The 72,089-nt window shown below is 42.9% G+C and overlaps 1 protein-coding gene across 1 annotated transcript; it reads right to left on the bottom strand.

Moving 5' to 3' along the window:
• Positions 1-36,229: 36,229 nt before the first annotated feature.
• Positions 36,230-62,992, bottom strand: LOC311227347 (uncharacterized protein; the record flags this gene model as incomplete). Its single annotated transcript, XM_084312958.1, has 6 exons — positions 36,230-36,276; positions 39,756-39,986; positions 58,506-58,650; positions 59,898-60,037; positions 62,748-62,858; positions 62,962-62,992. The coding sequence occupies 6 exons, from the start codon at positions 62,990-62,992 to the stop codon at positions 36,230-36,232; spliced, it is 705 nt and encodes a 234-aa protein (XP_084169084.1).
• Positions 62,993-72,089: the final 9,097 nt, after the last annotated feature.

Genomic DNA, 72,089 nt, shown 5'->3' with positions numbered 1-72,089 from the left:
GCAGTACTGTCTATCTGTATGTCATGTATGTCATATATGTTACGATGAATAAAAAATGGGGGACCCTGATGTAAACAAGACGAAAGTATTTCTCTGGTCTGCATCCCCTTAACAATTGTATGTATTGAGCTGTACTGTACTGTACCCATTCTGCAATCTGTTAATAAAGTTTTCAATCAATCAATCAACCCCTGTGCGCACACTCAGCTATGCGTTCTCGGCTTCCCTCATGTTAAGGGGGGCCGGGGGGGACAAAAAGCCCAAGACAGTTTACTAATGATATATATATATATATGGAGACATTATTAATGTCATTAACATTACGTTATCAAACATAGTATAAAAATTTATATTACTATTTATTTAACTGACGAGTGAAAGACGTGATTTATTAAATCTGTTTTGATCAGACGTCGACGTCACTCTCCCCACCCTCTCACATTAGCAGGTGAGCAGCTCACCAGCATTTGATGGCATTTTGAAGACAGACAAGATGGAGCGTTTTTTATCAAACTATAAAAACACGAAGGAAAAATAGTCTGAGAAGCAGATTCCCCAGGTCCTCAAATAAAAAAATGTAAAGCGGAGTACGATGGAGTCGTGGGGATTAGACTGGGTAGGGGTTGAGGAGGATGCTACCGGACAACATATCATTTATTGCAAAGCTTGTCGTGAGACTCCGGCTGCAAACACGGCTAGTGTTCGAGGAGCTTGTGTGGATCTTTTTGTCCGCGGGGACGAAGACTGTCAAAACATTTGGATGTAAGGATGTTTAATAACCGTTTATCATAAAAATTCTGTGCCCCCGAAATACAATTAAGGGGGGCAAAAAAAGCCCTTGAAATTCTTTTTTATTTCTAACCCTGCCTGCTGGTCTCTGACAAGTTACAGGTTGAAAAAACCCTCAGCTCGGAACTCGGCAGAATCTGGCTCGCTGATAACAAACTATCATTACACCTGGGGAAAACAGTCCATTCTCTTCGGTTCAAAATTTCAAATAAACTCAGCAAGACCGACGGCTTCTCAGTTACAGTGGGTGACAATAGTCACAAGGAAAGATGAAATAATTACATACCTGGGTTCCATCCTAGAGGCAAATCTTTCCTGTGACAAAATGGCATCCAATGTAATAAAAAAAGTCAACCAAAGAACTAGATTCTTGTACCGGATCTCCTCTCTGGTAAACAAGAATACCCTGAAGACTGGCAGGAGCACTCATTCAAGGGTACTACGACTATGCTTGCACTTCTTGCGTTTACCATTCGGAGCGTGGCGGCGCTGCAGCCTGCAGGCACAAATCAAACTTCACCCGCCGTTTTAAAAGAAAAAAAAATACAGGTATTCAGGATAATGTCGAAAGTTAAACGAAATATCAAAGAAGTAAGCCTTCTAACCAATTTTGGTTTTACAGAGAATGGGAAGCAGCCAATCGACTTGACTGAGCAGGAGCCGGTAGGAGCATCTACTTCTTCAATCGCAGACAATTTTAAATTGACTGCTGGCGAAGCTAACAACGTTACACCTGCTGCGGGGACTACTTCTGTGACATGCATATTTTGAGAATTGGGCAGATCTTCACCATCAGGTGGGTGGCGAGTAATTTTAATACTGTAAAAGCAGTCTGGAATAACTACCCTGCTTTAGCGCGGCACTTTAAAACAGCAAGTGAGGACGTATCTCGCAGGCAGCTGATCCCAGGCCTTTGTGGTCGCTTCTGTGTTAACACATTGAGTGCCACGGACGTGTTTTATCGTTAGTTCATGCCATATTTCATCAACCGAGTCTACCGTTGGGAAACCAGCCCCATCAGGAGCTCAGATGTGAAAAAAGCGCCCCCTATCGTCTCCCAGATGGTAATGCACCCTTTTGGAATGGACTCAATGTAAATGGATGAGAGAAAAAAATCCGGAATCCACATTTTACTTCTCACGCATCTAACCGGAGATGATCCCAGTCATTGTGGAGCCTCAGAACAGCGTGTAATATGTGTTTACAGTATGTAGCGGTGGATCAATAAAAGGATAGATTTTTGGAATGGCGATCAGGAATTGGAATAATCTTTTTGGATAACATCTGATCTCAGGTAAGGAATCTATTTTACCAGTCTTAGGATAATCAGACCTGTTTTCACTGAGATATAAGCTTTTGCCCTATGTGTGATCTGTCTGTCTGTGCGCGATCGCTGATGAGGAAATAAGATAATCGATTTTCAGCTCGCGTCTCGAGCGTGCATACGTACACATATACTATCGATAATCTAGCGTTTATTTGAAAACGATTCATAAATAGGCCGAAAAATGAGAACGTTTGTGTATTCTAGAATATTCCGTTTATTATGGAATATTTTTATTTTCCTTGAAAACGAGGGCTTTTCAAGATGCTATAAAACGGAAATGAACCGATAAAAAAACAATCCGATTCGACAATGTTGACTGGAAAATGAGTCATTGATAAGCGACGGGCAGATTAGACACATAGCCATAATTTAAAACATAGATTAGGCGATATTAACGCTAACATTGAAGTGGATGCTGGGCATTCAAGCACTAAATCGTGCACCCCCTGGTGGGCACTGAAAGTGTTAAGGTAAGACCTACTTTTCCTAATTACAGTAACTGTATTATTATCATTATTGCTCATTTATAAAATGTCTATCGTATGATTGTTGTGCGTTGGTTACATGCGCAGCTGCACTTGTCTCGTGAAAGTGGCTTCTCAGCTCTGGTCCAGCTGAAGACAAAGCAGAGGAACAGATTGGACATTGAGCATGACCTCAGAGTTGCTTTGTCTACCATCACCCCAGACTTTGAGACTCTTGTCAGGAGCAAACAACATCCCCAGTTATCCCATTAGTTCCCTGGGATGTTAAGCTAAGAAGGATATATTATTTATTATTATTATTATTTTATTTCATTGTGTTTTTAGCCCTAGTTGCACTTTTGTTGCAACCCCAGTTATCCCATAGTTCCCCCAAACTTAATGTCGGTCTGTTATGTTAAGCTAAGAAGTCTGCTAAGAGCCCGGAAAAGGAGCCGCGCCCACAGGAAGCAGAGATGGAGGGTGTGACAGAAATAATCGTTAGACTAGTCGACTAATCGAAAAAATAATCGACAGATTAGTCGACTACCAAAATAATCGTTAGTTGCAGCCCTAGTCACAGTAAAGTCCTCCCTGTGAGGCCCCCCCCCCCCCCCCCCCAAAATATAATGAGCTCCCCCGAAGACCATGGTATGGTTCGCACACTGCACGACCTAGCCCCTTTCGTGACTTTCGGTTTGCAAGCCTGTGGCTTTTGTGACCGGAGTCACTTGCCCACCCGCCCCGATCACCCAGTAGCGAAACGACCAAGCGTCGTCAAGGGGCTCGCGGTGTGTCAAGAATACATCAGATCTGAATTTCAAAGATACCCAGCGTACAATATGGGTCTAACACAGCTTCACGATGGGGTCTGGAAGCTCGGAGTTGCTAATAAACAGTTTAAAACATTGTTACTCGACGAGTGGTATTTACAGACCGAACGTCCATCTCCGCCGTTGGTGTCACAGCGCATGCGCACCATGCCGCGTTCACGTTACTGGGAAGAAGCGGAAGAACCAGAGGACATCTCGTTGCTACAACTAGGAAGCCTTCACGCTTTGACTCTATATATATCTATGGATGAAACGCCCACATCCATACTTCCGCAATTCGTGACGCGAAGTGGGAGATATGGGGTCTATAAAAGAATCCCATATGTCCTAGTAGGAATTACCACTAGGAGGCTGACGTGAATGGTTTTTCCCAGTCGGAAACTGGTTCTTCCGCTTCTTCCCAGTAACGTGAACGCGGCATGGTGCGCATGCGCTGTGACACCAACGGCGGAGATGGACGTTCGGTCTGTAAATACCACTCGTCGAGTAACAATGTTTTAAACTGTTTATTAGCAACTCCGAGCTTCCAGACCCCATCGTGAAGCTGTGTTAGACCCATATTGTACGCTGGGTATCTTTGAAATTCAGATCTGATGTATTCTTGACACACCGCGAGCCCCTTGACGACGCTTGGTCGTTTCGCTACTGGGTGATCGGGGCGGGTGGGCAAGTGACTCCGGTCACAAAAGCCACAGGCTTGCAAACCGAAAGTCACGAAAGGGGCTATGCACGACCACAACACCAGAGGGAGCTCCACAAATCATGTCAAACCCAGATTCGGCTCAAACAAGGGACTAAACACATTTCGCTATTATGCCACATCAATGTGGAATGCCCTACCCACAGCTGTAAAGGAATGCGAATCACTACCCACTTTCAAAACCACTCTCAAAGAGCACCTACGGGAGACTGCAATTCGAAACTAGCCCCTGTAAATGTCCAAACCCAACCCCCTCCAATGTACAGTTCCCCCTACCCCACCTAACCACCTCCAATGTACAGTTTCTTCCCCCTCAAATGTATACTCTCTTTTTTAGACTATTTTTGTATCACAAACAGTACTGTATTTGTAGATCTGGTATATCATAAATGTCTAGATGTAGCTGTTACTGACTGTCTATCTGTATGTCATATATGTTATGATGAATTGAAAATGGGGGGCCCTGATGTAAACAAGACGAAAGTCTTTCTCTGGTCTGCATCCCCTTAACAATTGTGTGTATTGAGCTGTACTGTACTGTACCCATTCTGCAATCTGTTAATACAATTGTCAATCAATCAATTGCTGCTCCCCTGGCTACAAAACATTGATGTTAGCCAGCCATCTAATATTACAACTAATGTTAGCTAAATACCTAATTATACCAACCAAGCATTAGCCCAACGTGCGCTGCATTACACTGAAGGGTAGTGTAAGATGTCTGGTAGTGAGACAGGACTGGCCATAATATAGAGGGGGGTGTACTGGTAGTCGTGTTATTCCATTGATTGATTGATTGATTGAAAAGTTTATTAACAGATTGCAGAATGGGTACAGTACAGTACATCTCAATACATACAATTGTTAAGGGGATGCAGACCAGAGAAAGACTTTCGTCTTGTTTACACCAGGGTCCCCCATTTTCAATTCATCATAACATATATGACATACATGACATACAGATAGACAGTACTGCTACATCTATACATTTATGACATATCAGATTTGCAAATACAGTACTGTTTGTGATACAAAAGTGTCCAGAAAAGGAGTGTATATACATTTGGCGTAGAAACTGTACATTGGAGGAGGTTGGTGGGGTGGGGTTGGGTGGGTTGGGTGAGGGCTGTACATTGGAGGTGGGGGGGGGGGGTTGGGTAGGGGACACACACACATTTTACACTGTACATTGGAATATTGACAAAGCCTTACTTGGTCATTTACTGTACAACTAGGTTAGGACATTTGTAGGGGCCAGTTTCGAATTGCAGTCTCACGTAGGTGTTTTTTGAGAGTGTTTTTGAAGGTGGGTAGTGATTCACATTCCTTTACAGCTTTAGGCAGGGCGTTCCACATTGATGTGGCATAATTGCGAAACGTGTTTAGTCCCTTGTTTGAGCCGAATCTGGGTTTTACATGATTTGTGGAGCTCCCTCTGGTGTTGTGATCGTGGTATTCACTGACCTTTGGGAAGTATTTTGACATGTACATGGGTACCTTGGTCGCGTAGTGTATCTTGTAGACCAGGCCCATTGCAAGTTGCTGTACTCTGTCGTCTACTCTAAGCCATCCTAGGTTGTCAAAGTGGGCAGGGGTGAGGTGGGTTCTAGGAGTCAGGTCAAGTAGTAGTCTGACTAGCTTGTTTTGAGATGTTTGTAATTTGTTTTTTAGTGCCTTTGAGGTGCTTTGGTACCATGAGGTGCAAGCATAGTCGTAGTACCCTTGAATGAGTGCTCCTGCTAGAGTCTTCAGGGTATTCTTGTTTACCAGAGAGGAGATCCGGTACAAGAATCGCGTTCGTTGGTTGACTTTTTTTATTACATTGGATGCCATTTTGTCACAGGAAAGATTAGCCTCTAGGATGGAACCCAGGTAGGTAATTTCATCTTTCCTTGTGATAATATTGTCACCCACTGTAACCGAGAAGCCGTCGGTCTTGCTGAGTTTGTTATTTGAACCGAAGAGAATGGACTCTGTTTTGCCCATGTGTAATGATAGTTTGTTGTCGGCGAGCCATATGCAGATTTTGCCTAGTTCCGAGCTGAGGGCTTTTTCAACCTGTAACTTGTTCTTGTCAGAGACCAGCAGGGCTGAGTCGTCCGCAAACAGGAACAAGTTGCAGTCACAAGCTGACGACATGTCATTTGCATAAATTAGGAATAGTAGCGGTCCTAGTATGCTTCCTTGTGGAACACCACAGCTCACTGTGAGGGGGGGGGATAGGGTACCGTTTACTTCCACCATCTGTTCCCTCCCCTCCAGGTAGGATTGTATCCAGCTCACTGATAAACTATCAAAACCAATTGCTTTTAGCTTGTCAATCAGAATGGTGTGATTGACAGTGTCGAAGGCCTTTTGTAGGTCCAGCATGACCATGCCGCAGTATTTGCCCGCGTCCACCTCTTGTTTGATGTGGTCGTTCAAGTAGAGAAGGCATGTGTCAGTGGAGTGGGATGTTCTGAAGCCAGATTGGAATTCCACAAGTATATACCGGTTAATATATATAATATAACACACAACATAACCCCACACCGGTTAATATATAATATAATAATGTTAGACTTACCAGTTACCATCGTGGCCCACAGTGTTATAATAACTGGGCTCTGGTCTGGAACGTTACCCAAGTAGCTCTAACATGAGTCTAGAAAGCAGCTGGTTGACTGTGAGCGACTCATCATAGTTTACAGAACCATACCGGGCATCTTATTGTTGTTCTTATTCACTGTTCAAAGTCCACAAGGACGCAACGCTGGTCTAGCTGTTGGATAGATCATTGAATGGTAGACAACTGTGAAATAACGTCACCTCAAAGCATATCCCTGTTGATAAGTGGTGTAAGAATAATGTCCAAAAGACCTTCTGGTGATTTAACAAACCTGCTTTGTGTTTCTTCATCTCACGTTCAGACATCAGAACATTCAAGGTGGTGACCAAACTCTACTCTAGTTCATACTGCTCCTTAGTCCATTCAAATACTTCACATATCTTCAGCAGCTGCAGTTAGTCCGTTCTTTACACGATCTCTACATTCTAATATGTTCAGTATTAGAGGTTAGCATTTGCACATTAGCAGCTACAGCGAGGTGAAGCTACACAAAGAGCCGTGACGTGTTTCCGCTGGGGCGGGAGTGGGACTTCCTCAAGACGGTCGAGAAGCATGCAGCTGCAGAGCCGCAGAGCGGCGCTCTCAGGTCCTCAGAGCCGCTCAGCAGCGCCACCCACCCAATGGCTGAATTGGAGTATTGCACTGTGCGGGCACAGCTGTGAGATCCGCGCGAGGCCAGAGCATACTGTTAGTGTTACTGTATGAGTAAATTGACTATATTTTAGCTCACACAATATCTTGAATGAATGCGTTTATTTATTTCGAACATAAATTGAAAATAAATAATAATAAAAAACAAGTAATAAACAGATTAAAAAACAAACAAGCAGGATGAAGTGTAAAGTATGTATTCCTACCCCCTTGATTGATTGATTGATTGATTGATTGATTGAAAACTTTATTAACAGATTGCAGAATGGGTACAAATACAGTACGGCTCAATACACACAATTGTTAAGGGGACGCAGACCAGAGAAAGACTTTCGTCTTGTTTATATCAGGGTCCCCATTTTCAATTCATCATATGACATACATGACATACAGATAGACAGTATTCAGTATACCTTCACACTCTATTATCTTATGCAACTCATATTCACTCCACAAACTGAAATATACATACATTGTTGAATGAACAGCCTGTTTCTTGAAGTTAGACTCTCCTCTAAATTGTAACCCCCCTCTCTATAACAGAATTTTTGGATGTTACCCGGGAGTGAATTGTTTCGTGCTTTTTGTGCAGTCTTAAATTCAGCCAGGTCTCCGAGTTTCATGGCATGTGATTTAAAAAATAGTGTGTTTGTGTGTTCCAGATATCCTACCTTATTGATAATCAAATCAAAATCAAATGTATTTGTAAGGCCCGACAACACACGTTAATGTCCCCATGGGCCAGGTAACGATATACTTTTGCTATGCTATACACTACAGTCTATGTGATGTGGGTATGATGGTAATTAAGGAATGGTGAATATTATGTTTAATGTAAATATGTGTATACATACTGGATATGAACAGCAGTATTATAGGCCTACAGCAGTATTGTACAGCAGTATTGTACAGCCAGCAATATTATACATTATTATACATGACTATTCTATGCAAGTAGGCTATTTTACAATATTATACATGAACTATGTGCAATTATGCATAAGACTACATAAGACACTACATGTGGGTATGTCAGGTGGTCTTGTGGTCAAAGTTATGTCTGTGGAATCATATATTTATTTTAAATATTTTGGACTTTATGGTGTTCTTGTTTTGTTCTTGACTTATTGTGATGTTTCTTCTTGACTTGTTTAAAGAAGACGTGTCCGGCCCATGGGGACATTAACGTGTGTTGTCGGGCCTTACAAATACATTTTATTTTGATTTGATTATCAATAAGGTAGGATATCTGGAACACACAAACACACTATTTTTTAAATCACATGCCATGAAACTCGGGGACCTGGCTGAATTTAAGACTGCACAAATCATGTTTAAAGCACGAAACAATTCACTCCCGGGTAACATCCAAAAATTCTGTGATAGAGAGGGGGGTTACAATTTAGAGAGTCTAACTTCAAGAAACAGGCTGTTCATTCAACAATGTATGTATATTTCAGTTTGTGGAGTGAATATGAGTTGCATAAGATAATAGAGTGTGAAGGAATTGTTGTGGAAAATGTGTATATAGGGGGGACTAGTTTAATATAGGTCAACTAGAAGTGCTGAAAGACACTAGGGCGACAGTCCGGCTGATGTTCTTAAAACAACTTTAAGTACATGACAGATAGGGACAGATAGACATTTCAGTACATCACATCTTGTTCTTTTAATCTTGTAACATCTTGTTCTCTCTTTCACACACACACACATATACACACACACATCTCACTCACTCACATACACACACACTCATTTTTAATCTTGATTCCAGACTCCAGCTTTATCTCTCTTCGATGTTAAATCTATGTGTCATCTTAATGTCTTTATCTCTCTTCGATGTTAAATCTATGTGTCATCTTAATGTTTTATCTCTCTTCGATGTTAAATCTATGTGTCATCTTAATGTCTTTATCTCTCTTCGATGTTAAATCTATGTGTCATCTTAATGTACGTCATGTCATATCTGATATAATATGTCACGTCATCATATCTGTCATGTGGGGGCAGGGCTGGGAAGGTATTATCTGACAAGCACAGGGGTTGGGAGGTTAGAGTGTTTTTGTTCAGCTGTGGTGACCGTCTGCTAGATCCATAGCTCTGCTGTTAAACTTTCTTTCATTAAATAAATTGCCTGTTGAAATTGGAAATATCGTCTCCTGCTGTGTTAACAACTACTCAGCCACAACAGAATACATACGTTTACACTTCATCCTACTCCTGCTTGTTTTTTAATCTGTTTATTACTTGTTTTTTATTATTATTTATTTTCAATTTATGTTCGAAATAAAAAAACGCATTCGTTCAAGATATCTGGCCTCGCGCGGATCTCACAGCTGTGCCCGCACAGTGCAATACTCCAATTCAGCTATTGGGTGGGTGGCGCTGCTGAGCGGTCCTGAGGACCTGAGAGCGCCGCTCTGCGGCTCTGCAGCTCTGCAGCTGCATGCTTCTCGGACCAACTCAAATTTTGCCAACAGATGGCGCTCGAAGTGCAGTAATTGTAAAATGAAGTGCAGTAAATGGGATGTTTACACAAAACACTGAAGTACAAAAGTATTTTTTGGAGGATTATGCTTCATTCTCTCTAAAAACAGACACACAGACTCTCACAACAAACATCCTAGATCAGATTAGATTCAGATTTATTGTCATACCGCAACAAGTTCAGTAGAATGAAAATACGTTCTAACCAGAGTGCAAATGTAACAGATAAAGTACACAGTAACGATATGGCTAGTCATTGTTTTAATATTGTGTATATTGAATAATGCCGTATGACCAGGCATCGTATGACCATAGTCCTTATTGTTATTGTATATTTTTATAAATAATAAATGGGTTTGTGCCAAATCCCAAAAGCAACAATGTCTGCTAAGCTATTGTGCTAAGCTATCCTGGTGCTGTTATTTTCATGCTGACAATAGTAATGTAGTAATGTTATTAATGTAGTAATCATGCTACACGCGACCTGACCAGCCACGTCCAGTCGGCTGCAAACAACTGCAAAGCCCTCATTCCTTTAGATGGCTGCGTCAAAAAACAAGAGGTAACATTGATTGATTGATTGATTGATTGAAAACTTTATTAACAGATTGCAAATATTTTCTATTTTAGATTAAATGTTGATTATTTTACCTCTATAAATAGGAAATGCTGGAATGCACACTATTAGCAGGGAATAGCTATGTTAGTAGCACGGTTAAAGTTACGTTAGGCAGGCAATTTAAAAACAAAGCATTCTGTTGCTGTTCCCTGCTGTAACAGAGTGAATGAATGAATGAATGAATGAATGAATGAATGAATGAATGAATGAATGAATGAATGAATGAATGAATGAATACTTTATTTAACAGATTTCAGAATGGGTACAAAAAGTCACTAGCCACTCAGCATTTTCACCAGCCAAAAATCCCCGCACTCGTGCCCCCACCCAAAAAGTAATAAATATAGGTCATTGAACAATGTAACTGCAAGCATTTGTTTGGACATATTATTTTATTTGAACAGAAACATCTAAAATAACATCTAATCCAAAATGTCAGTAGTGTGGTGTGTGCTAAAATAATATCTAATCCAAAGTGTCAGTAGTGTGGTGTGTGATAAAATAAGAGGGGCATTTGGCTACTATAGTTACTCCCGCCGTTTACCCGCGCTTCATTGAATTTCTTCACTTTGACATTCAGAGCACTGGGCAGAAATCACATCGCGTCAACACCCACCTCGGGCCTTCGCGATGCTTTGTTTTAATTAAACAGTCGGATTCCCCTGGTAGATTAGCAGAGAGATCTTGTCATATCCTAGCCACTCGCGACCTGAGCGCCACTTTTCAATGAACACCCGCTTTCTTTTATTCGCCTCCTCTACTTTGTTCGTGTTTTCGGACTCGGTCTCATTATCTTTTCTATTTTTTGTTTGTTGGTGGTTTGGTTCACCGGGTCTTTTCACACCCACAATATGCCGACACATTGTAACGTAACGTTAGCTAACTGTCTGTATTGTAACCAGTTGAGCTATTAATGTTAACAGCGTTCGTTCAGCTGTCAGCTGCCAGACTGGTCTCTGACAACAAGAACAAGTTACAGGTTGAAAAAACCCTCAGCTCGGAACTAGGCAAAATCTGCATATGGCTCGCCGACAACAAACTATCATTACACATGGGCAAAACAGAGTCCATTCTCTTCGGTTCAAATAACAAACTCAGCAAGACCGACGGCTTCTCAGTTACAGTGGGTGACAATATTGTCACAAGGAAAGATGAAATTACCTACCTGGGTTCCATCCTATAGAGGCTAATCTTTCCTGTGACAAAAAGGCATCCAATGTAATAAAAAAAGTCAACCAACGAACTCGATTCTTGTACCGGATCTCCTCTCTGGTAAACAAGAATACCCTGAAGACTCTGGCAGGAGCACTCATTCAAGGGTACTACGACTATGCTTGCACCTCATGGTACCAAAGCACCTCAAATGCAATAAAAACCAAATTACAAACATCTCAAAACAAACTAGTCAGACTACTGCTTGACCTGACTCCTAGAACCCACCTCACCCCTGCCCACTTTGCCAACCTAGGATGGCTTAGAGTAGACGACAGAGTACAGCAACTTGCAATGGGCCTGGTCTACAAGATACACTACACGACCAAGGTACCCAAGATGGCGCCGCTACGACCGGCTGCCTGTCTGTGTGCTCCGTCGAGACTGTGCATACTTTTGTTAATATTTATAGTTTTAAGAGTTTTGTCTGTACCAACAGTAGGTGCATTTAATGTGTATGACCGTCAGTCACTTATAGACATTGGATTACGGGAAACTTACCGACTGGATTACTCTCTGGATCAGCTCTCTGAACCGCAACAATGGCCTGTTGAGATCTTGAGGACATCAGGACCGGATCTCACCCCCAGGGACAAAGGACCCAGACGGCGAGGAAAGAGAGCCGGAGTCCGTAACAGGCTGAGAACCAGGCGGCACAGGACACCACTACCCAGTATATTGCTAGCCAATGTACAATCAATAGACAATAAACTAGACGACATCCGAGCAAGGATTCAATTCCAGAGAGACGTTAGGGACTGTAACGTTCTCTGCTTCATCGAGACGTGGCTGGCGCCAGAAGTCCCAGACCACGCTATCCAACCGGCCGATCACTTCTTCATTCACCGCAAGGATAGAACAGCAGAATCCGGCAAACAGCGTGGAGGTGGAATAGCCTTCATGTTGAACAACAATTGGAGCGATCCAGGCAACGTGAAGGAACTATCGAGCCACTGCTGCCCAGACCTGGAATATATAACCATCAAGTGTCGTCCTTTCTTCCTCCCGAGGGAGTTAATGGCGATCATCCTGATCGGAGTGTATATTCCACCGCAAGCCAGGAACAACGTCGCGCTCTCCAGACTCCACGACGAGGTAAATAGAATACAAGCGGCGAACGTTAACGCCGCCATTTTGGTTCTGGGTGATTTCAATAGCGCCAATCTGAGAAAGGTATTACCTGACTTCTATCAGCATGTGACTTGCAACACCAGAGGCGGTAACATCCTAGATCACTGTTACACGCAATTTAAAGGTGGCTACAAGGCTCATTCTGATAGTGGCTTTGGTAAATCAGATCACGCGTCAATCTTTCTTTCACCAATGTACAAACAGAGAATCAAAAGTACTCCTGTAGTCTCGCGAGAGGTGCAGAAATGGGATTTGACGTCAGAGGAGACGCTCCGGTCTGCGTTTCACTGCAAAGACTGGAATGTGTTCCGCGACACAGATAACATTAATGTCTACACGGAAACAGTGCTGAACTATGTTTGTACTATGGTGGAAGAAACAATCCCCACTACCAAAATGAGAGTTTACCCAAATCAAAAACCCTGGGTAGACAAATCCGTCCGTGAAGCTCTGAGAGAGCGCACCAAAGCATACAACGACGGCCTAGTGGCAGGCAACATGAATGACCACAAGGTGGCGCGATACAACGTAAGGAGGACAGTGTCAGAGGCCAAACGGCGCTACAGGGATAAAATTGAACTCCAGTTTGAACAAGCTGACTCTAGAGCTATGTGGCAGGGGCTCAAAACGATGACAGACTACAAAGGCGCCTCCCTCAAACTGAACAATGACATCTCCTTAGCAAATGACCTCAATACCTTCTATGCGAGGTTTGATGCTGGTAATAACAACACCAGCTCACAAGCCACGGCAAGGGGGGGGGGGGGGTCGGCTGCTGATGGAGGCGCAGTGTTCAGGGTAACAGAGCATGAGGTGAGGCGGACCTTTAAAAAAGTGAATATCAGGAAGGCAGCAGGTCCGGACGGCATCCCCGGCCGCGTCCTAAAAGTCTGTGCCGACCAACTGGCCCCAGTATTCACTGACATCTTCAACCTGTCCTTAGAACAGGCTGTCATCCCCACCTGCCTGAAGAAGTCCACTATTATCCCTGTACCCAAAAAATCCAAGCCTGCTTGCCTCAACGACTACCGCCCTGTAGCTCTCACCTCCATAGCCATGAAGTGCTTTGAGAAGCTAGTAAAGGGCTACATCTGCTCCTCCCTCCCCATCAACATGGACCCCCTGCAATTTGCATACCGCCCCAACAGGTCCACGGTGGACGCCATAGCCCATGTGCTGCACACAGCAGCATCACACCTGGACAAGAGGCAGGGGAACTATGTGAGAATGCTATTCATCGACTACAGCTCGGCATTCAATACCATAGTCCCCTCCATACTCATAGCCAAGCTCAGGGACCTGGGCTTGAACTATGACCTCTGCCAGTGGGTCTTGGACTTCCTGACTGGCAGACCCCAGGTGGTGAGAGCAGGCAACTGCACCTCCTCATCCATCACCCTCAACATAGGGGCCCCCCAGGGCTGTGTTCTGAGTCCCCTCCTCTACTCCCTGTACACACACGACTGTGTGGCTCAGCGGAGTAGCAATACAATCATCAAATTTGCTGACGACACAGTGGTGGTGGGCCTGATCTCTGCCAACGACGAGAGGGCCTACCTGGAAGAGGTCAAGGTCCTGGCGGGATGGTGCCAGGAAAACAGCCTCTCCCTGAACGTCAGCAAAACAAAGGAGATGATTGTGGACTTCAGGAGGTCGGGGGTCAAGGACTACAGCCCCCTCAGCATCGACGGGGCACCGGTTGAGAGAGTCAACAGCTTTAAGTACCTCGCAGCCTACATATCCGAGGACTTGACATGGACCACACACATTGACAGTGTTGTGAAGAAGGCACGACAACGCCTCTACTTCCTCAGGCGCCTAAGGAAGTTCCAAGTCAGTCAGAAGATCCTTAAGAACTTCTACTCATGTACAATAGAGAGCATCTTGACCGGCAACATCACCTCCTGGTTTGGGAATAGCACTGCACAAGACCGAAGCACACTACAAAGAGTGACACGTTCAGCCGAACGCACAATTGGAGGGGGGCTCCCCACCCTCCAGAACATTTACAACAAGCGTTGCAAGGGCAAGGCTAAGAGAATCATTAAAGACTCCAGTCACCCGAACAACTGCCTCTTTGAACTGCTGCGGTCAGGCAAGCGATACCGGAGTCTCAAGGCGAGCACAGAAAGACTCAGAAGAAGCTTCTATCCCCAGGCCATCAGGCTGCTAAACGAACAATGAATGAACACTACACAACAACAACCACCATAGATCCTCCCCTACACAACAACAACCACCAAACGCACATAGCACACACATCCACACGCACACACTCACTTTAAACAAACACACTGTAGCACCCACTCCACACACTTTATAGCACACACCCACTTTAAACAAACACACTGTAGCACCCACTCCCCACACTTTATATTTATTGATGAAGGATTGCACTACAACTCGTACACCTTAATGTAAATTGTACCTAAATTGTACCTCATCCCATTTCTGCTTTGCACTATATAGTACTGTACATTAGTACACTGCATAGTATTGTATATTATATGGTAACTCAGAACATTGTACATATGTCTATACCGAACACTGTGACCTCATTTTCTTCTTCTAAACTACATGCTATACTATGTTATTTGATACTATCTTGTCTAGCACAGTCTCTGGAGCGTAACAGTAAGAAGCATTTTGTATGAAAGTATTCTGTACTTCTGTATGACAACTATTAAAGAAACTAAACTAAACTAACCCATGTACATGTCAAAATACTTCCCAAAGGTCAGTGAATACCACAATCACAACACCAGAGGGAGCTCCACAAATCATGTTAAACCCAGATTCGTCTCAAACAGGGGACTAAACACGTTTCGCAATTATGCCACATCAATGTGGAACGCCCTACCCAAAGCTGTAAAGGAATGTGAATCACTACCCACTTTCAAAAACACTCTCAAAGAACACCTACGGGAGACTGCAATTCGAAACTGGTCGTTACAAATGTCCTAACCCAGTTGTACAGTAAAGACCAAGTATGGCTTTGTCAGTATTCCAATGTACAGTGTACAGTGTCCCCCCCCCCACCTCCAATGTACAGCCCCACCCATCCAACCCCACCCCACCTACCCAACCTCCTCCAATGTACAGTTTCTATGTCAAATGTATATACACTCTTTTTCTGGACACTTTTTGTATCACAAACAGTACTGTATTTGCAAATCTGGTATGTCATAATAAATGTATAGATGTAGCAGTACTGTCTATCTGTATGTCGTGTGTGTCAGATGATGAATTGAAAATGGGGGACCCTGATGTAAACAAGACGAAAGTCTTTCTCTGGTCTGCATCCCCTTAACAATTGTATGTATTGAGCTGTACTGTACCCATTCTGCAATCTGTTAATAAACTTTTCAATCAATCAATCAATCAGACACACAACACGGAAACAACACGACGCGCACGATAGGAGCCGGGCGAAGTGGATGGGCCAATGAATGAGCACACTGTGCGCACCCAGTCCTGTGGCTGTGGGAGTTGTAGTATTTATATAGTATGAGCTGGATTGACTTCATTATTCCAGATGCCTTTTGTAGACTACAATGTTTTTTTTTCATAGAAAAAAAAACTACCCGCCCGATTGGCGGGTAGAATGACGCATCTACCGCCAATGACAAATTCTACCCGCATTGGGCAGGTAGTATGTAGTATCATGTTAAGTATTGTTGTGGAGGGGCGGCTAGGTGGCGCAGTGGGCAAGGCGCTCGCCACCAACGCAGGAGATGCTGGATTCGAGCCCAGCTCTCGGTGTTGCTACCAGCTTGGCTGGTCGTTCATACTAATACAATTGGCAGTATTAGGTGGTGGGAAGCTGGTGGGAAGGGGATCGGACGTTGTGGACAGCGACTCCTACAGGTCGGTTGGTGCGCCTGCGCAGTAGAATCAGGAAGCGACAAGCATGTCCCTCCCACGCAGACCCCCCGCCGCTGAGAGATCGCGCTGTGCAGGTGAAAAGATGCGACGGCTGCCTCCTCGAGTACCGGAGGGGACACGTGATGTAAGGCTTCGTCCACATTGCAGCCGGCTTGTGGGAGGCATGGCCTAACAACGTTCGAGACAGGGGAGGGTAGAATTGGACAATACGAAATTGGGGACGGGAGAAAAATAGAAAAATGGGGAGAAAAAGTAGATTAAAAAAAAAGTATTATTGTTGCTGTTTATGCCCCTAAAGTTAAAAGCTGATGGATGTCTGTCTCTCTTTGACTTCGCGTTGTGTGATAGATCAGGAGCGTTGAATTATGTCACACAGTCTCGTGTGCAGCCCCGCTGGGCGGTCATACATCAGGGTTACTGTTTGAGCTATTGGCTAATCTAATCTTTAAATTCAGTTGTTAGTTATAACATGCACTTTCAACTGGGATAGCCTTATATGTTATATTTTGTCTACTCAGTCTTATGAGCATGCTGTTTTGATTTAGTTGATTTAAGTTTAGGCTTATATAAATAATATGTTAGACTGTCACATCAAGGGATGATTCTTGGTGTACTGGCTGAACATTCTCCGCCATTTAATATGAGCTCCTGTGCTTATTGATGTGACCAAAGCACTCAGCAAAGATCCAGAAGCCTTTCAATGTCCCTGTCACACCCTCATATAAGATGAAGCTTTACAGCAGCTTTCAATGTCCCTGCTGTCACAGCCTCATATAAGATGAAGCTTTACAGCAGCTTTCAATGTCCCTGTCACAGCCTCATATAAGATGTGGCTCAGGGGGTACACAACATGTCAATAGATCTAAGTAAATTGATTTGTATAAATAAGCATAGTGTAATGCATATCAATCATGAGACAAGAGAGGAGTGCAAGAAAACAATAAACGCCCCCTAGTGGGCTAGTTAAGAATACTACCAGCCCTTCCAATACACAGAGAGAAGAAGAATATTACATAATAAACAGTATATATTGTAGTTGGAACCATTGTACAGCTGAACATCGGAACCCAAAGGGCTTTCATAAGAAGCTGGACACGACCATAGACCATAAGGAGACAGAATATTAAAATAATGAATATAGAAGTTCTCCCTCTTAGATAAAATATTCTCTAGATCGCCAATAGGGAGGGAGACCCTTTCTACAAAGTGCAGCTCAATCATTTAGAATATCGTGGAAAAGTTAATATATTTTGCTGTATTGATGCAGTCATTTGTGCAAAAGGAGCCCCAACCATACATGAACATACCTTTTAGAAGGCCGACATTTCTTTCAAAATGAAAAAAATAATGTATTGGGCTTATGATGATGATGATCAATGATGATGAATAGTTTATTTCCGGTCTTTGTTTACAGATAAATCAAAAACACTGGACTTTCAAAAGGAAAAGAAAAAATCACAAATGTACATATTCAAAGTAAGCTCACACACAAAATCCAAACTCAATGACCAAAAAAAGGAATAGGCTGAAGCACATGCTTATTTTTGCCCACAATTCTTAAAAACGAAATATACTTTAATATAAGAAAGAAAAACTTAAAATATGCAGCAAGATATAATAAAATTTCTTTCATTATTTTTTAAGAGAAAAAAAAAAGTTTGATGTTTTACTCAAAACTGTACTCCTGAATTATTTTATCCTTCAGGGCCTTTTTAAATCTCAAGTGCACAACTTCAACCCGTCACTAAGACTATTCCACAATTTAACTCCCAAGATTGAAACACATCTAGCTTTTACATTAGTTCTTAAATTTTTACATGTTTTAAGAATACACAACCCTCTTAAATTATACTTTCCTTCTCTTGTTTGAAAGAGACATTGAATACAAGCTGGTAGGTTCTTACTCTTAGCACGAAAAATGATCTCCAAGGTTTTTATGTAAACCATATCTACAAATTTTAATGTGCAGGCCTTTATGAATAATGGATTTGTCGATTCAAGGTAACTAGCTTTATTTATTATTCAAATAGCTCTTTTCTGTAGTTTAATAAGAGGATCTATATTTGTTTTATATAAACATTCCCCCAGACCTCAACACAATATGACATGTATGGCAAAACAAGTGAAAAATACAATATATGCAAACATTTCTGGTTTAACAGCTCCCTTGTTTTGTACAGAATGCCAACAGATTTGGCTAATTTACCTTTGATATATTGTATATGTGGCTTCCAACAGAGTTTGTGATCTATAATCACACCTAAGAATTTTGTTGCATATACTCTTTCAATTTCGGTACCATTTAAATTCAGTTTAATTTCACAGTCGGTAGGAACACCACCAAATACCATACATTTTGTTTTGTTTTCATTGACAACTTATTCAAACCATTTCTTTAACTTTATCAATTCCCTTTCTACCGTTTTCAATAATTATTTTATGTCCTCCCCTGAACAAAGTAAATTAGTATCATCAGCAAACGTATAACAATTTTCAAAATATTCGATACTGTAAAAATATAATTTAAATAAAGTAGAAATAACTTGGGTCCCAATACGGAACCCTGTGGAACACCACAAGTTACTCTTCTAAGATGTGATTCTGTATTATTAATATTTACATATTGAAACCTATTATCTAAATAACTTAACCAATGATGAGTGACACCTCTTATTCCATACGTTCCATTTTTTGTAAAAGCAGGGAATGATCAATTGTGTCAAATGCTTTACGTAAGTCAATAAATACACCTATTGAGGGTTGTTTTTCATTAATTGCTGTTGATATATTTTCCACAAAATCTATTACTGCTAAGGATGTTGATCTATTGCTCCTAAAACCATATTGATGGTCACTCAATAATCCATATTTTTCAATAAAGCCATCAAGTCTATTTACAATTTCTTTTTTTAGTATCTTTGAAAATTGAGGTAGCAATGATATAGGTCTATAATTTGATATAGTATGTATGTCACCACTTTTAAAGATTGTGTAATTTTGAGATACAGAATTTTGGGCTTTCATGAGCTGTAAGCCATAATCATACAAATTAAAACAAATAAATATTTAACTTTGTGTGTAATGAATATATAATCTATGAGAGTTTTGCTTTTTGAATTGAATTACTGAAATAAAATAACTTTTCCATGATATTCTAATTTATTGAGCTGCACCGTATACTTATAATATATGATATCTAAGCGGAAATGGGGTGTTTTTCCACTACAAAGTGAGCTGCTACATGGTAATTGAGATTTTGATTTCTATACAGGTACTATTTATACTGGTTTAAATATACAATTTGATAATATCTCCCATCTTTGCTGAGCAAGAGTTTTGGGTGAAAGGAATAGAGGCCTTGCGAGGAATGTTTGTGTAGTCCTCTTTCTTACAGAACGGCTTCCTGTAACCATTGGTAACCACTTTTAAAGGAAAATGCATAATTTCTGTGCAGTGGTAGAGTAGGTGAAACACTAAGATAAGATATTCCTTTATTGATCCCCTTGGGGAAATTCAGGCATCATAGCAGCATTGGGGAGGGGAGGTACAGGTAGTGGAAGACATGGTACAGGTCATAGAATTGTAGTACAGTAGAGAAATAAAAATAGAATAAAAAAGGCAGTGTAAGCAATATAACAATATAATTAACTCGGGACATGCATATATGGGCAACAAGGTGCAAGATGAGGGTATGTATGCCCTCTCAGTTATATTTACCTTACAATAAATAAATATAGTTACAATATATATAAGCCAATGATCTAAATCTAATCTAACATATAATCTAAAAATGCTAAATATGCTCTGATGAAGTATACAGTATACACACAAGGTGCGGTATGCGTAAAGTAAGTATGCTATGATATACATCATACGTTATATATTGTCCTTTTAGTTGAGAGTCAGACACACTCAGTGATGGAGGTTCCTAGTAGTTGGATGTCTGGCAGCGGTCCCAGCCCACTGTTGTGGAGCCTGATGGCCGCTGGTATGAAGGACTGGCAGAGGTGGTTAGTTGAGTGTCGGGGGGGTATGAGTCTGTGACTGAACGTGCTTCTCATCTTGACTAGCTCATGGTGGGAGGGATTCTCCAGGATAGCAGCCAGCTTCCTTCTCATCCCACTCTCTGCCACAATATTGCTATTCTACTGTGAATCATTTTCAAGATCTAGTATGGAATGCAGGACTTCGAATTATGTTTGTTTATATTTCTCATAAATCAACACATAACAGCCATTGTTTTGCACATAGTAACCCTTGTCTCATGCACAAAATAAAGGTTGCTATGTTACAGGCAGCCATCCTGGAAGAAAGAGAACCATAAACATTCCGTGCAAAGGCCGGTTCCATATAGACGCCTGTCCCAAATATAAGCCGGTTGTGTTTAATGATTGAAGCAAATAAAAGCCTGGGCTGTTAATTGAGGTTTTATGGCAGGTGTGTATATAACTAAATGTGTGTATATCTTATTGTAATGTACCAGGTGCATTATGTGTTGGTGTTGTTCCCCTCAGGGTTATGAACCAGGTCCATTATCAATGTGTTGCTGTTGTTCCCCTCAGGGATATGAACACGTGCGATGCAGCAGTAGGGAGGAGCTGTCCCTCACAAGAGGTCACGGCATGGAGGAGGGTAGGTCTCAGTGACCTCTCCACCAGCAGAGAGCAGCAGACACAAGAGGTCACGGCATGGAGGAGGGTAGGTCTCAGTGACCTCTCCACCAGCAGAGAGCAGCAGACACAAGAGGTCCTCACAGCAACACAACTCTCCCATCACCCACTACTCTTAAAGGTGTCATGCAGTGCTATTCCTAGCACTATTTGGGCAACTTTACACACTTCCTGTGAGTCTATGTAACACATGTGTAATTTTTATTCCAAAAATAATCATTGTTTTATATTTCTAATCTTGTACTCAAAACCAGCATTTTTCAGCCTCATGAAATCAGGCTATTATTGGCTTGGCTCCACCCACACTTTGAGTGACAGCCACCCACCAAATAGCTCCGCCCATCTCCCCGTCATTCCATCCAGGTAGAGGTCTGAGGTCTTAGGTTTCAGGTTTTTATTTCGACACGCAAAAACATATACCGATTTTACTAACTAATACAACATGGATGTACATTATGTTTGGGATCCAGAGAGCGACCCACAGTTTGATCCCGAAGAAGAAGAAGAAGCTAAATTTGATTTGCAAATACAGTACTGTTTGTGATACTGAAGGAGTCAAGAAAAGGGAGTATATACATTTGACTGTATATACTGTATATATACTGTATATTGACAACCATACTGGGTAATTTACATTGGAGGTGGGGGGGGGGGGGGGGGGGACACTATACAAACAATCCACATTCCTTTACAGCTTTGGGTGAAAGCGGTGGGTGAAGGGGGCCAATCTAAACAATTCTGGGTCACATTATTACACATTATTACATTACATCACACTGAGTTACAAACCTACCTTGACTCTTGACATGCGAACGAAGTGTTTTCATAGAAAGCTGTGTACCAACAGAACGAATCTTTGGGTTGTCTGTCTGGCAACTGAAGTCCCTTGAAGCAGGAGAAAGGCGTACATTGCCGCTGGAACTTGTGGTGGCCTAAGAGTTACCAAATCGTAAATCAATTACAATATAATACAAGCCACTAAATATAACGTTACCTTGTTTACCTCTCACTAGTTGTGTTCTTTTATTTAGAAGTTATGACTAGCTTGCTTCAATAGTTTTCTATAACGTTACTTTATAAAGAGCAGCAGTTACTATAACGTTAGATGGTATTTATGATAACATATCTCACACGACATATCTACTTACTATTTCTTGTGTCGGGTCGCGTATTGAAGGCACAGCTCTTTTGGTTAGCACCAACATGGAGACCACTCCAGCATCAAAAATACCTTGATTGGTGACGTCGTCGGCGGAGAAATGTGCAGTACAAACCCGAGTATTAGACGTTGCAACGGAACTTGGAGGGTCACCAAAAAGGAACTTGTTCCATTGTTGGCGAAGTTCGGCATCAACGGGGAAACTGTGCAAAGACTTCTCGGTAGCTCTACAACCAGGAACATTACATCTGCGGGGTTTGCTGCTCATCGTGAAATTGAGGCGAGTGACGGCAATTTCTGTTTCCAGGTTGTATCGGCTCCAGGTACCAAGAATGGAGGCGGGCATTAGGTAAAACCACACAGCCAATCACATCACCTTGCGCTATAAACAGCGCCCTGTGACGTTGCCCAGCTCGTCAAATCAACATGACCTGATTTACTAGAGGCAAACAGGGGATGGGCTGTAGCTGAGGAATTCGTCAATATAGTATTTAGGCCCAAAAACACATCGATACGAACTCCTATTACTATAATACAATGCTAGAGACTGAAAAATGACATTTATAACGCATAGCCCCTTTAAAGGTAAATAAGCGGTCTACATTTTAAAAGAATAGCTCTACATTCTGTGAACATGGACGTCAGATAGGGGGGTGTTATGGAACATGGACGTCAGATAGGGGGGTGTTATGGAACATGGACGTCAGATAAGGGGGTGTTATGGAACATGGACGTCAGATAGGGGGGTGTTATGAAACATGGACATCAGATGGGGGGGTGTTATGGAACATGGACGTCAGATAGGGGGGGGGGGTGTTATGGAACATGGACGTCAGATAGGGGGGTGTTATGGAACATGGACGTCAGATAGGGGGGTGTTATGGAACATGGACGTCAGATGGGGGGGTGTTATGGAACATGGACGTCAGATAGGGGGGTGTTATGGAACATGGACGTCAGATAGGGGGGGGGGGTGTTATGGAACATGGACGTCAGATAGGGGGGTGCTATGGAACATGGACGTCAGATAGGGGGGTGTTATGGAACATGGACGTCAGATAGGGGGGGTGTTATGGAACATGGACGTCAGATAGGGGGGGGGTTATGGAACATGCACGTCAGATAGGGGGGGTTGTGGAACATGGACGTCAGATAGGGGGGTGGTATGGAACATGGACGTCAGATAGGGGGGTGTTATGGAACATGGATGTCAGATGGGGGGGGGGGGCGTTGACCCAAAAGAGTTTGAGAACCACAGTTTTAACCTCCAAACTCCATACACCCCTGATGTATGTTGATGTGGGTTGTCTCATCAGCTGCTACAAAGCCCATCGTAGCTTGTTGCCCTGCAGGAGCTGGAGGAGGGGCAGCAGTGGACTAACGATGAGGAGATGAGGAAGGTACTGTGACCCTAAGAAACATTTGGGAAACTCTGCACATTATGTTTTGGTGTGGAGAAAGTATTTTTCACCTAAAAAATGAATAGCCTAAAGGTTTTGGTATGAAACCCAACATCTATTCATTGGTGGTGATTGCATTTTTCTTTTGATCTACTTTTTCTCCTCCTGTTTTTTTCTGTATTTTCTCCCATCCCAATTTAGTCGTTATGCCAATTCCCCCCTCCCCTTCCTGGTCATTGCGCGCATTTGCCCCCCACTTGCCGGTCTAGGGAGCCCTGAAGTCTATCACATGCATCCTCCGATACATGTGGAGACAGCCAGCAGCCTCTTTTCACCTGACAGTGAGGACTCTCACTGGGGAAGTGTAACGCGTGGGAGGCTCACACTACCTTCCCCAGTTCCCTCCCTCACTGTGCAGGCGCCCTGACGACCTGTAGGAGTCGCTGTTTACAACGACCAGGATACAACCCACCGGCTTCCCACCCGCTGACACTGCCAATTGTGTCAGTATGACGACCAACCAAGCCGGAGGTACCGCTGACAGCCGGATTCGATACCAGTGTCTCTGCGGTGGTAGGCAGACGCTTAGTCCGCTGCGCTACCCTCCATAGTATGTGGATTATAACCAGGGGAGTAGAAGTGGAACTGACAACCCAGGGCCCAGAGTTTAGGAAGGGCCATCAGATTGTTTGGATCAAGTTTATTATAGTTAACTGAGGGGAATGGTGATTGATGGCTGCTATGTTCCTGTCTGTTGGCTCCTCCCAGTGGAGAGAAGAGGACTGACAGCTTCACACATGCTGACCCACACACACAGCTGTCTCTCAATCAGCAATCAGCGTACCTCTCAGAGAGAACAGACAAAGAGCTCCAGTGTGTGTCTTGGAATGGAGAGTGAGAGAGCTGTTGGGAGAAACAGACAACCGTGAGTTGACCCCCGGTAAGCCGGACAGCGGCCCTGCCTAGTTAGGGACTGGACTACAGTGAAGGCAGTTAGGTGCGCCAGTGGGAGCCGGTATGATTTTATTGTTTGCTTCATTTTCTGTTTTACTTAAATAAATGCCCCTGGCCATTGCCCAGCGGGGAGCTAAAGCTATTTGACTGTTTGATTACTTGTACAACCATATAGCACCTTCCACCTACCAGTCTGCTACCTTTTGATACAATATATATATATATATATATATATATATATATATATATGTACTCCTGTTGGGGCCTCTTGGACCAGATCAACATTGTAAATAAGAAACCTGTTTGTAGAGCCTTTACCGCTATAAGCCTACTGCGAGGGGCATGTGGGCTGGCTTGAGTTAGACGCGTGCTTGAAGAATTCAATGTCCAGAGTGCTCGTATCATTTTTGATATGCCAATCCTTTTATTGACCTTTTTTCCACCAAGTAATATAATACAAAAAACTTTTAACTAATTACACTGAACGCCGACCTATACAGCACATCAACACGAACACGGTCAAAAACTGTTTGGCTATTCCCCTTGCACACCTGGCGCTCGTAACCCACTGATCAGTATAAATGGGTAACCAACCCCTGTGGTGGTTGCCATGGTGACTGAAAATGCCACAGATCTGCACCATGAGTACAAATAAAACAAAATAAACAGACAGCTTTTTGGCTCCAACACCGTTCTTAATGTTTTATCTGGCTAAATAAAGGTTAAATAAATAAAATACTTGAAGAAAGAGAACCCATCCCAAAACACATTTAGCAATATAAACAATTATACTAAGCAGTATACTTAATAGGAACCCCCATGTACTTTGTTTTATGTCACTCCACACCGTTGCTGGTAGCTATCTCTAGAACCAGACTCTTCGCTAATATCACAAAAGTGGCTTTTGTGTATTACGCCAGTGGTTCTCAACTAGGGGTCTGGGGACCCATATGGGTCATTGCGGGGGTTCCAGGGGATCCCTAGCCCCTTTCGTGACTTTCGGTTTGCAAGCCTGGGGCTTTTGTGACCGCAGTCACTTATTTTCGCATTGCGATCACCCAGTAAAACAACAACCAAGCGTGATCGCGGGGCTCGGAGTGTGTCAAAAACATATCAGATCTGAATTTCAAAGATACCCAGCGTACAATATGGGTTTAACACAGCTTCACGATGGGGTCTGGAAGCTCGGAGTTGCTAATAAACAGTTTAAAACATTGTTAGGAAACACAAGTGGTACTCACAGCGAACTCTGGCAGCAAGATGGCGTCTTCTCCTTCTGCAACTTTCCTTGTCGCATGCCTGGTGCGCCAGCAATCACTGCGCTCCCTATCGGTCCCTGTTGGTCATTACCTATAGGCCATTACAGGGTAGAATCTGCTGAGCGCGTCTCCTGTGTATTGTTGTAATGACCAACAGGGAGCGCAGTGATCGCTGGACGCACCAGCCATTTTGCCAAGGTTCGCTCTGAGTACACTCGTTTTATGAAAATGATTTAAAATGTTTATTAGCAACTCCGAGCTTCCAGACCCCATCGTGAAGCTGTGTTAAACCCATATTGTACGGTGGGTATCTTTGAAATTCAGATCTGATATGTTTTTGACACACTCCGAGCCCCGCGATCACGCTTGGTTGTTGTTTTACTGGGTGATCGCGATGCGAAAATAAGTGACTGCGGTCACAAAAGCCCCAGGCTTGCAAACCGAAAGTCACGAAAGGGGCTAGGGGATCCCCAGAAAAATGTAGCCAATAGCCCAATGAGAGAATACAGTATATACTGATTATCCTGATCATAGGTTTCACTTACTACTGTTATCTCAGCTACAGAATTCTGGACTAAGTCACATCCAACAACAAAGTATTTGGTGGGTCCCTGAGACTAAATCTAATCAAATAGGGGTCCAAAGCTTACTTTGTCTGTTGTAGAGTTTTAGATGAAGACGTTCACCAGACAGCTGCTGTCTCTGGCCCTATACAATGCAAGTACATGCAAATAAACGTTTTACAGCATCAGAATTCATGTATAGCTTGTGCAGATTTGTATATTCTGCTTGTAAGCTGCAAATATGCTGTATGGAAGCTAAATGGGTAACTGTTTCATATTAACCTCCTTCCTATTGACCAGAGGGTTTCTACCACTCTGTCATGCACAAATGATAATAGAAAACTCAATTAATTAATTAAAGATCCTCAATTAATGGAAGCGGACAATGCCGTTTAGCTTTCGGGAGAGGTGTTAGTTGGACAATGCCTAGGCTAACCGGCACGGTCCGCTTCCATTAATTGTGCTAAGCTAGGCTAAAGTGCAGCCAGATAGCTTTCCACTGAATGCACAGAGAGGAAACTGGAATCTATCTTCTTGTCTCTATCTGGAGAAGACTGTAAGCTAATTTCCGCAAATGTTGGCGTGTTCCTTTAACCACAAGCCTTTAACACACGCATGTATTGCCATGAGTGAGCAGTGAGGCTCATTTAGTGGAGGGAAGCTTCTGGCCACTAAAGACAAAATCATCTTTTTCCTAACATTACTTGAGTGACATTGCCAGGAATGTATTGCATGATGAGAGACAAGACCAACACACCACCATGGTAAGTAAAAGTGGCTTCATGTTGCCATATTATTGGTTGGAATGTGCGAGTAGTACAAGCCTATGTAAGAACTGACAATATTTTGTTTTAGAGGGGGAAAAGTGATTGGCTTTTGATATAAGATAACAGAAATTGGCTTTTGATATAAGATTACAGAAATTGTGTCATCTTTTTTTGGCAGATATTGTTAAATAGTTGCACAAAATGACCAGGGAACCTGGCTAACAAGGTGAAAAAGACACTTGGTTTTACACCCATGTGAGTGTACATTCTAAAAGGAATGCAAGGTAAAAATGTTATTCTTGTATACAAACAAATCATGCTTTTCTCTTTTCTACTGCCAGTACAATCAACAATTAGGTCTGTATATGCATTAATCTCCCCTAGATAGTATATACTGTGTTGCAGTGTTTCTGGTATACAGATATATTCATACGGATATAGATAAATGTTTTATAATAGTCAAGTCAAGAGTTTTAATTGTCACGGCATACAGGTATACAATGAAATGCGGGTGGTCTTGCCCGCAACGATGTGCAATACAGTGGTACAACATATAATAGAATAAAAAAATGAAAAAACAACATTGTGCAGTAAACAGGTAACATGGAGTGACATCTCGGTATCTGTACATAGTTATTTACAGAGCATATGGGACATGCTAGTTAGCTTTGGTAGTGCAATACACTGTTCCTGTTATTCTAATTTAAAGTGTCCTTTCCTTTGGCCATAAGTGTGCGTGTGTGCGACATGAGTGTGTGCCCGCTCATGTTAAAATGTTAAGTGGCTGCTCGTGTGTGAGCGTGCACAGCGTGCGTGTCGTGTGTGTGTTCATGTGTGCTTATGTGTGGATAGTTCAATGTTCTGAGCACTCAATGTTCATTGTTCATGGCTCTGATGGCCTGGGGGAAGAAGCTGAGCCTCAGCCGCTCTGTCCTAGTAGCTGGGGTTCGCAGGCGTCTGCCTGACCTCAGCAGCTGAAACAGGCTGTTATTGGGGTGGTGAGGGTCTTTCATTATCCTGCAGGCTCTGGATTTGCACCTCTTGTTGTATAGAACCTGCAGGGGGGGTAGTGCAATACCTGTGGTACGCTCGGCTGAGCGCACCACTCTCTGTAGGGCCTTCTTGTCCTGTGCCGTGCTGTTTCCATACCAGGCAGTGATGTTTCCGGTCAGGATGCTCTCTACAGCTCCTGAGTAGAAGGACTGGAGTATCTTCCCCGATACTCTGAACTTCCTTAACTGTCTCAGGTGGTAGAGGCGCTGTTTCGCCTTCTTTACTACTGTGTCTATGTGTGTTGACCATGTCAGGTCCTCTGAGATGTGGACCCCCAGGTACTTAATATATAGTGTTGCAGTGTTTCCATCAGTGGAGAATGTAGCCGTGGCTTCGTCCCCGACCACCAAGAACCTGGGTGTCGTCCTTGACGACCGGCTGAACTTCTCTGCTCACATCACTGCAACAACCAGAACCTGCAGATTCCTCCTGAGCAACGTCAGAAGGAGAAGGAGTAGTCTACCGACTACTGCCACCAAGCCACTTCAACTCATATAGAACGCAGCAGCCCACCTGATCTCCAACCTACCAAAGTCAGCCCATAAATGGTAAATGGCTGCATTTATATAGCGCTTTTATCCAAAGCGCTTTACAATTTGTTCCTCACATTTGACCGATTCACTCACACATTCACACACCGATGGCGGAGGCAACCATGCAAGGTGCCAACCTACTCATCGGGAGCAATTAGGGGTTAAGTGTCTTGCTCAAGGACACTTCGACACACTGCCGGGAGGAGCGGGAATCGAACCGGGAACCTCCAGATAACCAGACGACTGCTCTACCTACCAAGCCACTGTCGCCCCCCGTAGTCGTCCGTGTTACCCCATTTCTTAGAGAGCTGCACTGGCTTCCCATTGCCGCACAAATACGCTTCAAGGTCCTTGACCTGGCATACCTCTAGTCAATGATTTCTAATTACACACCCCCAAGACCCCTACACTCTAAATGTTCTGGCCGCCTCAGACCCAGTCCCACCCGAGTTCCAGGGGGGGTCATCAAAGAGAAGCAGGCTATTCTCAGTCCTCGCTCCACAATGATGGAACAAACTTCCCACCATTCAGGACTGACAAAACGCGCCCAGTTTTCCACCGTCGACACACTTCTTCAATCAATATCTGAAATATATATATTTTGTATTACTTACTAACCTTCGTACCGTCTTACTAACATGCACTTTGCTATGAAGTCATCCACATTGCCTATATTACTACCTACTATGCTAATCTGTCTATACTACTACTATGCACCCAAGACTGTAGCACCAAAGTTGATGAACAATGTTACTTAGCTGCCAGAGTTGTACCCTTCCTGCTGACTTGCTGTACACAACTTGTAAGTCACTTTGGATAAAAGCGTCAGCTAAATGACTAAATGTAATTGTAATGTTGCAGTCTCTGGCCAGAGGTCCCACCTCTTCTCTGCCAGCGGGATCAACTGCAGAGAAACTTGCAGCAGTTCCACAAACTAGGATAAGATATTCCTTTATTGATCCCCTTGTGGAAATTCAGGCGTCATAGCAGCATGGGGGAGGGGAGGTATGGGCAGGGTAATGGTAAAGACATAAATATAGGCAATAAAATGAGAACAAATAAACAGCGTAAATAGAAATAACTAAATATAAAAAATACGAGAAAAATAAACTGTAGATGAAGGGCTGTATGCCCTTTCGGTTATATTATACGTTACAATAAATATAAGAAATAAAGAATTTTAATCTGAATATATACTCTGAGTAAGAGTAAAAGTAAACAGTATACACAAGGTACTCTAACTGGCACGATATACGTCATACGTTGTAGTCTGCACGTTTTGGTGGTTAAGAGTCAGACACACTCAGTGGAGTTCTGCAGATAGAGCGTGTCCCAGCCTCTGTGGCCATCCAGCCAGTCTCATACAAACTGGAGCTTTTCCCTGAACCTGGACACTAAAGACTTCTCCCCAGAGGAACGGTCTGTCAGGCAGGTGGGCTGGAAGCTGGGAGTCAGAGAAGAAGCAGGAGGATGGGAAAAGCTCCTACCCAGTGGATCCTGAGGCTGTTACCTGCTCCCCGGCATCAGATGGAGCCTGGAGAAGACACCACCACCGCAGTCTTTCAGCTCAGAGACAGAGGGCAGCACCACACAGACTGACTCACAACAAACAGGACACTGCAGAAATGATGGACTCATAATTGTAATCCTTGAAAAATGTGTCTTTTTATAATCACTAATTCAAACAATGTCTTTTTATATGCTTGTTCATGAGCAATACATTTCCTGTAAATTATTGTATGTTGTACACAATTTCTCCATGCAATGCTTGATTAATGAAACATTAAAGCTTTAGCTTTCTTTTGACATTGAGTTTTGATCATTAGCACACAGTTGATCTATATAGCACTAAACCCACGAGAGATATAAAATAAAACTGTACAAACGTATATTTTGAGGAAACCACACAAATGCAACTGCCCAAAGAGTGGTTTACTAGAGATAAGTTTGAGGTCACTGCATGTATAGCAGTAGCTATTTTAGATCGCAGGAATGGACTCTTTCTAAAGTGCTCTGCAATTTATTTAAATGTATCTAAATCCAATTCAATTCTTTATTAATCAAATCTATTCAACCATTATGGATTGTGTAGGCTGTGAGTCAATACTAGATCACAATGTCAGGTCATCGTTATCGCCATTCAGAGCACAAGGCCTGACCATAGAATTAATTGCATGAGGTACTTGTTCCGATAATTGAGTTTTTAACGACAAATCTGTCGTAGAAAACCATGTCAAAATGTTCTATAGTCAGGCATGGAGATACATCTAGCCAATCAAAACAGAAGAATGAAGCTAAATGACAAAATGTAAATGTACACTGGTTAGATGCCAAACTTGTTTTTGTTGTAATGTACTTGTGCTGTATAATGACAATACATGGGTATGTGGGGAAACTGTACATTGGAGGTGGTTGGGGTGGGTTGGGTAGGGGGGGGGGTAACTGTACATTGGATTATCGACGAAACCTTACTTGGTCCCAAGAAGAGGGTCTCGTGTATTATTGGGTTAGGACATTTACTGTACATTGGAGGGGGCCAGTTTCGAATTGCAGTCACCCGTAGGTGCTCTTTGAGAGTAGTCTTGAAAGTGGGTAGTGATTCACATTCCTTTACAGCTGTGGGTAGGGCGTTCCACATTAATGTGGCATAATTGCGAAACGTGTTTAGTCCCTTGTTTGAGCCGAATCTGGGTTTAACATGATTTGTGGAGCTCCCTCTGGTGTTGTGGTCGTGGTATTCACTGACCTTTGGGAAGTATTTTGACATGTACATGGGTACCTTAGTCGTGTAGTGCATCTTCTAGACCAGGACCATTGCAAGTTGCTGTACTCTGTCGTCTACTCTAAACCATCCTAGGTTGTCAAAGTGGGCAGGGGTGAGGTGGGTTCTAGGAGTAAGGTCAAGCAGTAGTCTGACCAGTTTGTTTTGTGATGTTTGTCATTTAGTTTTTAGCGCCTTTGAGGTGCTTTGGTACCATGAGGTGCAAGCATAGTACCCTTGAATGAGTGCTCCTGCCAGAGTCTTCAGGGTATTCTTGTTTACCAGAGAGGAGATCCGGTACAAGAATCTAGTTCGTTGGTTGACTTCTTTTATTACATTGGATGCCATTTTGTCACAGGAAAGATTTGCCTCTAGGATGGAACCTAGGTATGTACTGTAATTTCATCTTTCCTTGTGACAATATTGTCACCCACTGTAACTGAGAAGCCGTCGGTCTTGCTGAGTTTGGATGGACTCCGTTTTCCCCAGGTGTAATGATATTTGTTATCAGCGAGCCAGGTGCAGATTTGGCCTAGTTCAGAGATGAGTTTAATTTTTTCAACTTGTACCTACCACTCGATTAAAGTAAGTCATTTACACCATTGCTGAGGAGAAACACACGCATACAGTACAGGGTTACATTCTCTGCTTTAATTTTTCCGACAAATGTCAAGAAAGGTTGCCAAATTGCATAAAATCTGAAAACAGACCCTTGGAGAGTGTATCTTCTGTAGCTTTGATACATTGCATAATCTCTTTAGTCCAGTGGGATTAATTCAAGCGTATTGATCTATTTGATTAGACTTTCTCTTAGGGACCCTCCATCTGAGAAGATCTTTGTTGTTGGATGTGATTTAGTCCAGATATTAGCGTATATAGCTGAGATAACAGTAGTAAGTGAAACCTATGATTATTGTTATCATAGTTATGGTAATGATTATTATTATATGGTATGAAGCTGTAAGGTGCAGTTGAGCTGACCATTATGTTAAAATAAATATGAAGTTTGGAAGGGAGCAGGAAACATACGGTTTCTTCATCCTGCACCTTTTCGGCCATGGGTGTATCATGTTAAAAAAAAAAAAGATGTTGGTGATATTGTGCAAAGATTAACTGTACCCCCATGTACGAAAACTAAATAAAATGAATGAATGAATGAATAATCAGTATATACTGTATTCTCTAATTGGACTATTGGCCCCATTTTTCTGGGGACCCTCTGGAACTACCGGAAGGACTCCTGGTTTAAGAACCACTGGCTTAATACACAACCAGCTACTCCAAATCCTCTGAGTCTGGCTCTGGTGATAGTTACCTCATAATCATCCTGTGCCCCACAGTGGCGTAAAGCGACATAAAACAAAGTACATGGGGATCCTATTGAGTATACGGTTTAGTATGAGTATGTGGGGATCCTATTAACACTTTGGTTGCCATTGGTTAACATGGTAAAACATGGTTGAATGCCACCACCCACTTCAATGATAGTGTTCTCATATTTGTGAACGCATAATCTCTGTCTTAAATTATGTGTCTAATCTGCCCGTCGCTTATCAATGACTTGTTTGCAGTCAACATTGTCGAAACGGATTTTATTATTATTATTTTTATTTTAAATCGGTTAATTTCCGTTTTATAGCATTTTGAAAAGCCCTTGTTTTCTTTAAAGTTTCAGGAAAATATATAGATTCCGTGATAAACGGCATTTACTGAAATATTCTGGCATACACAAAAAACGTTGTGATTTTTCGGCCTATTTATGAATCGTTTTCAAATAAACGCTAGATTATCGATATATGTGTACTTATGCACGCTAGAGAAGCGAGCTGAAAAATATATTCTCTTATTTCCTGATCGCACACACACACATAGGGCACACGCCGATATCTCTGTGAAAATAGATCTGATTACCCCAAGACTGGTAAAATAAATTGCTTACCTCAGATCAGATGTTCTCCAAAAAGATTATCCCAATTCCTGATCGCCATTCCAAATGTCGATCGCGTTTATTGATTCAGCGCCGGGTACTGTAAATATGTATTCCACGCTGTTCTGCAGCTCGGCGATCACTTCGATCTAAGGCTGAGCCCGAACGTTCGAACGTTCGTTCGTTCCGCTGGCATTCGGACTTTAATTAATGCATTCGGACGTTCGGGGGAAAAAAAATAAAAAAAGGAGGCGCGGTTGAGGCGATGTGAAGAGGCGCGTCCCCGCGGCGGCGCGCGGGGTGGAGTCGAGGCGAAGATGCGCGTCCCCGCGGCCCGCGGCGCTCGGCTCATTATTCAATCATGGCAGCTGCAAGTGGGAAGACTTCACCTGTGTGGAAACACTTTAAATTAACAGACGACAAAGTAAAGGCTGTGTGTCAAATCTGCGACAAGCAGTTGGCATTCCACGGTGGCACATCCAACCTGGCTGCTCATAACAAATGTAAGTATTGGGCCCTAATTAGTAATTAGAAGTATCGCCATTCGCCACGTGCAGGCTGCGGCCTACTAAGGCCTAGTGGCCTGGCCGGCGCCTGGCAGCCTGCTGTGCGAAAGCGTGATGCTGTTGGCCTGGTCTCAAATAAATACAATAAGAACAAAATGATATATGCTAATAATAATAATAATAACAAATTCATTATTTTAGGTACATAAACTGGATCTGGACGGCGGGCCCACCTCCTCAACCACGACGCAGACACTACTGCAATTTGACGCAGCAAAACCAATAACGGAGAAGAGAAAGAACCAGTTATTGGACTCGATTGTGGATTTTATTGCTTTGGACATGAGGCCCATAAATGTAGTAGAGGGTGAGGGATTCAGGAGAATGGTTAATCTGATGGCGCCAGGTTACACCATCCCCAAAATAACCACTGTTTCCAACAACCTAACCCTGAGGTACGGGGCCGTGCGGGAGAAAGTCTCCTTGTACATTGACCATGCCACCGCTGTGGCATTCACAACAGACGCTTGGACGTCGGTGGCGATGGAGGCGTACATGGCAGTCACCTGTCATTTTATTTCTGACGAGTGGGAACTACGGGGTTATGTATTGGAAACTAAAGAGCTGGAGATTAAGCATTCGGGAGTAAACATCGCCCAACGCCTGGGTGAAGTGGCTGGCGCGTATGGCATACCCAACTACAAACGAGTGGCTGTTGTACACGACAATGCCAGCAACATGAAGCTGTGTACCGAGACACTTACACAGGACCCAGAAAATTGGGGCAAGGTCCAGGGGGTCTGCTGCTCGGGACACACTTTACAGCTGTGCATAAACTCCTCTCTCAAACAGAGCACCGTGCATCGCACTGTTGCAGCGGGCAGGAATCAGGTAGCGCATTTTAGAAAAAGCGCAAAAGCTACAGCTGCTCTGAAAGCAAAACAAGAACAGCAGAACGTCATAGATCACAAACTAATCCCAGACGTTGCCACTCGTTGGAACTCCACATTGTCCATGCTGGATCGCTTGGTGGAGCAACGATGGCCAATAACAGCCGTGTTGTCCGACGCCACTGTCTCCAAAAAGTCTGATAGATTACTGGACCTCAGTTCGGACCAGTGGACCCTGGCAGGTGATGTCGCAGATGTGCTCCACCCTCTGGAGACGCTCACAGAGCTCTTCTCCCAAGAGAACAATGTGTCCTTGTCGGCAATCGTGCCCATGTTAACGAATCTTAAAAAACGACACTTGTCACCAGATGAGTCGGACAGCCCTGCGATAAGGGATCTGAAGAAGTCCCTGGTCCATGAGATTGACACCAGATGGGAGCTGCAACACCTGGAACCTGCCAGTATCTATCTCCTTTCTGCTGCTCTGGACCCCCGGTTCAAACATCTCAAATTCATCGATGCTGAGATGAAGGACAACGTATATATCCAGGTTAGACTATTGATTAATATATTCAATTATTAATTAAACTACTCAGAGTCTGACCGATATTCATTATTCACACAACTATCTTTTTTTTTTTAAACTTTATTTTTTAGCGTTTATCGCTTTTCTGGTCAAGCATGACCGACAGTTGTAGGGTGAAACGGGAGAGAGAGCAGGGGGAGACATTCGGCAAATGACGGCGAGTCCGGGAATCGAACTCGGAGTCAACCAGATCCGTGACGCAGCACGGAGTCCCGCGACGCAGCGCGGTAACATGGTGTGCTACTGGAGCACCCCCACACAACTATCTTATCATGCCACATTGTAGCCTGCACATGAAGGCAGCACAACATAGTCTCTGATTTTAATTATTAATACAATATTTTATTTCCAGGTTGTTCTGCTTGCTGACCACTTGCAACAGCGTGACGCAACCGTGGAAGACGCCGGTGTGGGAGAGGGAGAGGAGACTGATGACCCGGCGGGAGCCGCTGGACCCCCGCAAAAAAAACAAAAACAACATGACATTGAAATGTTGCTTCAGTCGGGGGATGAAGAGGAGGAGGAGACGGAGGAAGGCGGCGGATCTGCAAAAAAAGAGATGGCGCAATACCTCCAGGACAAATCCAAAGTGAATTCCGGCGGCCCGCTAGTGTGGTGGAAGGCCAATTCTGCCCACTACCCAACACTGTCACTGGCAGCAAAACACTGCCTTTGTATCCCAGCCACTTCCACATCATCGGAACGAATCTTTTCCAAGGCAGGATACATTGTCAATAAGATGAGAAGCTGCCTCCTCCCTGACAATGTGGACAAACTTATCTTCTTGGCACACAATATGAAGAGAGTTTAGACCAATAGGCCGACTGCGTGAGTGAGGCATCATTTTATTTTGGTTACTTAGTTATTATATATCTGCATTGCTTTGTTAAAAACAACTTGTGCATGTGGACAACTTATATTCTTGGCACACAACATGAAGAGAGTTTAGACCAATAGGCCGACTGCGTGAGTGAGGCATCATTTTATTTTGGTTACTTAGTTATTATATATCTGCATTGCTTTGTTAAAAACAACTTGTGCATGTGGACAACTTATATTCTTGGCACACAACATGAAGAGAGTTTAGACCAATAGGCCGACTGCGTGAGTGAGGCATCATTTTATTTTGGTTACTTAGTTATTATATATCTGCATTGCTTTGTTAAAAACGACGTGTGCAATAAATCCCACATTTGTTAATTATTATTATTATTGTTAATGTATATTTTAAATGTTACAAGTTGTTAATGTTCAGAGTTGAGTGCCGACTTGTTAATGTTTCAATTACTGGGCCTGTTTTTCTATATTGTTTGATTGAAAAGTGTATTAACAGATTGCAGAATGGGTACAGTATAACAGTACATACAATTGTTAAGGGGATGCAGACCAGAGAGACTTTCGTCTTATTGTTTACATCATGCAGGTCCCCCATTTTCATTTATCTGCATTGGTGCAATAAATCCCGCTTTTGGAAATAACTTGTCTCATTTGATCCTTAAATCAAAAGGTAGAAGACCTATCGAATATTCAATCGTAATTTATTTCAGTTTTTTTCCAGGGGTAATGAAATTAATCTATAGTATACAGGTGCCAAGTGTCTATAGTCTAAATGTTTTATTACGATACTAGACAGTAAAGTTAAAATGCACAATAACGTGTAATATATAAATCATTGTTTATGCTTCATGTTCATCCCCCCCTCTGTTCTGAGTGACTTCTGAGGCGATCGAAACATCGCCAAGTGCGCAACGCTCGAACGCAGCCAATTGAAAAATGCACGAAAAGCAATCAAATGTTGAAATGTATAAAAAAAAACTATATATATATAAATGGGATTATGATATCACAATACTATCCAAATATATGCACTGGATAAAATGTATATTACGTTCACACTAATATAACTGTTTAGAATAGAATAGTCTATTGGGTGAGTGCGGCTGGCTTTCGTGTGACATCACGTCCGGGAGCAGGAGTCAACCAGGAAAATCTATAATAATCACAGATACATTCAGTCAATACTGGATCTAACTAAATGGATTTATGGATTGGATACACATTTATGGACATTTCAAGCCCGCCAGACCAGAAAGCTTCGGTTATTCCAATTCATACGGCGATGTTCTACCGGGACAAAAAGTGAGTGCGTGATAACATGTTTGACTGCTGTCTTTTCCCTTTGTTTAATTACATGTTTACATGAACAGCCACCACTGTAAACAAATTTTTTTCACCAATAGATTATGCAATGCCGCCCTCCGTAGGATCTATAATAATACAATAAAAAAAAAATTATATATAAAAAAAAAAAAAAAAATGTAATAAAAAAAAAAACGTATTAAAAAATTTACAAAAAACTAACGTTCGAACGTTCGTTCGTAGACCCTGGCGAACGTTCGAACCCTAAAAACAGGGTTCGGGCTCAGCCTTACTTCGATCCTTCAGTTGGCTTGACGGAAAAGTAAAATGAGGAGGCTGGACCCCCCCCCCCCCCCATCAGTCTAATCCAATGGGGTGCAGTACCATCCGGAGAGACAATAGGGGGCGGTATTTTCCCAATGGAGCTCAGAGAGAGTCTGCAGCACTAGCTTGAGGCTCGATTGATGAAATATGAATTCAAATTGCTAATAAAAAAAATACGACAAACAAACGCTATTTAGCGTTAGTGGCATTCAACAGTCGGCATGAACTAACGACAAAACGCGTCCATGGCACTCAAAGTGTTATGTATACTGCTTATGATGGGTACATGGGGTTACTATTATTTGAACTGCAAACTGTTTTGGGACCTGTTCTCTCTTTTCCAGTCTACTCCCATCTTAAACTGAACTAAATGTTTTTTCCCCAGTATGAGTTCTCATGTGTGTCTTCACACTTCCTGTCTGACTGAACCCTTTCCCACAAATTGAACAACTAAATGGTTTCTCTCCTGTATGAGTTCTCAGATGTAACTTCAGATCCCCCGTCCTACTGAACACTTTCCCACAAACCGAACAACTAAATGGTTTCTCTCCTGTATGAGTTACCATGTGTCCCTTCAGATTTCCCGTCGTAATGAACCCTTTCCCACAGACTGAACAACTAAATGGTTTCTCTCCTGTATGAGTTCTCAGATGTACCTTCAGATGTCCCGTGCAACTGAACCCTTTCCCACAAACTGAACAACTAAATGGTTTCTCTCCTGTATGTCGTTTCTCTCCTGTATGAATTCTCATGTGACTCTTCAGATCCCACGATTGATTGAACCCTTTCCCACAAACTGCACAAAGAAATGAGTAGTCTCCTGTATGAGTTCTCATGTGTGTCTTCACACTTCCTTTCTGACTGAACCCTTTCCCACAAACTGAACAACTAAATGGTTTGTCTCCTGTATGAATTCTCAGATGTGCTTTCAGATCTCCCGTCTGACTGAACCCTTTCCCACAAACTGAACAAAGAAATGGTTTGTCTCCTGTATGAGTCATCATGTGTGTCTTCAGAGTCTGTTTCATACTGAACCCCTTTCCACAAACTGAACAACCAAATGGTTTCTCTCCAGTATGAGTTATCATGTGTACTTTCAGATCTCCCGTCCTACTGAACCCTCTCCCACAAACTGAACAACTAAATGGTTTCTCTCCTGTATGAGTTCTCAGATGTACTTTCAGATCTCCCGTCTGACTGAACCCTTTCCCACAAAATGAACAACTAAATGGTTTGTCTCCTGTATGAGTCATCATGTGTTTCTTCAGATCTCCCGTCCTACTGAACCCTCTCCCACAAACTGAACAACTAAATGGTTTCTCTCCTGTATGAGTTCTCAGATGTACCTTCAGTTCTCCCATCTGACAGAACCCATTCCCACAAACTGAACAAAGAAATGGTTTGTCTCCTGTATGAGTCATCATGTGTCTCTTCAGACCTCCCTTCCCACTGAACCCTTTCCCACAAACTGAACAACTAAATGGTTTCTCTCCAATATGCTTATTTATGTGTATCTTCAGATCTCCCTTCTTTCTGAACCCAGGACTGCCGTTAGACAAACTTTGTACTTTCTGGGTCTTCTTTGGTTTCAGAGTCATCAAACCTGGTCCTCCACTCTCCTTCCATTCATCGCCGCCATTGGTGTCAGTTTCAGAACTGTCATCATCACTGTCATCAGTCTCATTTCCCAAACAGTCTGAAGAGAGGAGCTGGCCATCCAGACTGGAGCTCCTCTCCTGCTGCTCAGGGGGAACCTCCTCTTCACAGATAAACTGTTGTAAGGCAAGGGAGTCTAGAAAGAAGAATGTATGTTAAATGTAATTTGTTGTAACCATTACTTTTGAAAGTAACAAACACTACACTCTTGCCAGGAAAGTAACGAATAGGCCCGTATAGGGATGCACAGATCATATACCCAATATCGCCATCAGGGTGATACTAGCTACATTTGATTGATCTGTATCGACTACAGTTGGTCAGATCTATTACCAAGTTGTCATAAAGCTTCCTCCTCCAGTAACATCAGAGGAGAAGGAAAAGGTTCTCAGTTTTCCTCCAGAATGGATCTTGATTTTACATATTACATAAGGATATAAAGACATGTACATGAGTATCTCATCTTTTATAGTCTATGCTTGTTATGTTTACAGTCTATGCTAGCTCGCCAGCAGTCTGAGCTGACCAAATATTATTCTTCTTAACTTTTATGTAAATGTAGAAAGTGTTTTTATCTCTGGTCCCATTCCCACACTGGCCTGTTGAATAGAATCCTCAGTCTTCACAACTGGCTCCAGTGCTCAGAACATGGCTTTCATTGACAATTTGAATCTGTTTTGGGAATGTTCCTCGCTTTTTAGAACTGACAGAATCCATCCAAACAGACAGGGTAGTGAGAGACTATTTTTGCTAACACAGGCAATTCTATTTGTGCTCACACAGGGAATGTCATCAAATTCCTATGGACAACAGCCACCTGTTGTGGCAGGAGACGAGAGTGAGTTCTAAAACGAAGAACTGTTGAACTCAGCTGAAATTCTAGACCCTCTTTTAAGTCTGCTATTCTAAAAAACCCAAAACTGTGTCTTTGTTTGGTCTGATACTATTTTCTGAAAAGCCATTTCATTGGCTTAGTGAAAATATATAGGATGCTTGTTTTCTCTGTTCTGGGCAGAATGTCTTGGCGTCTCCACGCTACTGTATATTCTGCCCGTTGCAATGTATTATTTTTCCATTGCAACGTATTCTTTTCCCGTTTGTTGTTCACTTTTGAATAAACCTCTGAAAGATGAATTCTACCTTTTATTATTGAAGATGATCAGATAAACGCAACAGCAGGTGTATGCTAGTGGCTAACTTACAGCACGCTGTGCAGTCACGTGATTGACCGTTTACATCCCAGACCCTCCCCTCTGGACCCCTCCCCCTCCTTCATGCCACTGTGTTATCACCTGAATCAGCCGTATTAGTCCACACTCTTTTAAACATAGGAAAGGCCTGAGACTAATTAATTTAAATGCAAGGAGTCTGGTAAAACAACAAAATATGGATCATCTGAAGATTCTGGTCTTTCAGATTGATTCTGATATGTTAGTGTTAACTGAATCACGTGACATCAGCTCCATTGATAAACTAGCAGAGTTACTCTCCCATTATACGTTGAGATTGTCTTTGGTGTTTTTAATGTTAATTGGTTAAGTAATGTCTCCAACAATGGCCGGGGCGAAATCTTGAGGAACAACAACCCCCCCAAGCAGGGAAGACGGTGGGGAAATAGAGCCGGAATCCGAAACAGACTACGATCCAGGGCTTAAAACACCATTACCCAGCATGTTATTGGCCAACGTCCAGTCCATTGAGAATAAACTGGACGACATCAGAGCAAGAATTAAATTCCAAAGGACTCGGGACTGCAACGTCCTTTGTTTCACCGAGACTTGGTTGACGCCAGATGTCCTGAATCACGCCATAGAGTCGTCCGAGAACTTCTACGTTCACCGTAAAGACAGAACGGAAGAAGACTCTGGGAAGAAGAGAGGTGGTGGTATAGCCTTCATGCTGAACAATGGATGGTGCGATCCAGGCAACGTGAAGAAATGATCAAACCACTGCTCCCAAAACCTGGAATACATATCCATCAAGTGTCGACCATTCTTCCAGAATTAACATCGGGTCATTTTGATTGGAGTGTACATCCCACCTCAAACAAATACTGGAGAAAGCTACACGACAAAGTAAATAAACTCCAAACAGCTAACGTTGACGCTGCTATTGTTGTCGCGGGAGATTTCAACAGGGCGAATCTTAAAAAAGTGTTGCTTAACTTCTATCAGCATGTGACTTGTCCCACTAGAGGTGAGAATATATTAGAGACCACTGCTACTCGCAATTTAAAGACGGTTATAAGTCACAGGCTCTTAGCCCATTCTGTAAATCTGATCATGACGCCATCTTTCTTATACCAAAGTACAAACAAAGTCTCAAGCATGTTCCCGTAGTAACGCGAGAAGCGAAGCGTTGGTCTGTGGACTCGGTGAACGCGCTGCAAGCTGCACTCGAGTGCACAGACTGGAGCGTGTTCCGTGAAAACACCGATAAACGATTACACTGAAACAGTGCTGGACTTTGTTAGAAGAAGGTACTCTGGTAGAAGAAACAATCCCCTCCACCACAATTAGAGTTTTCCCAAACCAAAAGCCTTGGGTAGACAAATCCATCCATGAGGCTCTGAAAGCGCGCACCTCAGCCATTAACGCTGGGCTCGTGACAGGCAAAATGAACGAGCACAAGGCGGCGAGATACAACGTAAGGAGGACCGTAATAGTGGCAAAACAGCGATACAAGGATAAAGTGGAACTTCAGTTTGAACAGGATGATTCCAGAGGTAGGGCTGGGCGATAAAACGATAACGATAACTATCGCGATAAATTATTTCCTCGAAATAAACATGAAACGTGGTCGCAAAGTTTCGATATATCGATTTTCCAAGCTTGGATATGAGCATGCACTAACAACCAATCGGTGAAGGAGATGGCCGAGAGCGAAGGAGACCCGCGCTGCACCTCTGGGTAGAGAGGTAGGACTCACTCAACAACAAGGCTTGCTAGGCTAATTAGCTTGCACGGCGATGTTTTATATATTTACGTGCCGAGTATGTGTGTGGCGTGAATTCTGAGGCCACGTTTATAGTAGTGTGGGTATACAGTGGACGTCGTTTCAATATATTGTGGCGGAAGAGAGTATTTTAGTGTCATTTTTAGCACATTGTCATGGAATACACCTCTTAGAAGCAACAGGCTGGCTAGGTTAACTAGCTTGCACGGCGATGTTTTATATATTTACGTGCCGAGTATGTGTGTGGCGTGAATTCTGAGGCCACGTTTATAGTAGTGTGGGTATACAGTGGACGTCGTTGCAATGTATTGTGGCGGAAGAGAGTATTTTAGTGTCATATTTATTACATTCATCATCATCATTAGGTGGCTTCTTCGTTCCGAAGGTTGCCTATCACTCTCCAACCCATTCTGTCCCCACTTCTTCTCTCCAACTCCGTGACTCCGCCTCTCACTCCACTCCAATCACAGACATCGTCTACCCAGCCTCTTCTTGGTCTTCCACTTCCTCTCTTTCCATCCACCTTCCCCATCACCACCTCCTTGAACATCTCCCCGCTGGATCCTCTCAGAACATGCCCGCACAACTCCATCTTTCTCTTTTTCAACCTCTCCAGCAGCTGTCCCCCTTGCATATCCGCTCTTCTCAGTACCTCCTCATTCTTGATCTTATCCTTCCATGTTATCTTCAGCATCTTCCTCAGTGTCCACATTTCAAAAGAGTCTATCATCCTCTTTGCCTCTTCATTCAGCGTCCATGCTTCTGCTCCGTATGAAAAGACTGACATAACATACGTTTCCAAAATCCTGGTCTTCGTTTTCCAACTTATGTTTCTTCTCAATAATTCTTTATGGTTCCAGAATGCGCCGTTTGCAATTCCGGTTCTTCTCTTAATGTCCATGTTAGCTCTTCCACCTTCACTGATCCAGCTTCCAAGGTACATGTACTCCTTCACTTGTTCAAGTTTTTCTCCATCCACCTGTATTTTACAAACAGTTCCTGGTGTTTTTTCAATGATCATTACTTTAGTTTTCTTTGTGTTTAGTGACATTCCATAGTTTTTGCATTCGACATTCAGCTTATTCATCATGTCCTGTAGATCTTCTTGACAGTTACAGACTATAGCAGTGTCATCCGCGTATCTTATATTGGTGATGTTCTCTTCGCCAAGTTTTACTCCTTTCCCTCCTCTCAGACCTTTTTTCATCAGTGATTCACTGTACATATTAAAGAGTACAGGGGACAAGATGCATCCTTGTCTTACACCCTTCTCCACCGGGAAGTCTCTTGATTTCTCCTTTCCTATTCTAACATTAGCCTTCTGCCTCCAGTATAAGTTGGCAATTATTCTTCGGTCAGAAACTGGTATTTTGAATTCTTCCATTGTTCTCATCAATGTTGTATGTTCAACTCTGTCGAAGGCCTTCGTGAAATCGATGAAGCAAATATACAGCTTCTTCTGTTGGTCTATCGATTTTTCACCAATGATTCTGAGTTGGCAGATTGCATCTCTTGTTCCTTTTCCTTTGCGAAAACCCATTTGGCTATCCGAGAGCTGATGTTCAATTATGGGTTCTATTCTGTTCTTGATGATTTTCAGGAGTACTTTTGATGCATGAGATATCAAACTGATAGTCCTGTAATTGTTGCATTCTGTGGCTCTTCCGGTCTTTGGGATCGGAATGAACATTGATTTTAGGAAATTGTCATGAGATATTCCGCTTGTCGGCTAACTGCTAACGTGCGCGGACTGATGACGACATCAACTCGACTCGAGACATTCGCAGCAGCATAAGAAGTTAATTAAACTTGACAGACATTATATCGACGATAATTATCGATATCGAATTATATGAAAATAATTTTATAATTTTATCGCGATAACGTTTTTGGTCATATCGCCCAGCCCTATCCAGAGGTATGTGGCAGGGCCTCAGAACAATGACAGACTACAAAGGCACCCCCCCCCCCCCATGCTGAACAAAGATATCTCCCTGGCAAACAAGCTCAATACCTTTTATGCAAGGTTTGAGGCTGTGAATAACAACAACTGCCTACAGGCCACTGCAAAGAAGAGCAGAGCCACTGCCGATGGAGACTCAGTGTTCAGGATAACAGAACAGGAGGTGAGGAGGACCTTTACGAAAGTGAATACCAGGAAGGCAGCAGGACCAGATGGTATCCCCGGCCGTGTCCTAAAAGTCTGTGCCGACCAACTGGCCCCGGTATTCACAGACATATTCAACCTGTCCTTAGAACAGTCTGTCATCCCCACCCGTCTGAAAAAGTCCACCATTATCCCTGTACCCAAGAAATCCAGGCCTGCTTGCCTCAACGACTATCGCCCTGTAGCTCTCACCTCCATAGCCATGAAGTGCTTTGAGAAAATAATAATAATAATGCAGGACCTGTCGCAGAGGTCTTTAATTGGCATGCAATTATCCTCTGTTAGCGGTTAGCATACACACACACCGGAACACACATGCATGCATTGTTTTTGTAGGATCGCCGAAGCGATACTCCTCTGCGCTTAACCCATCCCATCGTCCTTCCCCCCCAAGGGCAGCCGGGAGCAGACGAGGGCTGTGGCGTGAGCCACGCCCGGGGACCATCCAAGTGCTCCTCCCCGTCTTCGTCATGGACGCGACAGCGTTAGCGATCTGTTGTTTTTGCATGTTTTTCCATTGGGTTTCTCTTATCGGGGGGAAACCATCGCGGAAACCTGGTCCCCAAGCGGGAATCGAACCCTGGACCTTCTTGCTGTGAGGCGACAGTGTTAACCACTACACCACCATGCCGCTACATAGCTACAGCTATGTGAGCTAGTGAAGGGCTACATCTGTTCCTCCCTCCCCAACACATTGGACCCCCTGCTATTTGCATATCGCCCCACGGAGGACGTCATAGCCCATGTGCTGCACACAGCAGCAGGGTAATGCTATTTATCGACTACAGCTCAGCATTCAATACCATAGTCCCCTCCAAACTCCTAGCCAAGCTCAGGGACCAGGGCTTGAAATATGACCTCTGCCAGTGGGTCTTGGACTTCCTGACAGGAAGACCCCAGGTGGTGAGAGCAGGCAACTGCACCTCCTCATCCATCACTCTCAACACAGGGGCCCCCCAGGGCTGTGTTCTGAGCCCCCTCCTCTACTCGCTGTACACACATGACTGTGTGGCACAGCGGAACAGCAACACAATTGTCAAGTTTGCCTGAAATCCGAGACTACCATATTAAAGGTACAGTTCTTGGCTTGAAAAAAGCTGTTGGAATGGTGTCGATTGGACGAGAACTGGAGGCATGACGGAAATTTGATTGACAGAGTGACGATGCCGTCATTCCCGATCACCGTCGGTTGATAAGAGTTCTCAATAATAGACCCATTCACAGTAGATACAGTATGAGCAAATGATCACAGACAGTACCTTTAGAGAAGAGCATGAACTTTGTTTGGTTTGAGTACCAGTTTAAGATTAACAAGCACATCCTGCAAAGTATTAAATTAGTTGTAAATTCAACAACACAGTAGACGATAGTGTCATCCGCATAGACAATCCTGACAATATCAGAGACGATATCATTCATATAAATAGTAGGCGTCTATCGAGGAAGTCAGAAGATCTTAAAGAACTTCTACTCATGCACAATAGAGAGCATCCTGACTGGTAACATCACCTCCTGGTTTGGGAATAGCACCGCACAAGACCGCAGCAGACTACAGAGAGTGGCACGTTCAGCGGAACGCACAATTGGAGGTGGGCTTCCCACTCTCCAGGGTTGCAGGGCCAAGGCTAAGAGAATAACCAAAGACTCTAGTCACCCAAACAACTGCCTCTTTGAACTGCTGCGGTCAGGCAAGTGCTACCGGAGTCTCATGGCCAGTAGAGAGACTCAGAAGGAGCTTCTATCCCCAGGCCATCAGGATGCTCAATGACACTATGTAACAACCCATCATCTACACTCACTGGCACTGCACACACATCCACATGTACACACTCACTTTAAACAAACACTCACCTTAACACTCACTTTACTCACTTTAGACACTTTAACACTACATTATATTGATCTATTATTAACACATTCAGGGCCATTTGGATCCGTCTAATCTCACTCTATAAGGCCAGCATATCATAATAAGGTTTCATTGTGCGTGAGGCTGTTTGTAGAGTTAAATCTATACTTTATAGTATTGCTATCTGTCCATTCTCATTGTCAATTGACACTATAAACCGTCCATTCAAAATGACTTAAAGAAATAATTCTTTCATCAATACGTTCCCATTTTATAGCGTCTTGAATATAAACGTTATATGGGATTGGTCTGGTATATTTCCTGCAAACCGAGATACAGGCTGCTAAGCTAATAACGTTAAATCAAATGGCGTTTCGTTATGAGAGCTAACGTTGGCTAGCTACTGTACCTGGCGCTGGCTAACTGGCTCGTTATGAGAGCTAACGTTGGCTAGCTACTGTACCTGGCGCTGGCTAACTGGCTCGTTATGAGAGCTAACGTTGGCTAGCTAGTTAGCAAGATTGCACTGCTTACTAACTAACGTTGATAAACCCAGGTTTACCACACAGTTAAAACACAGCTACTTACATTTGAGGATAAACTTGCATAAGAAGTTTCACTCAAGTTTCACTGTAGATGCCAAGGCTCCCTTGGCTCACCAAGTTGCCTGCATCAAATTCCAACATCCAATATAACATATAGAAGCCAAGAGCATGCTCTACAACATGGGATCATCCATTTCATGTTAATTCTGTGCTCAATAGTTAAATTTTATTACACATCATCCAATAAAATTTTCCAGGACAACTGTTTCTATTTCCATGTAATTGGTCACTTTTGCTCAGTTTCCATGCCTTTCCATACCTGGAAAATGAAAAAATGAATCCCATGTTTTCAATGTTTTCCAGGTACCGTGGGAACCCTGCCTTCTCTCCCTGTGTTGTTTTTTAAGTATTACAGACCATTGATACCAGGAAATCAACTGTAGAGGTTAAGCTAGACTTTTTTTCTCCTCAGGTTAGCTGCTCCAGTAATTACAAAACTAACATATATTTAATTTTTCGTTGCCATCATGTATAGTTCCTAGTATCTGGAAAATAGCTCATGTTGTTCCATTACATAAAGGTGGAGATAGAAGTCATATTAATAGCTATCGACCAATATCCAAGCTATCCTGTCTTGCAAAGATTCTTCTCTCAGATCACTCTATATTAAGCCCACATCAATGTGAGTTTAGAGCAACAGCCACTACTCTAGTTGTAAATGGTATAGTATCTGACCTTGACAGAAGAAAACACTGCTGCCTTTTTTGTAGATCTGTCAAAAGCATTTGACACAGTTCATCACTCTTCTATTGCAAAGGTTAATGAATGTTGGCTTTGACATTGACACATCTGCTTACAAATGGTTTCAGAGCTATTTATCAAAAATGTATACTGCAGGGTTCAAATCCGGTGCCAGTCTTATTTACTAGTTTAGTTTCAAGTTTTGTTTTATTTGTCACATTACATGTACATTACAATAAAATGCTTGGTTCTGTATGAGCCCCCTGATAATGTGCTTTACAATAAAAAAGGTAAAAAGAATAGGATCCAAACACTATACAAAATATACAATATACAAACTAAAGTACAACCAAAAGTACTAAATGTAAACAATGAGGTACAAAATGCAAGCTTTTTAAAATGCAAAATGCACGAATGAGGTATGAAAATGCAAATATTTTTGTAATAAATATAGAAATATGGTGTTAAAATCAAATGCGTTTAAAGTGTCTAAAGTACATTTTAAAGGTGAGTGTTTGTTTTAAATCGACTGCGAGTGTGTGCATGTGGATGTGTGTGCAATGAATTTAGATGGATGGATTAGTGTTGCATTGCATAGTCATTGAGCAACCTGATGGCCTGGGGATAGAAGTCTCTCTGTACTGGCCATGAGACTCCGATAGCGCTTGCCTGACCTCAGCAGTGCAAAGAGGCAGTTGTTTGGGTGGCTAGAGTCTTTGACTATTCTCTTAGCCTTGGCGCTGCAACGCATGGTGTAAATGTCCTGGAGAGTGGGAAGCCCTTAGGGCTGACCTTCGATATTTTTTTTGGAATTCAAAGCTTCGGGGCCGAGATTCGATTTGAATTCGAAGCTTTGAAATAAATTCAAACATTTAATTTAAAAAAAAATGTGGGACTTGTACAGCACTTTGTTCAACTTTGTCAGTGCTGTAAAGTTTAAACCTTTTTAAATCTTAGACAAACTAAACACTTTGCTTTCATGAAATATTGTAAGCTGTCATTTGAGGCTTTATAAAAGCAGCACAATGAACACAAATCTGTCAGTGCCGAGTCCGATCTCATCTTAAAGGGGAACTATCTTATAAATGGCCTTTTTCAGTGTTTACCATTGTTTCTTAGCTATGTGGACTTATATTAATAGGATCGATGTCTCTAATTCTCATATTGGCGCATTCTTCCAATTCTCCTCTCACAATATTCACCCTCACTGAACTGAGTCATCTGAAAATGTGCATATCTGTGATGTCAGAGATTTCTCAGCTGCATAATAATGTGGCAGTTGATGTGGCAGTTGGCACCAGGCCACACAGTGGTTGGAGCCCAGCCTCAAAACGGCTTAAGATCTTGAGGTAGAAAAATGCGGTTTTTGAGTACTTGATTAGAAATACAAAACAATGCATTTTTTTTTGAAAAAAACCTAGGTGTTCCATAGACACAGGAATTGTGTAAAAGTGCCCAAATAGTGAAAGAAATAGTAAAAATAGTTCCCCTTTAAATAACAAAACAGCACTCATCTTAAATAACAAACAGCATTGCTTGTTGTAATTAACAAAGAGAGGCAGAGTTGATTTTGCAAAAAAAAAAAAAAAAAATCATATACTGGTATACTTTTTTTTAATAATCAAATTTTATTTTCATATTCGAATCCCATGCCCATCGAACAAAGCTTCGAAGCATCAAAGTATTTAAGACAGCCCTAGCCCACATCCAATTGTGCGTTTGGCTGATCGAGCCACTCTTTGCAGTCTGCTGCAGTCGTGTGCGGTGCTAATCCCAAACCAGGAGGTGATGTTACCAGTCAGGATGCTCTCTATTGTGCATGAGTAGAAGTTCTTTAAGATCTTCTGACTCCCACGATAGAGGCCTACTATTTATATAAATGATATTGTCTCCGATATTGTCAAGATCATCTCTATGCGGATGACACTATCGACTACCGTGTTTTTGACTCTGTACAAACTGCCATTAAAAATGTACAACTCTCATTTAATACTTTGCAGGATGCACAATCTTAAACTGGTACTCAAACCAGACAAAGTTCATGCTCTTCTCTAAAGGTACCGTCTGTGATAATTTGCTTATACTGTATCTACTGTGAATGGGTCTATTATTGAGAATTCTTATCAACCGACTGTGATCGGCAATGACGGCATCGTCACTGTCAATCAAATTTCCGTCACGCCTCCAGTTCTCGTCCAATCGACACCATTCTGAGGACTTTTTTCAAGCCAAGAACTCTACCTTTAATATGGTAGTCTCGGATTTCGTGAAGTCCCAGGGACGGCAGCATGGGATTGGTCGGGAAAAAAGACGGGCGTTTAGAGAAACCAATCGAGAGAGACTGCAGCATTTTCCAAATACTGTTTGCTGTTATTTGTTTATTCATTACTGGGTCATATTCTATATATAATATATTTAATTTTATCATCCCAGAACGGACGATGTGTGTATCGGGTCGGCGCAGGCTAAATATGTCCAGACATGACGCTTCTAGTCGGCCAGCGGTGATTAGCCCAGCTAGCCCCGAGCTAGCTGGGGCCTGCTTGTACCTGGCTCATGGCTAACATTCAGCTAGCACAACCACCAGCCTGGCCCCCACCTTTCCCAGCTCAGGAATGAGGCTTGGAAGAGAGGCAGAGGACGACGAGGCTCAAGGAAGAGAACGGGGTAAGTTTGAATACAAATGTTTGCGCACACACATTACATTATTATATAATAAATAATAGTTTCCTATGCTTAGCAGAAGGAGGGTTGTTGAAGCTATTTCTGTTTTGGATTATGGACACCGTTTATAGACATGCTGCTGCTTCTACTATAAAACCACATAAGGTCCCCAGAGTTTGCACTGAATTAGGGAAATCTGCATTTAGCTTCTGTGCCCCCGACACACTACTTGAGTATCCATTGGTCTGCCTCCTATGCACTGTAATTTTAAGAGCTTTGCTCTGTTGTAATTCAAAACTGAACTTTGTAAAGAAACTCCAAGTTAGGAGCAATGCACTGCTCTGTTGTATGTTAGAACTTTGTAAAGAAACTCAGTGTTAACACTTTCAGTGCCACCAGGTGGCGCCAGAGTTAGCGCTTGAATGCCACCATCCACTTTAATGTTATCGTTAATATCGCCTAATCTATGTTTTAAATTATGGCCATGTGTCTAATCTGCCCGTCGCTTATCAAAGAATCATTTTCCAGTCAGTGCTGTCAAGGCATATTGGTTTTTTATCGCTTCATTTCCGTTTGAGAGCATTTTGAAAAGCACCCGTTTTGAGGTAAAAAACAGTCCATTCTGGGCCATTCTATGATAATCGTCTTTTACTGGAATATTCCAGAACGTTGATATTTGTCTGCCTATTTATGAATCGTTTTCAAATAAACGCTAGATGATCAATATTATACGTATACGCACGCCCATTCGAGCCGCGCACGGATAATCGCTGTGTTCATTTCCTCTTGGATTTTTACAGTGAAACCGATAAGAGGACATTTCACAAAACAGCTTATATCTTCATCAAAATGAGTCTGATTATCCTAACACTGATAACATAGATTCCTTACCTGACATCAGATGGTATCCAACTGGTATATTCCAATTCCTGATCACCATTCGAAAAAAACGATAAGTGTATAGATCCAACGTGTGTACAGTAGAACACATGATTCCGCGGGGCTCAGAGGCTCAAGAATGAACTCTGATAACCCCGGCTGCATCAGTGGACTGGAAAATGTGGAGTACAGGATTTTTTCCCCCATCCATTTTCATTGAGTCCATTCCAAAATCCCTTATGTCATCTGGGAGACGATAGGGGCGCTTCTTTCCACATCTGATCGCCGGCGGCGCTCGGGTAGACTAGGGTAGGCTCGCGTGATGCAATATTTCAGATCGCCAAAAAAAAGAAAAAGAAAAAGAGAAATCTTGTGAGTGGCTTTCAACGAGATATTAATAATTCCGAGAAAACTCGTGAGTGGCATAGAAAGTGTTAAGAGCGATGCACTGCTCTGTTATATTTTTATTTAACTATTTTATTACACTTTTTACTGTCCGTTCTATTTGATTATTTTTTAGCCTATTTTTAAACTAAATAAAACCGCACTTTTTTACTCTTGTCTATTCTATTTTATTATTTGTATTACTGAATGAAACCGTAAACAAAGAGGCCTATTGGGATGCTAGATCATGTGAAAAACGAAGGTTATCTTTACGGGCCCTCAGGGGGTGCATTTGACGTGGCCACACGTCCACTCTGCCCCTTTTGATCTCATAATAGTAGAGCGAGACGCAATGGCCAATATGATAATATAACGAAGGTTATCCTATAACCCTAGTTATATGAATACTGGCTGAGCGTCTCGCTCTGCCATTATGAGATACCATCTCTCCAGCACCTACTGTGCCCGTGGACATTTTTTACATGCACCTCACTAGCACGTGACCACGCCTACTCCCGTGCGTGCCTCTACAAGACACAGGAAGTGGTCACGTCCACGCCCTTCCAAGTTCGAATTCCATACGTGGAAAACATCCAAGGGACCTCAGGGCGCTGAAGAGCGAGACGCTCAGCCAGTATTCATATAACTAGGGTTATAGGATAACCTTCGTTATATTATCATACTGGCCATCGCGTCTCGCTCAGGGGAGGAAACTAACTTTTTGGCTTACCAGCCAACTGGCGAGTATCTGATTTTTTTTACCAGACAAACTGATTTTTTACCAGCCCAAAAAAATCGCTAATTGTGATAATTACTTCTTTGTATGTCTTTGTCTAAATTGATTTTCAATCATAGTAAAAATCACACCGTGTCTCTACTCTTTAAAATATTTATTAGCATAAAACATTAATAACAGTCTCTACTCTTCACAATATTAGCATACAACATGTATTAATCACACTGTCTCTACTCTTCAAAATATTAGGATATCACATATTAACATGAAAGAGGGAACTATTCTGGACTGGGTTGGGCTGAACTAGGCAGTGAAAGATGCTGGGCTGGACTGGACTAGGTTGGACTGGTCTAGGTTGGACTGAGTTGGGCAGTGAAAGAACCAAGCATTTCACTGTAATGTAATAGCTAAATAAAACAACTTGACTTGTTACATTTGCACTCTGGTTGTATGCCAAATGTATTCTGGTTGTACTGTACTTGTGCTGTAAGATGACAATACATTGGAACCGAATCGACAACGCTAGGGGTTCAGCAGGTGTGTTCTGAATGCCAAGTATGACAACATCACCGTTGTGAAGGGCATATGGGCGAGTGGTGATATGGGGGGAAACCCGGTAATAATAAAATGTCACTCGGCTGCATTTAAGCAAAGCCGCTCAGTATAGTCCACTATGTTGAACGCGCGTTATGGTAGCTTGTTACATGCTAGGTAGCTAGCCGGCTAATGCTGGTGCCTGGTTGACTTGTCATTCTCATCCGACTCGAATGAGACGCGTCGCATGCTATTGTTCGCCCCCATGTCAGACCGCACTGATATCCGAAAGCGACGACACTACATGCAATTATTTTCATCCACTGATGTGTTTTTGTCTAAGTTTGTCTACGTTGTCAAGCCGGCTGCCGGTGGCAGGAGTCTGTAGGTCCGCTCGCAGTGATCTGTCCACTTCCCCTAGATGGGCGGCATCTTCTAGAAAATGAGTGTTCATTGGAGGAGCTTAGAGCGCATCTGTACAACGATGATGTTCATTGGTTATGGTCTGATTGGGAGGAATCAAGGGGGGAGTCAGAGTTCGGCTTGTGCCAGTGAGCGAATCAGCAGATTGCAGAATGATTTTTTTGTTTGTTTTGTAATTACAAGTACTCGCCAGACTGGCGAGTGCTCTTCATGAATTACTCGCCAAACGTAAAAAATACTCGCATTTGGCGAGTAAAGTGGCCTAATTTCCTCCCCTGGTCTCGCTCTACCATTATGAGATCAAAAGGGGCAGAGCGGACGCGTGGCCACGTCAAATGCATCCCCTGAGGGCCCGTAAGCCCCCGCCAGGGAGAGGTCCCGGACCTCAGGACTGCCTGGGAGACAGAACCCCCAGTCATGTCGATGAGGTAAAACCTAACAAAAGGCCCCGGGGAGGACCAGGAGGCCGCAGCGCAGATGTCCTCCACCGAGGCCCCTCCCAACAGGGCAGTGGAGGCCGCCACACCACGAGTGGAGTGTGCCCTGACGCCCCCGGGGGGAACCTGTCCAGCCAACGTGTAGCAAAGGGCAATGCCCTCGCACAACCAATGTGACAGGCGTTGCTTGGACAGCGCCTTACCAGCGCGAGAGCCACCGTAACAAACTAAGGTAAACCTTCAGTTTTACAGGACACGACAGGTGAAGGCTCGCCTCCAAATCACTAACGTGAGGAGGAGGGTGAAAAGCCTGAAGCACAATATCCCTGGAGCGATAAGAGCTCCGGATATTCTTTGGCATGAAGACCGGATTAGGCCTCAGAGTCGCACTGCTATCGGCCCGAATAGACAGGCACACAGCTCACCCACGCGCTTAGCGGAGGTGATGGCCAAAAGGAACGCGGTCTTAAAAGACAGTCGATCCAACAGCGCCTGCTCAAGAGGCTCAAACAGGGCCTCCGACAACAGTCCTAGGACCAGTTGGAGGTCCCAACTCGGAGACAGAGAACGTTCCACAGGCTTGAGACGCCGTGCACCAGCCAGGAAACATCTCACGAGAGGGTGGCTGAACAGCGGTCTGCCCTCAAAGCCCAGATGACAAGAAGATATAGCTGCGGCGTATACCTTCACTGTCGAGGCCGACAGCCTATTCAGGATAGACTGGAGGAATTATAGGCTAGACTGGAGGAAGGAAAGAACAGAGTCCAGGGGGCATGACATCGGGTCCAGGCCCCCAACCTCACACCACTCTTGAAACATACGCCACTTCCCTGCGTAAACCGCGGTAGTGGACAGAGCGTGCGCGTTCTGGATGGTGTTAACCACAGTAGGGTTAAGACGCATCCCCTCCAGATTCACCCTTTCAGCAGCCAAACCATCAAAGGCTGCCTCAGAACAGGAGGCAGAAACAGAGTTCTGCATGCCTGAGAGAGGGCCCGCGGTGACCACGGAACAGGCCACGGCGGGGCCACCAAGAGCTGAATCAGGGCCGGGAACCACACAGCTGAGCCCCGGGCCGGCGCGACCAGGATCAAAGTCCTGCGCTCCCAACGTACCCGCTCCAACAGCTGAGCCATCAGGTGTATGGGGGGAACGCGTACAGAATCCCAGGCGGCCACGGATACACCGAGAAGGCATCCACTCCCAGAGAGGGGTTGTCCTTCCGACTGACCAAGACCCACAAAGGGCACTGGTGGGACTGTCTGCTCGCAAACAGGTCCACCGAGGCCTCCCCGAATCGGTCCCAGACCTGTCTGACTATGTCTGGACGTAGTCCCCACTGGTCCGGGTGAGGACCGCCACGCGACATCACATCTGCACCCACATTCTCCCTGCCGGGGATGTGTAGAGCCCTCAGGCTGCGCAGATTGAGAGACGCCCATAGCCAGAGTTCGACCGCCACCCGGTGCAGATGGGGGGAGCGTCCTGATCAAAACATGCTCGCCAACCACAAGGTGGCCGAGCCGCTAGAGGACCAGAAGGACTGCCTTCAATTCCAACACATTGATATGTAGTGCAGACCGGGCAGTCGGACCGACACGTCCCCCCCATCCCGTGAGGGAGGCATCAGTGAAGACCGTGACGTGTGATAGCCTGCTGCCCATGGGGACCCCGCTGGCGAGGACCCCAGGCCACCCCCAGTGGTTGAGATCCCCCAGTACAGACACGGGAACCTTCAGCCGCTTCCATTTGTCTCTCACAGGGTCTATTTTCATACTGAAAAACCACCTCTGTATCCTCCTCATGAAGAGGAGGCCAAGAGGGACCACAGGTTGAGCAGATGCCATCATACCGAGCAGGCGCATCACGGACAGCGGACAGGAATTTCCTGTGAGGAGGGAAGATCGGGATGTGAAAATACGCATCCTTCAAGTCTATGGAGGTGAACCAGTCTCCCACTCTGACAGCGCTTAACAGGTGTTTGACGGTCAACAATCTGAACCTCCTCGCCACAATCAGCCGATTGAACGCAGACAGGTCCAGTATGGGTCTGACACCTCCCGATTTCTTGGGCACCAGAAAACACCGGGAGTAAACGCCACTCATCGCGTCCTCCCTTGGGACCACGAAAACGGCCTGCTTCACCACCAGATAACGAATCTCCTCGGCCAGGGCTGTCATTGCCGCGGACCCCGACAATAGAGTCTGTACCAAACCCGAAAACGGAGGGTGGTGGTGTGCAAACTGCAACACAAGCCCCACCCTTAGCATTCTCTCTATCCACGCCGACATATGGCACTTCCGTAACCATACGTGGTGATAATCCCAAAATCGCACCCTGACTCTACCAACAAGGCATATTGTAGTTCCTCCTTACTCACCATGGCTCTTTGCATGTTTGGGTTAGGGGTGGGAATCACCAGTTTCATCACGATACAATACGATAACGATTCTTTGGACAACGATACGATATTTGCCGATATCACAAAGTCTGCCACGATACGATTCGATTCAGGTGCCTGCGATCGATATGAGACGATATCATATACCCATTTAACACAATCAGTAACATTTAGAAAAAGACAACTAAAATATCATTTGACATTTATATTTTTGAACTCTTCCAGACATTTAAATGAAAAACAATCTATTGTTGTCATGTATACATTTATTATGCATTATATTTTTTATGTTTAAATATGAATATAAATTATCTTTCCAAAGACCAGAGATGGAACGCGAATGTGCACACACACAGAAAGGAAGAATGCCCCCTCCCCACTAATGGAACTCTGCTGCTCTCTGTCTCTGATCAGGGTTAGCTTAGCTTAGTTAGCGTAAGCAGCTAACATTAGGTTAGGTCTTTAAATAACACGACGTGGGCATAAAGGAATGGCGAGGATGCAAAGCATGTTAGATGTATTTTACCCGTTGTGAGAAAAAAAGCAGGGACTTATTTTGGGTCGCCAAATAGGCGGACTCTGGAGCTATGCTGTAACCAGAGCCTTATAATCTGGCTGTAACGTCTACACACACGGAGCTACTGTTGTTGGGCAGATATGCTCGCCACGGGATTTTCGAAATAAGTATCGATATGAACCGATCTTTTTACGTTGCATCGATCCCATTGGTTTGTTGATAATTACATCGATGTATCGATCTGGATCGATGCATCGTCCCACCCCTATGCTTTTATTGCTTTCTATTATGTACCGTTTACATTTGTACAATCGTAGTTTCTGTAAATGAGGGAAACCTCAGAAGCTTATGATTTTTAAATAAAGGTTGAAATGAAATATCTGCAACCCTGTTAATTGTGCTGTTGCCAGTCTTGGCCAGGGCGCTCTTGACCTCAATGAGAATACATTTTTAAATAAAGGTTGAATTATAAAAAAAATATTTAAGGATGGGTATATGTTTTATAAAGTATGTACATTAAAAAATCTTTTTTATATAAAAGCCTATTTGGTGTGTTCTTTATTCTTTTAACTCATTCAGCGCCAGAGGGAAAGGAATTCTTGGATCAACTCAAGATTGATACCATATAGCCCTTACCTTGACTAGGATGAACTCCAAAAAGAATATTCCAATTATCTGATCGCCATTCCCAAGTATTGATGTCGATCGTGTTGTCAACATAATCCACCAAAGAACATGAACCAGGAGTGCTTGATTCTCCTCAATCCATGCGTTATAAACGCTTGTCCTGCCCGACAAGGAAAACTCCGCCCGGACACTTTAGATAGACGCACAGCCCAAGACAGAGAGTTTCAAAGGATGTGCAATACCGGCCGCAAGGCGGCGGTATTGGACGTTTGTGATCTCAGATTAATTCCCAATGATAACACAGGCTCCCTCGATGGATTATGAATGGAAATATCGAATAAAAGAAATAACGACCAAAACCAGAGAAATCTCGGGTCTGGCCTCCATTGTGTTAATCAGGATTTAGCATAGTAGTTTACATTACTGTATATATATCCTGAATTTCTCTTTTCATTGAAGCATCATGGGACATAAATTTTTTGTAACATATATTTTTTTTCTTATGTTTTAATGAGACACAGGTCCATTTAGTAGTAATGGGGAATTGGAAATGGCTGGAAATTGAAATGGCTGGAAATGACTGATGGGCCATTTCTTTTGGTGATCTTATAGATTTATTTGTGCATTTCATGAGAGGTTTAAATAAAGTTAGATTTATTGGAATATGGAGATTTTCTTCAGATGCATCACAGTATTATGTCACCTTGAAAATTATGGTAATGAAAATCATGGAAAAACATTTATTTCAAGCATCTGTATGAACGCTGAAGATGGATTTACGCTTTAGAGCCTTACCTCCTCCTTCATTCACAGTTCCTTTAAGTCCTGGTGTTTTAATGCAGTCCACCAAGTAGACAAACAGCTCCTTTACTCCCAACTGAGAGACGTGACTGCAAGACGCCATCTCCTCCACTGTACTGGATATCAATGGGGCTGTGGCCTAAAAATACCAGATAAAAAACAGCGACAATAAGAGTCTTGCTCACTCTCCCCAGTCATTGTAGATTGACATATTTGGCTGAGTATTGTTTTTTGATGTTAGACATGTCTTGTCACTGGTACTTGATGAGTGTCACCTTAAAGCGATAGTTCAGAGTTTTGGACATCAAGTGGTATGAAATACTATAGTAGTATAGTTGATGCAGTGCCCTCAGTTTACACACAGTCTCGTGGTCGGAGTTCTGACCTGGCAGAAGTTTTAATCATACCACAGCGAAGAAGAGGGCACCAGCAACCACAGACTGGTAGAACATCTGCAGCAGTTTGCTGCAGACATTAAAAGACCTGAGCCTTCTCAGGAAGAAGAGTCTGCTCTGTCCCTTCCTGTAGGGCCTCGATGTTGTTCGTCCAGTCCAGTTTACTATCACTTGACCCAGGGTTGTTCCCAGCCTAGTGTGACTCAAGGTTCTTTGGTAGACTATTGCATTGGTCCATTCATTGAAGATGAACGCAATGCGACATCCTTTACTAGGCTCACCCACCAACAGTGCAGGTGCTGAACTGCTGATCCGAATGTATAGGTAGAAATCATATTATGCGTTTTCATCAATAAATAAATGGCCAAAAAATAATTCACTCGCGCGCTAACGCGCACTCGCATTCTTTGGGGGCCCACTAATACATGGGGCCCAGATTCTACAGCTACGCCCCTGCCTGCATGATCACATGGCTTTGTTTAGAAAAAGTGATTATGGTATAGTGACCAAAGAATGGTGGAAATACCATGATATTACCATCTGTATCATGATTCAAATTGAATGCCACCATGCCATGGTAGCATTAAGTACAAAAGTGGTACCAGGGCGATACATGACTTTTACCATGGCCAGTAACATAGTAAAACTGAAAATACCATCAAACTACCATGATCCTTTTTTGTGTGGATAACGAATTAATGATCAAGTCAGATGCAGCTCTGTCGCCAAAATGGCCAAGAAGTCCTGCATCCACTAGTCAAGCCTAAGTAAGATATGGTGATATGAGATTGTGTTCCTCTACTAGTCAAACATAAGAAAGATCTGGTGATATGAGATTTTGTTCCTTTACTAGTCAAACCTAAGAAAGATATGCTGATATGAGATTTTGTTCCTCTACTAGTCAAACCTAAGAAAGATCTGGTGATAATGATATGAGATTTTGTTCATATAGTCCAACCCTAACTGAATGTCAACTGAAGCATAATACTACCTCAGGGAGCATATGGTGTTGGCTAGGACCGGCTATGTGGTCATCTTTCTTGTCTGCAGCCGGTGAAACAGCTCTGACATGTTCGTTGGGGTCGTCACTGAGGTCATTCTTTCCCTGGGACATCTTCAGTGGACACAGCTCTGTAAAGTCCATACAGACAAAATCATAATTTAAAGCAGATGGAAATGTTAGGTTAGGTTAGGCTGTATGGTTATAGCAATTGTACACTACAAATATTAGGGGTGGGACGATACATCGATCCAGATCGATACATCGATGTAATTATCAACGATCGAATCGGATCGATGCAATGTAATAAGATCGATTCATATCGATACTCTTATTTTGAAAATCCTGTGGCAAGTCTCATATCCGCCCAAGAACAACAGCAGTAGCTCCGTGTGTGTAGACGTTACAGCATAGCATTCTCCCTTTCTGTGTGTGTGTGTGTGCGCGCGTCTTTGGAAAGACCAGATGAGGTCAGAGGAGTTTGATGTTTAAATGTTATTTAAACATAAACAATATAATACATAATAAATGTAGGCCTATACATGATCATGCAACATCAACAAATTGTTGTAGGAACGGTTTGGGAGAGGGAGGTAGGGAGGGGTTTTAGGTTGAGTTTTGAGTTCCAAAAAATGGAGCTTAAAGTTTAAAGCTCAATATATCAAAACGTGGCACTTTACAGTGAACAGGAGGTCTATTTGTATTAAAAACAATAGATTGATTTTCCTTTAAATGTCTGGAAGAGCTCAAAAATACAAATGTCAAATGATATTTTCGTTACCTTTTTTACTTGATCTAAATGTTACTGATTGTGTTAAATGGGCATATGATATCATCTCATATCGATTGCAGGCACCTGAATCTAATCTAATCGTATTGTATCGTGAGAGACTTTGTGATATCGGCAAATATCGTATCGTTGTCCAAAGAATCGATATCGTATCGTATCATGATGAAACTGGTGATTCCCACCCCTAACAAATATAGTAATGTAATTTCATAAAGTCTGTAAACAAAGTTTTCAAAGTTTCTCTGCTCTCTTTCTGTCTTTTGCTCGTCTTTTCCACATGCTTGTTTTGATTCTGTGGGGGGTGGGGGCATTTTCATCTTTACTTTCCTGATATGTTTCTACATTCTGGTCATTTCAGTTTGCCGTCTCTCCTGTTCCCTTTCTAGGGATTCCTAGAATACATTTGTATGCTCCTCTCTTACACATCTTTGTAAACAAACTACTGCTTTCTAGCGCTGCCTCATTAGAGCTGCTTGTCTGTCTGCATGTTTTGTTTTCAGTATTTTATTGACTAATATGTAAAAAGTTAGTCTGGAGCCCTGTATTGACTAATAAGCATCTTCATCTTTGCTTTGTTGGCAGTGTATTTGTCAAATTTTACATCATTTTAGTATCCTCCTGACCTGATCTAACGTGACCCTGAAGTGTAAGCAGAGTCAGTCAGAAAACATCGGCTTTTGGCATTAGCTTGCTGCTCCCCTGGCTACAAAACATTGATGTTAGCCAGCCATCTAATATTACAACTAATGTTAGCTAAATACCTAATTATAGCGTACCAAGCATTAGCCCAACGTGCGCTGCATTACACTGTAGGGTAGTGTAAGATGTCTGGTAGTGAGACTGTGACTGACCATAATATAGAGGATGGTGTACCGGTAGTCGTGTTATTCCACAAGTATAACTACGCGAGTCCTCTGCATTTGTTGTGAGTATATTTATTTCGTTAGCTCTGTAGCTCCAACACACGGGTCTCTTATCTTCACTCCTCGTCTACTACTCTGCCCCACACTGTGGTCAATCCAGCCGTCTTTCACTTTTGCGTGGTCAAACCAGCCGCCCCTGTAATTTCGAGTGCGCGATAGTTACAGGTTTACGGTAATGCAATAAAACAACCCTGGGAAGCTGTTGTAATTACCGAAGTGACTTTCGAATACAGTCTCACAAGTTGATCTTACATAAATACTTTAATTATTCCCGGTAATGAACTGAATGAACATCGAATCAATAGGACGTTTCGTATGTGCAGTATTATTGAACATCGAATCAATAGGACGTTTCGTGTGTGCAGTATTATTGAACATCGAATCAATAGGACGTTTCGTGTGTGCAGTATTATATATTCGACCACTAAAGCTACAGGAAATCCCACGAGGAACATTTCCGGTGAGGATTTCAAAGTAAAGGATGGCATGTGGTTCATTTCTATTATTTGCGATTGAGGAACAGGGTAATTTATGAGAATAATGTTAGGACTTATTGCTTCATAAACTTGTTGCAAATACTATGAACTACTTTTACTGTGTACTTTTTGAGAATGGCAAAATTCCCTCCAGCATTTGATGTTGGATAAAAAACATTTCTTCCATAAGTAGTTTATGACACTGCCATGTTTGTACTTAATACTTCTTAAGACTACTTGCACAAATAATATGAACTACTTTTACTGTGTACTTTGAGTAATTTGATTTTCAAAGTCCTCTCCATAGAACAAGAATGAGCATTTTCGACTAACTTTGATGTGGGATAAAAAGCATTTCTTCCATAAGTAGTTTATGAAACTGCCATGTTTGTACGTAGTACGTCTTAGACTACTTGCACAAATAATATGAACTACTTTTACTGTGTACTTTGAGTAATTTGATTTTCAAAGTCCTCTCCATAGAACAAGAATGAGCATTTGAAAATACCACACTTTGTTATGGTAAAACAAATAGATTGAGGCTTCATGGAAAGAAAGAGGAGGGAAAGCTGTGGACACAGACATACAACTATGCTGCAACAGAGGATGGACAACAAGAGAAAAGAAAGACAAGGAAAAGAGAGTAACATACTGGTCTCCTGGTCTGTGGGCTCCTCCTTCAGCCCAGTGGACATATCCGTGGGGGGGTCTAGCGTGTCCTGAACCTCCTCTATTTTAATCATCAGTAGGTCTCTGGGTGGATCTGGGACAGAGGGAAACACAACTCAACATACTAGTCTTTATTTACTTCTGGGTCTGGAGAGTAAACTAAAGTATCTTCAGTAGGAAGTCTTGTTCTGACTTACAGAGGTCCTGCTGGTCTGATTCCTCCTTCATTCTAGTAGGTGTGCTCTTGGACGTCTTCTACTGGAACTGGAGTTTTGCTACAAGGATAAACGCAGATGGTCACAGAGAGCCCTGTAGATCCAAGTCTGGAACTGACTTGTCAGCCAGGACATATATAGAGGCTTCTCTCCACCAATCACATGACAGTATGGAGGGGAAAAGAATGAGAACTGTAGGCCAATTAGTTGACATGCTTTTATTCAAAGCCGATTACATAAATGCAGGACTTAATTTGTGCCAGGACATGCCAGATTGAGGCCGGCACCTATTTGATAGGATCTGGCACCTCCTCTGTCATAATCTTCTGTCAATACATTTAGTGGGGGGGCGTGGCCAGGTAGCATAGGGTTTTGATTGAGTTGATTGAAAACTTTATTAATCCACAAGGAAGCATACTAGGACCGTCCGTTACTGTTCCTAATTCATGCAAATGACATGTCGTCAGCTTGTGACTGCAACTTGTTCCTGTTCGCGGACGACTCAGCCCTGCTGGTCTCTGACAAGAACAAGTTACAGGTTGAAAAAACCCTCAGCTCGGAACTTGGCAGAATCTGGCTCGCTGATAACAAACTATCATTACACCTGGGGAAAACAGAGTCCATTCTCTTCGGTTCAAATAACAAACTCGGCTTCTCAGTTACAGTGGGTGACAATATTGTCACAAGGAAAGATGAAATTACATACCTGGGTTCCATCCTAGAGGCAAATCTTTCCCGTGACAAAATGGCATCCAATGTAATAAAAAAAGTCAACCAAAGAACTAGATTCTTGTACCGGATCTCCTCTCTGGTAAACAAGAATACCCTGAAGACTGGCAGGAGCACTCATTCAAGGGTACTATGACTATGCTTGCACTTCATGGTACCAAAGCACCTCAAAGGCGCTAAAAACCAAATTACAAACATCCAAAAAACAAACTGGTCAGACTACTGCTTGACCTTACTCCTAGAACCCACCTCACCCCTGCCCACTTTGACAACCTAGGATGGCTTAGAGTAGACGACAGAGTACAGCAACTTGCAATGGGCCTGGGCCCTATTCCCCGTACCTGGTTCAACTAAGTCGATCAAAAGTCCCATTATCCACATTCAATTAACCCGATGTTTGAATCCGGGATTTCCCCGTTCCTCGAACGCTGATTCAGTCTCGTTAATTCGAACCAGACTTGATACTCAGGATAAGTGCGCACTGCCGCCTCAGCTGAAAAGACAGCAGGTGTTGATAGCAGAAATCCTGATTTTCTAACGGAATTGATTGATTGATTGATTTAAAACTTTATTAACAGATTGCAGAATGGGTACAATACAGTACGGCTCAATAGCCTCGCAGACAAGTTAAATGCATAATCTATAGGCTAATTTTAAATCCCTCATTACCCCAATCAATCAGATTATATTTCTTTAAACGTGCCTGCTGGCAGTAGGCTTAATGGAATGAATAATCAAATGAGATCTTGCTAGCGAAAATAATTAGTTCAACTCTTTCAGAATAAGGATAAAAACAAGCCCAAATAGTATATCTAATTGATACGAATTATATTATGAGGATATCTGTACTGTATGTGCTTAGGTATTATGTACTATATAAATACATGGTTCCCAAAGAGAGGCTTGGAGGGAGGCTACAGTTTCACTATTAATCAGGTTTTAATCTGTTTCGGACCTAATCCATACATGCATTGAATTGATTACCCTTTGGTTTATACCAGTGACACCTCATGTTCATCATCAGATAACAGTGCTTGAAAAGATAAATGCATTTTCTCAAATTCATTAATCAAAAACGTCAAAGGCTCATTCAATTTATCAAGTTACGTCACATCATCAAATCCATCAAACAGCGCATCTCCTCATACATTTTAATCCCAGTTACTAGGGATGCACCGATATGAAAATGTGCCACCGATACCGATTGTTCAACTAACACAATCGGCCGATACCGATTCCGATATTTGTGGCAACAATTCTTTTTTAAATATTTTTTAAATATTCTTTTTTTTGTAATTCTTTTTTTTTGTAATATTTTCTTTTTTTATGAAACTACTGTATATTTGTGTTACAAATTGTGCTCACCGATATGAACATAGGCCTCTTTACTTACTTAAAAAAAGGAAACATCAAGAAATAGCACTATCTCTCTCCCAGTATGTTCTGCAGGGCTGTACGCTAAGGTCGCTTTCACACAGGGGCTGTTTGGTTCGGACTTTCGGACCAGAATTCGATAGTCCGATTTTTCGGGTTTGTGTGAATGCGTGTCGAACTCGGTTCGCGGACCAAACAGGTGAACTCTGGTCCGCCTGAAAACGTCGGTCTCGGTTCGGCTTCATCGAACCAAACGCAAACCAAATATATAGGAAGTGATTATTATTACCACTGCTCGCAGCACTCACTGCAAAACAAGCACACTGCATCTAATCTCTCTATCTATCTATCTATCTAACTGTGCATCTTGGGAAGAAGGAAGAAAAAACGCGGCTTATTATTATTACAGAGGCGCACGGCATTGGATCAATGGATCAATGCCACGTCAATACTATTATTACCTTACCACTGCTCGCAGCATTCATTCACTGCAAAACAAGCACACTGCATCTATCTCTCTCTCTCTATCTATCTCTCTATCTCTCTATCTCTCTATCTCTCTATGCATCTTGGGAAGAAGGAAGAAAAAACGCGGCTTATTATATTATTAATAAAACAGCTACTTGTGGGCACTCATAAAAACACCGTGGTCTACAAGTTGTTTAGCGAGAGGATGGTGGTAATGTTCTTCAATAGAACAATGGATCAATGCCATGTCAAAACTCTCCTCCGCTCCGCTGATCTGGAGGACTCGCAGTCCACACACAGACACACACATGCGCGCCAGGGCTCCAGACTAACTTTTTTCACCACCGTCCCAGAACCGTCCCGAAATACAGTTTTAACCGTCCCAAAGTGAATGTAAACCGTCCCAATTTTTTTTTAATATATATAATATATCAACGTCAATTTGATCATATGGGGACATATTTTGTGCTGATAATGGCACAGAGGGTGAGACCAACTGTGTAGTGTGTACCGTACCTTTTGATTATTGTAAGCACAAAGATAATAAGCAGCTATAACTAGAACGTGTCGATAACTATATACAGTTCCAATAATAATAATAATAATAGATCAAATTTATATAGCGCCTTTCATAGAACCCAAGGTCGCTTCACAATCAGGACAAAAAATAGGGCTAGGGAAATAGGGGGGAAAAAGGGGATGAGGGAATGTTAGGGATAATGGATAATGGACCTAATCTAATCTAAACTAATTGATGGGGAAAAGCCTTGGTCAAGAGGTGTGTTTTTAGAGCAGTTTTGAAGGTGTCCAGGGTTGGGGCGTTGCGGATAACATTACACTTCTGTTATTTAAATGTGTCCTTACGTTAAGAGTCAGGGGTTGTATTGTTGGATGCAGTTCCCTGTTGGTCAGTGTGTGTCTGTTCTCCATCTTCTTCTGCTGTGTTTATCCTCTTCAAATAGCGCAGCATATTTGCGGTGCTCTCTTCACCGAGAGGATGCCAGTATAGCGTTTTTTTTTTTTTATAACATTCTGATATTTTCGCGGTTCTTGTATAGTGGTCTTGTGCGACTGTCAACTATAATAAATATGGGCTGTTTTAAATTGTGTGAATAGTTGTTGTGAGTGCTCGCACTATGTTTCAATATAATCCGTTTGACCATTTATTCATTATAAACACAGACGTAAGGTGTCCACCGCGCGTCCACCGTGTCCACCGTGCTTTTTTAATAAGCTCCGGCCAAAATGCATGGTGACGTGTTGACCAATTTCGGAGGGGGATCCCAATGATATATCAATAAAAACGTACCGTCAATTCATGTCCAAGGGATTATGTTCACGGACTTCACGCACACAGCAAGTATCACCAGTTCCTGGCATTTTTTAACTTCTTTCTTTTTCGATGTCGAGATAAATTTGGGGCTGCTGCAGCGCGACCTGTGGTTTGCTGATCAGAATGGTGGGCGGGAGCTTGATGCTGGATTAGCGTATCGCTGCGTTGGGAGGCAGAGATAGTCATTGGATTCTGCAAATCACGCAACGTTTAGACTTCAGTGAACCCCACATGATAATGTTGCCGTCTCTCTGTCAACTAAGTCGGCACGAGACACGCACCGTTTGACAGCAATATGTGCGCGCACTGACAGTCTGCTAATTGACATTTCCTGTGAAAAAAAAAAATCCTCTTCGTCCCGTTTGTGTCCCGGCAATGATTTCTGTTCGTCCCAAATCAATATTTGATCGTCCCCGGGACGACGGGACATCGTTAGTCTCGAGCCCTGAGCGCACACACGGGCTCGCAGACACACACACATTTCCACTGTCCAATAGACAAGCGCCCTTTTCGACCACGTGACATTGTTCAGAAGGTCCGGTCCGCCTCACAGATTTCTATGTGAACGCAGGCGAACCAAATGAAGAATGCAACAATGTTGCAACTTCACCCCCAGAACCGCACCGAGTCCACCAAAACTATGTGAAAGCGACCAAAGCTTTTTCACTAGGGGCACACTTGCCCCTAAATGAGAAATGTAGGGGCAAAGAATATTTTTTTAGGGGCACATTTTTAAATAACTATTTTACCATTATAGTAGGGCTGGGCGATATGGCCTCTAAATGATATCACGATATTTTTTGGCCATATCACGATGCATATCGCGATATTTTTACATTTCCTCTAAAGCACTTAAAAATGCTTGATTTAACCCTTTGATGCATACAGTCACGCCAATAAGATGATTATAATAAGTCCCTGCAACATATGTTTGCATTATTAAACCATGAAGATGCTTTAAAAAATAATTTAATTAAAATGTACTAAGAGTAGTCTACTGACGCACTAATAAAAAAAAAAATTACATCTAAGACTATTTATATAAAAACTCTTTGGTGCCTTTTTTTTGCACAGTACTGTGTTTTCTATCCACATTAGCCAAACACACACACACACACATGTGTATATATATATATATATATATATATATATATATATATACACACTACTGTGAGATAATAATCACACACAAAGGGATAATGGCTTATAGCAGACTTAATGATTTTAGAATATTTCAGATAATGAAATTAAATGTGTATCATCAACTATCCAGTTAGTATTTATACTGTCTGTAACGTTTGGCTACTTTAAAAATCATTGAATGTAGAGAGAGAGAGAGAGGGGGCGAGAACGAACGAGAGAGCCAGCCCCCCCCCCCCCCTCTGGTTTTGTTCTAGGTTCGTGGTTTGATCGTCTAAGCTGCCGTAGGTGATGACGTCACACTCGAATGTAAACAGGAAGAGTCTAACACACAGAGATGGAAAGTGGATGATACAGAAACGAATAACCAATAAATATGAAGTTATGTTTAAACTTCTGTTGTCAAGCGTTGTCAATATAACCCACCCCCTTTCCTCACGAATGGAACTAGTGTTGTGGAGTCCGCTTTGACCGCTTTTCCGCCGTCCCCCGTAACGTTAGCAATGCATATAGCTCCGCCGTCCCTGCTACAGTCGGGACCACTACACTGACGTTAGCCTATAGCTCCGCCGTCCCTGCTACAGTCGGGACCACTACACTGACGTTAGCCTATAGCTCCGCCGTCCCTGCTACAGTCGGGACCACTACACTGACGTTAGCCTATAGCTCCGCCGTCCCTGCTACAGTCGGGACCACTACACTGACGTTAGCCTATAGCTCCGCCGTCCCTGCTACAGTTGGGACCACTACACTAACGTTACACAGACAGTCAGCCAGTCTATCAGAGTGAGTGCTCAGTCAATTTTCCCCGCTGATCATACCTGAGTGCTCAGCTCGCGTGAGTGGCTTCATCACACGCCTTGGATAATTTAGGAGTGAAATGCGAATGCAAGGGTTGAAATCACTACTCGCAAGCCAGCCCCCAAATATTATTTACCAATCGCAACGACCAAATTAAGGGGCAATTTGCGACCATCTCGTCGCAGTGTACAGCCCTGTTCTGCAGGGCTGCATCTAGATACTAGTTCTCCCAGCATGGTCTACCTGCTGGGCTGCAGCGAGATACTATCGTCTCTCAACCAATGAAATTTTGATTGACAGTCGATTCTGCCAATTACGTCACACACCGCTTGCACCCGCCTCTGCTGTTACCACCAATCGGCAAGCCGTATACATTTTTTACTTCGGCTTTTGTCCGCCATTGATTTTGAGTTGACGAGAGGTTTTCTAGAACAACAACACGGCGCGGCTGACGTTTAGCTTTTAGCTCCGCAGGATGACTTAAATGAGGCATAATGATTTTACTGCAACTAATGTTATAATAAAACAAAGCCTTTATGTGTCTGATTGAAAACGTTATTAACAGATTGCAGAATGGGTAAAACTCAGGGCTCTGTGAGCAACGGAAGGAACTGAGCTAGTATGAACGCTTGCTACGTTCGGGTAAATAATATGCTGATGTTATTGAACGTGTAACACTAACTATATAACGTTAATGCCACAAAACGAATGCCTTGTTAATCATAAGTAGTAACTTTGATGCAGTAGCTTGTGTGTGTGTGTGTGTGGGGGGGGGGACTGGGGACGGCATTGTGCAGGTCGCGAGTGAACTTTTTTTTGTCTTGACGCTACACAAATTGATGGATATTTATCGGCTACTGCCATCGGCACATTCGAGCTTATCGGCCGATGGGCCAATTGCAGTCAACAGGGCACTTATCGGCCGATACCGATACATCGGTGCACCCCTACCACAGGGTTGTACAGTGCGATATATATGTTGCACGTGCGACACTGACGTCAGTCTGTGCGATGAATGAATTGACTTCACTAGCACGGGTGCGATGGCCCGTGGCGCAAGCAAAAAAATAAAAATAAAAGTGTGACGGTAAATGAATGGACCACGGCGCTATCCACTTGGTACTTGTAGTCTTGTGCGATTAAATACAATGTCCCTTCTGCGTAAGACTCCATATATCAAACACCAAATCCCATAATCCCTAGCGAACAATATCCCTGCGAGTTGCGAGCAGTGACTCTATCCGCTCGGCTCAGCTCACAACACAGCAGGTGAGCAGGACTCGTCTCAGCAGCAGACAGTAGCCTTTGGAACGCGGACATTGAAACAGAGCTAGTGGATAGTGTTGTCGCGACCCAAAACAAATCCCTGCTGTTTTATTCGGCAACGGGTCAAATGCATATAATATGCTTTGCAATCCTCGCGTCATAAAGTCCGAAATGAACGTTACGTTAGCATGAGCTAACAACAAGCTGTTCATAGCCATATAGAGAGAACAGCAGACGGGCAGAGTGAGGAGGAGGGGGCAGACATTCTCCCTTCTCTGTGTGTGTGTGTGTGTGTGTGTGCGTTTGGAAAGATCACATGAAGTCAGACGAGTATATTATATTGATAGTAAATGTACTGAGGGTGGACAGATAATGTTGATATTTAAACATAAAAAATACAATACAAAATAAATTTATTCATGATCATGCAACATAAAACGGTTGCGTGTTGTGAGTTCCAAAACATTTAACTTAAAGTTTAAAGCTCAATATATCAAAACGTGGCACTTTACAGTGAACAGGAGGTCTATGTGTATTAAAAACAATAGATTGTTTTTCCTTTAAAAGTCTGGAAGAGGTCAAAAATAAAAATGTCAAATGATATTTCCGTTGCCTTTTTTGAGTTGATCTAAATGTTACTGATTGTGTTAAATGGGATTATGTTATGATTAGGGATGCCCCGATCACGTTTTTTGCCACCGATACCGATCACCGATCGTCGTGAGCCATATCGGCCGATACCGATCCGATATCGATCGTTTTTGATTAAAAAGAAATTAAAAATTATTTTATATAAAAAGTTTTTTTTTTTTTTTTTATAAAATATATATATTATATAATTAGACTTGTAGTTGTATTATCTGCGAGACATCGCCACCACGCAACAAGTCAAAATGCTCGCTATCTGCAAACAGCTCCACTGTCTGTGTGTACTCTAGTAGCCCTAGCTCCAAAAAGGATTCTCCGGCGCTGCAGCGGGACCCTATTGGTAACGTTATGCTTTGGTCATTTCACATTCAGCAAGCCCTCAGCTCGAATACGCATTCAATCAATGTTATAAGACATTGATATCAGGAGCTATCTGTAGCTACTGCTAGCCGGCTAGATGACGTTAAGACAACTATTTAGTTCAATCGGACATTTAGTTTTGAACCGTGAACTAACGTCAGCTAACGCAAGCTAACGGAGATATCAACATGGGCTACTGGACTTCCTGGGGCATTTGTTGATATCCGGAGCTATCAGTAGCTAGCCGGCTAAATACCGTTAGACAATGCCTACTAAAAGTGAATAGTTGACTGGGTAATTTTGTTTAAACAGTAACGATAGCTAGGTAGCTAACGTTAGCTCAGGTCGAATGCACTATCTAGACTCAGCAGAGGAGGTCCGCCTCCGTGTTTACAAACTCTACACGGGTACGGGCGGGGCTAGGGAGGAGGAGCAGTTTGCAGGTCCTGTGCGTCTGAGACAAGCGAGTGAGATATCCACTTGATCAGTTTCCGCGATCGGCGAATATGACTAATTATCGGAATTCCCCGATCACATATTTATACTTATTATCGGCCGATAACGATCGGTGGCCGATCGATCGGGGCATCCCTAGTTATGATATCGTCTCATATCGATTGCAGGCACCTGCATCGTATCATGGCATATATCAGCAAATATCGTATTGTTGTCCAAAGAATCTATATCGTATCGTATCGTGATGAAACTGGTGATTCCCACCCCTAGTAGAGTCCATACACCCAACACCGAATCCCATAATTCCTTACACGTAACGTGTCTGGCTGTGTGATGTCAACTTGTCAGCATAAAATGACAGCCAAACATGGCACTGCAACTAAATAACACAAATACAATAGGCACATTTGTGACTGTTACAAATATAACACATTTTATACTTGTGCTACAAGATTTTGGCCTGTGCTACAAAACGATCAACCTCTGTAGCACCAGTGCTATGTGCAAAAAAAGTTAACGTACAGCCCTGCCTACC

The sequence above is a fragment of the Notolepis coatsorum genome (genome assembly GCF_963971535.1).
Source record: "Notolepis coatsorum genome assembly, chromosome: 1".
Taxonomy (NCBI): domain Eukaryota; kingdom Metazoa; phylum Chordata; class Actinopteri; order Aulopiformes; family Paralepididae; genus Notolepis; species Notolepis coatsorum.
This window is presented reverse-complemented; position numbering and strand designations above follow the sequence as displayed.